General features: G+C 46.6%; 6 protein-coding genes, 1 long non-coding RNA gene and 1 pseudogene across 21 annotated transcripts in view; 6 read left to right on the forward strand and 2 right to left on the reverse strand.

The window, feature by feature from the left end:
• The first annotated feature begins 4913 nt into the window (after nt 1-4913).
• On the forward strand, nt 4914-9330 carry LOC120641114. Its single transcript, XR_005662144.1, has 5 exons — nt 4914-5534; nt 6121-6131; nt 7636-7684; nt 7777-7909; nt 9089-9330. It is a non-coding gene; the product is annotated as an uncharacterized LOC120641114 (long non-coding RNA).
• Nucleotides 9331-10782: 1452 nt separating this feature from the next.
• On the forward strand, nt 10783-14574 carry LOC120641115. 2 transcript variants are annotated; one of them, XM_039917090.1, is made up of 2 exons: nt 10783-12843; nt 13195-14574. In XM_039917090.1, the coding sequence occupies exon 2, from the start codon at nt 13204-13206 to the stop codon at nt 14353-14355; it is 1152 nt and encodes a 383-aa protein (XP_039773024.1). In that variant the 5' UTR covers nt 10783-12843; nt 13195-13203; the 3' UTR covers nt 14356-14574. The 2 variants fall into 2 exon arrangements, with proteins under 2 accessions (XP_039773024.1, XP_039773025.1); XM_039917091.1 differs by having other exon boundaries at nt 13199-14574.
• Nucleotides 14575-21208: 6634 nt separating this feature from the next.
• LOC120641116 lies at nt 21209-24483 on the forward strand. The gene is made up of 7 exons (XM_039917092.1): nt 21209-21362; nt 21487-22884; nt 22950-23162; nt 23223-23321; nt 23383-23461; nt 23528-23637; nt 23701-24483. Exons 3-7 carry the CDS (start codon nt 22974-22976, stop codon nt 23902-23904), a joined length of 681 nt encoding a protein of 226 aa, XP_039773026.1. The 5' UTR covers nt 21209-21362; nt 21487-22884; nt 22950-22973; the 3' UTR covers nt 23905-24483.
• Nucleotides 24484-34770: 10287 nt separating this feature from the next.
• On the forward strand, nt 34771-37574 carry LOC120641117. 3 transcript variants are annotated; one of them, XM_039917093.1, is made up of 3 exons: nt 35129-35776; nt 36129-37192; nt 37327-37574. In XM_039917093.1, exons 2-3 carry the CDS (start codon nt 36138-36140, stop codon nt 37349-37351), a joined length of 1080 nt encoding a protein of 359 aa, XP_039773027.1. In that variant the 5' UTR covers nt 35129-35776; nt 36129-36137; the 3' UTR covers nt 37352-37574. The 3 variants fall into 3 exon arrangements, 2 of the variants coding, with proteins under 2 accessions (XP_039773028.1, XP_039773027.1); XR_005662145.1 differs by having other exon boundaries at nt 35133-35776; nt 36129-37269; nt 37404-37574; XM_039917094.1 differs by having other exon boundaries at nt 34771-35776; nt 36129-37574.
• A 316-nt stretch (nt 37575-37890) lies between these two features.
• On the reverse strand, nt 37891-45088 carry LOC120641118. 11 transcript variants are annotated; one of them, XM_039917100.1, is made up of 5 exons: nt 43731-45088; nt 41021-41883; nt 40498-40930; nt 40123-40409; nt 37891-39665 (listed from the first exon to the last, which is right to left on the reverse strand). In XM_039917100.1, the coding sequence occupies exon 1, from the start codon at nt 44898-44900 to the stop codon at nt 44400-44402; it is 501 nt and encodes a 166-aa protein (XP_039773034.1). In that variant the 5' UTR covers nt 44901-45088; the 3' UTR covers nt 37891-39665; nt 40123-40409; nt 40498-40930; nt 41021-41883; nt 43731-44399. The 11 variants fall into 11 exon arrangements, 10 of the variants coding, with proteins under 10 accessions (XP_039773034.1, XP_039773039.1, XP_039773031.1 ...); XM_039917105.1 differs by having other exon boundaries at nt 40498-40758; nt 40885-40930; nt 41721-45088; XM_039917097.1 differs by having other exon boundaries at nt 41021-41218; nt 41721-45088.
• A 7416-nt stretch (nt 45089-52504) lies between these two features.
• LOC120643245 lies at nt 52505-52616 on the forward strand (annotated as a pseudogene).
• A 1098-nt stretch (nt 52617-53714) lies between these two features.
• On the reverse strand, nt 53715-57789 carry LOC120641120. Of its 2 annotated transcripts, XR_005662147.1 has the most exons (3): nt 55851-57789; nt 54238-54320; nt 53715-54149 (listed from the first exon to the last, which is right to left on the reverse strand). XR_005662147.1 is itself a non-coding variant. In XM_039917106.1 (2 exons), exon 1 carries the CDS (start codon nt 57736-57738, stop codon nt 55861-55863), a length of 1878 nt encoding a protein of 625 aa, XP_039773040.1. In that variant the 5' UTR covers nt 57739-57789; the 3' UTR covers nt 53715-54320; nt 55851-55860. The 2 variants fall into 2 exon arrangements, 1 of the variants encoding a protein (XP_039773040.1); XM_039917106.1 differs by having other exon boundaries at nt 53715-54320.
• A 9036-nt stretch (nt 57790-66825) lies between these two features.
• Nucleotides 66826-69587, forward strand: part of LOC120641121 (ferric reduction oxidase 6-like) — a 19163-nt gene continuing 16401 nt past the window's right edge. Inside the window, exons 1-3 of the mRNA XM_039917108.1 lie at nt 66826-67097; nt 67397-67724; nt 67813-68083. Coding sequence (XP_039773042.1) covers nt 67026-67097; nt 67397-67724; nt 67813-68083 — 671 coding nt within the window. The 5' untranslated portion in view covers nt 66826-67025. The remainder of the gene's footprint in view (nt 67098-67396; nt 67725-67812; nt 68084-69587) is intronic.

Below are 69587 nucleotides of genomic sequence, written 5' to 3' on the forward strand. Positions count from 1 at the left end.
GCGACGTCCTCGTCGTCTAAGGTCACACCGAACACCCCATTCTCACACCTATAGCTATTTTCATATGCAGTAGAGCTATGCTCACCCGCGATCTACTTATTTGCAAGACATTTATGAAACCCGCCTTGATGTCATAAAACTTGACCTTGTTTGCTCGGGTTAGTCCTATATTCGACACCCGGGATCAACCCTGCTGTGATATATATACTACAAATACCTCATATATATATGCACGTGTGTGCTGTGTGTGAGATGAGTGTGCATGCGTGGGTGGGATTTCTGAGTATGGATTGTGATGTGATGGATATGGATGAGGATGGATATGCATGAGGATGGATGTGCATGAGAATGGATATGTGTGAGGATGGAGATGAGGGGTGAGGATTCGGCAGGAGTGAGCATATGTGGTATTTGGAGTGGGACTAGAACCACTCCCGGCCTGTGATGGGTCAACTGAGTGATGTGATGTGATATGTATGGATGAGTGAGGTGATGTGTGTGAGGAAACACGAATCCCCCTTCTTCTGATGAGAGCAGATCGGGGAGACGTGCTGTTTGGAAGGCTTGCTCTTGCCACACAAGGACCGAGTAGGGGTAACAACAGCTTGAGTCTTACCGTGCGCACCACATGCCCAGTATGGGTACGGGCCCACAAGGGGTCCCTTCAACCAGCGGCATTGGACTGTGAGGAGTTGAGGAGATAGTGTTAGGAGACAGGAGATGGATGTGCCTCCTGCGTGCCCCGATAGATCCATCCCGTGGGACGTCCCGGATTGTTGGATTCACAGCTTCGAGGGCACGCTTGCGTGCTGTTTCTAGCTCGAGGATGCAGGAAGATGCCGTTGGCGGGGATTACCGAACCGGTGTTGTCAGGACTTGGAGGATAGGCCGCCGCCAAGTTCTGCTTCGTGTGGGACCAGGTGTACAACCTCAGCAGAGTGTAAAACTATATGTATAGCCGCGTCCTCGGTTATGGACGAACTCAAGGGCTTTTAAGTTATCCTTCCATAGCGAGAGTTCTTCTTCTCTCCCCGAGTGTGTGAGATTCCGGCTGTGAGGCCGTTGAGACAAGGATGGGTGGGAGCTGTCCTCGTCGCAGTTTGAGTGCGAGTGAATATGATGAGATGGTGTTGTGGATGAGATTGGTATGGATGTATGGAGATGTGGGTTGGTGTGAGATATGCGAATTAATCATTATTACTTCGCATGCATAGGAAACCCCAGCTTTATCCTTGAAAAGGCATTTTCGCCCCTATCCTTGGCTTGCTTGCGGGGTGTTCGAATTAGTGACATGTGCGCCTTCTTGGCACAGACCTAGATGAGATGGAGATCCTGACAGCGAGCTTCGCCAACAACAGACACGAAGATGGAGGATTGCGGTGCTACGCTCAGTTTTTGCCTGTGGAGATCGCCGTGAATGCTTCCGCTACGATAGATGTTCTCTGATTGCTTAGCCAAGCTGTGGCTTTAGATTCCGGTCTGCGACCGATGTTTTGGCCTAAGTAAGGCTTGTATATCTTCTTTTCGCTGTTTTGTAATCGAAGTCTGGTAATGGTATCAACGAAACGATGTTCTGTGATAGCTTTTTGTATCCTCGGACTATCACAGGTGATTTTTGCCGGATTTCAGCACTTTGAAATTTCCGGTTCGTTTCATGTGCCTTACAGTAAAACCATATTCAAGTGAGTTGAAACTTTCATAGAAGTTGTATTACAGGGAAATAAGCTTACTGTTAAATTTTCAACCCATTTGGAGCTAATGTGAATTTTATAATATTCATGCAATGTGGTTTCAACATTTATTTGTGTGTTTTGCTATATGTTACTCTTAAGGACTATGGATCCCAAATTTTAACTAAAGCATTAACAGGGTAAAACAAGGTTACAATTTTTCCCAACATTTATTGAGCATTATAAACCCCTTTTTATATTATCCAAATATAAATTTAGAGTTTTGGTGAATTATTAAAATTTCTAGAGACATATTATCGGGCTCAAATTTTAACAGTAAACCAAACATGCCAAGATATTCCTACAGCAAAAATACCAATTTATTTAGAGCACGATGAAAGACGCCCTGGACGCCCTAAGAGGGGGGTGAATTAGGCGTTAACCTAGATTGTTGTCTCTAAACTCCTCTAGTCCATCTTATCAAAACCTACACAACTATTCTTTCTAAATGTGCTCTAGGTTTTGCTAAGTGTCCTAGCTCTACCGTAAAAGAGACTTGCAACCTAGTTTCCAATCCTAGAATATTTCTACTCTAGTAATGTAAAACACACTTGTAAGAATGTAAATGCGAAAGTTTAAGTGCGTAAAGTATAGCTAGGGAGAGAGATGCTAACTCCCGGGTGTAGATGATGACTCAGTGATTTATCCCGTGGTATCGGTTAGGCAAAGCCTTTCCACTAGTCCACGTTGTTGAAGTCCCGCGTAGGGGCCTTGTAACATAATCCACTCAGAGATCAAGTCATCCTAGTCCGTGCAGGGATCTAGGAACCTCATGGGCCAATGTGATCTTGCAATGGCAAGATCAACTTCTCGGTCGTGATAGCCCGAAGGGTGTCTCCCGAGCCGCTTCCCGTTAAGGGTAGAGCTTTGGTCGAACCGCCGAGGACCTCTCCTCCCTCTCACAAGTATGGAGGCGGCACACTCCACAAACCGGAGGGTCTCGCAAGACTACAAGCCGCTCATACAAGTCTTCGTGCGCGCAAGCACAGATAGGATTGAGACGCTCAGGTCTCACTAGCCGAAACAAGGGATAACTACCCTATTAAGCCCAATGATTGCTTGCATGAAGCTAACCTATGCTTTGGATGTGGGCAATGAAGCACTATGGTGACTTGGAACTCACAAATGTGTGCACTGGCTCTAAGAATGAAGTGGAATGAGTAGCTATGCACTAGAATGAACTCCTGAATATCCAAACACACTTGTGTGGCCGGCCAAGGGGGTATAAATAGCCCAAGCCACAAAAACTAGCCGTTGGAGAGAAGGTTGCTGCGGCTGACAGAACAGAGCCGGACCGCCCGGTGTACCAGTGCCAGACCGTCCGGCGTTAGCGCCGAACTGTCCGGTGTAGGCACCGGACCGTCCGGCGTGTGCTGACAGCCGGGCCCCACCTCCAACAAGCCGTTAGCAGACCGTTGGATCGATCGGTGAAGAATCGTTGGACCGTCCGGTGAGGACGTCGGATCGTCCGGCGTGTAGAAGCCCACCCGATCTTCAAATGTTGAAGCATCGGCTAACACTGTCTGTGATACCCACGACATCTCAAAGGCACCAACGTGGACATATGAACTTAACTCACATGAGTTCAGGTGTGAGTGAACTTGTGAGGCAAAGATAAGAATAGCTAACGAGGCTAAGTAAAAAAAAATGAAAACAACGTAACTCGATTTGTTGGCATAGATCAAAATATAAGAACTTTCATGAGGCTCTCCATGTAAAACTTGTGAAAAATAATACATTTAGAATAAATTTTTATAAATTTTCTGGTTTTGCTTGATTTTAAACTACAAATCAATAAATTTAGCTAAACCTAATCGAGAAGTGTAGCCATGTATTGGTTCTTGAAATACAGAGTCTGTGACCAGTTGGGACCCATCTTGACATCTAAATCCAAGCACCAAGTATGCAGGACATCATTTTCCCTCAATTCAATGGTCTGGATTTTCAAACAGCAGAGACCTTACAAATGTATATGATTTCTCTTCCAAAGTTTAAAAGGAAACTTGGCAAGCTCCCCAAATGAAATTTGAGGATCTATCCATGCACCTCACTTGTGCTAGGATCTGGATCTCCGTGGATAAGGTTTCACCTTTCAAACATCGAATTTGAGTCAGCCAAAGCAGTCATTTCAGCCATAATCAGGAATCATGCTAAAGTCTGGGGTTTTAGAATGAGCATCACAACCTCACCGCTATGTTTTTAACAATCATTTCAAACACTTAAATGAAAAGTATAATTTGTATACTCCTCTTCCACTCTGTTTATTAGGCCTGGTTTTAAAAAAAATTCAAATATGGTTTAATTTGGTGAATATGGGTCAAGCACTCACGTTTTAGTTCAGCCTGTATTCCTTCTCAAGTCTGAAAGCACAGACCAAAACATCAGCTTAGCCTTTAAATTCCTCAAAGGTTGGCATTGTAATTTTTATCAAAATAATTTATAAAAGTATAGGCATATAGTTATACTTCACATGAACTATATTCTTGATATCTAGAAGCAGAACTTCTAAACTTCTAGATGCCAATGTGAAAGCTGCAGGTTACTGGATTACGCCAACTGAATGTCCTGAAATTCTCTCTAAATACGTTGAATTTACCAAACTTCGGCGCAGCGTATCTCCCAAATCTTAGATTTTCAAACCTAGGTATGTATAACAAAGTTATAGCCTATTATACTATGAATAACTTTTGTATTAGGAGCTTGAGTCATAACTGCAAGGAATCTTGAGAAAAACTCAGAACATTGTCTGCCTGTCCGGTTCACATACCACAACACTCAAATTCAAACTCGAATGAGCCCTTCAACCGTCATCAAACTGGAACAGATCATTAAACACAATTTGTAGATAATTACCTGATGAATGATTTGGTATTTAAAGTTTTTGCAACGGATGAAAAAATTATGGACAAACAGAGAGGATAAGAGGAGGAACGCTGAAGAACTTGGAAGAGTTGCCATGCTCAGATTGTGTTCGCCACATTACTGCCCGCCACCGGCCGCCCGGCGCGCCGTACGCCGGTGTTGCCTTGTCCCCAGGCCATGCTCACTCAATTTTCCCTCTGCCCAAGGCGCCGAGACGACGCGCCTCCTCTTTTACTCCCTCCACCGGTCTCCCTCCTTCTCAGTCTCTCATCGGATGTGTTTAGATCCAAACTTCCCCCCAAATTCCACAATGTAAAAAGAAGATTCCCCATCACATCAAAAATGCCGGCACATGCATGGAGTAATAAATGTAGATGAAATCAAAAAATAATTGTACAATTTTCCCTCCTCTTGCGCCAAAGAAAGAACAGAGCAGCAGCAAAACAACTCGCCATCCTAAAGACCACCACTGCAGCCATCGCCTCACACGTCACACCTATACAACTGCACGGCCTCACCTTGCGTCAATCCTCCTCTGCTTGCTACCGAAGCGGCCGCCATGGTCCTCGGCGTGAGCTCCCAGTTCCCACCCCGGCTCCGCCCCTACACGTCTCATTCCAACGACCTCACGCTTCCTCACGGCAAGAATCAGCACCGCGTCACCCTACTCCATCGTTTCCCAAATATACCGGCCGTCGAAGCCAAGCCAAGAACCCCCTCCGTCGAACGCCGCCGCCGCAGGCTGCACGTGCCGTGTTGAGCCCTCGCCTGGGCCTTCTCTTAGCGCGTGAGCTTGGGGAACGGACCCTAAGCGTCCTGGGGTACGCGCCACGCACGTCCCCCTCCTCTCCCCACGGCTCCGCTCGCTGGCGCGCCTGCCGTCGAGGCGTCGAGCCCGGCCGGCCGGTGTCGTCTCTGTTTTTCCCCTGCATCCGTTCAGAGGTATAGGGTTGAAAATGGGACGGGAAAATCCCGTCCCCCCGGCTCCGTTTACCGTTTAAACCGACCGTAAACTGTTTTCATGAAAAAAATGGGAAAACAAAACGGGAAAACGGGCGGGAACGGGAACGGGAACGGTTGGAGTGTTTTCCCGACCGTTTTCACGGTTCTCGTTTTCAGCCGGGAAAATTCCCGCGGGAATTCCCGTATTTGTCGTAGTCGGCTGTATTACCTGTGTTGGAAACGTGAATTGTTGTTTGCATGTGTTCCAACGTGAATTGTGAATTCGTGATTCACTTTACCTGTGTTTCTTAGTTATACGAGTCTTGTTTCCATGTTATTTATGCATAGTTGTAATTATTTTATCGAGTTAAATGTTTGAAGTGGTTGTATGTATTTTCCCGTTTTGAGTTATCGATTCCCGATCGTAATCGGCATGCTCCCGACCGATTGATTCCGTTCCCGATATCCCGTAATACCGATTTCGTTTTTCCGTCCGATTTTCCCGTTCCCGTTTCCGTTCCCGACCAAAAAATACAGTTGCGGGAACGGTTGAGGGGTTTTCCCGACCGTTTTCATCCCTACAGAGGTAGAAGAAGGGTATATTTGCACAAACCCCCCTGTAGTTTATTTGCTTTTATGTTTCTCTTGAAGGTACTGTGTATTGAGTCTAAGTGAAATATCTAATAACTCCCTGCAGTTACTTGCTTTTACGTGTAGCCGCTAGATCTGGAACGATTTAGAAATGGGAATAATCATTTCATGCAAACTTAACCATGCTATTAAAAATCATATGGAAATGGTAAAAATATGAAACAAATTTTGTTGGACTCCATGTGTTATGATATCTACACAGTTAATAGAACTTGACATGTGCAAAGACCATTTTGCCCCTACTATATTGTATGCATGTTTAATTTTGAAATAAATGAAAGAAATAGCTACAGAATTCCAAAAATGATGAAACTTGGACATTGAACAGCAAGTATCATTTAACTGTAGGGGGAAATGGACACCCCCGGCACTCGTTGTTTTAATCATGCTTTACCATATTTTTTATGTCACGTGCATTTAATGAAGAAATATGAAAAAGAAACTAAACATGCATGATAAACCGTTAAAGTGAAATGTGGGCTTTATCACCTCCGAAAATCATGAATATGCTACAGTAGCATATTGATGCTATGTATGATGCTCTATAAAGTTTAAACCCTAGAACTTAATGTTTAATAGACGCTTAAACATGTTTCACCTATATGTGTATTCAAATATGTAAAAACAATTTTATTGAAACTTGCTTAATAGGCTACTCAAAGATCATCATAGCACCCTAATGATCATTATAGCGCACCTAAATATTTTCATACATGTTGCTCACTTTCTTGATGGTCAAATAGATGTATTTGTGCCATAGGCGATGTATAACAAATAATCAGAAAAGTGGTATTAGGTCAGGCGTGCCCTAAATGATCCACCAATGTAGCCCTGGCCACGTTACTGTTAAAAACATGCTTAAATCATTTTTGCAAGTCATTTTTGCACCGTTTTGACATACACTTAATGTCTTAAGTAAATAATAAATAAACCTAGAAATAAAGATATTAGGAACATGAGTGTTCATGTGATTCAAATAAGTTGTATTCTATCTGTAGTGTTGACGTGCCATGCATAGTTTGATGAGAAAGTTTGAACTAAAACATTTAAATACTATACTTAAATACTACTAAACACTATGTTTGCATAAATAGAGGGAATAGAAGATGCATGTTCTCCTTAGTTAAATTTTTAGCTCCAGAAGTTAATGTATGAACCTGAAGTTAAAAGACTAAGCTCAATACATGCATTGTTCGATTTTTAGTAATTCACGAGATGCACAAGTAAATCTACAAACTAATTTGATAGCTATGTTACATGATTGTTACTATCTTTGCGAATTTTCATATCATTTGAGTCACAGAAACTTCCAGAACCGAAATAACAAGCCTAACTCACCTTGAAAATGAATAAACGATTAAATGCATGTTTTAAATTAAAGTCCAAAAACTTTTCCCCTACAATTATGATACAGTTTTGACGTGTATTTGGTTTGAAATGGATCTGGTAGTTCAAGGTTGGTGAAAGAGCGCAAGTAACCTCTAACTGTGATGATAAAGGTGAGAAGGAGAGCAATAATAAGTTGTTTTGTCATTTTAATTGCGAATGCATATTAACTATCATCTCATGCACATATGCATGTCACATATAGGATCGCTAATCTTACGATATTGGAGCTGATCTGGAGGATTTTGGTGGCCATGGTTATCATATAGCGGTGAAGCCCGAAGAATAAGAATCTATTATCAACTAACTTCATTTGGTTTTCACAGTCTTCACTTGAGGTAGGTACCTTTATGGTGCCTATAATGACCATGCTCATTTTCCTACTTAGCATATCACATTATTTTTATTGTTCATCTATTCTGATGCTATCTAAGTTTAGGAGTTGGTTGAAAACCCCTATACATGAACTACCCCTTTTTACCATGTCCTTGATCCCTTTGATAGCAAAGATTAAAATGAACATGGTGTAGTGCTTAGTTGCCTAGTTACGGTAGATACAAGTGAATAGAGTCACTTGTTGTAGGAAAACTTGTCAAATGCTTTTACGAATCGAAAATCTTTTTATTATGAAATGGAATTGTTCACACGTTAAAGACCGGGCGGAGGTTTATTTGAGTGTGCAGGTGATGACAAGGTAAGTTATGGACTCCGCCCGAGTCGCCCTAAGGACTATGTCGTTGTCGGCCATGCCTTCAGCATCACCACTTTTTGCTAGTATGCATAGGAGGGGCCGTGGGACCCTCTAAACACTTTCCTTTCGCTTGCCCGAAGAACAGGGGCACAGGTCCTACCCGCTTAAGGTGGTGTAGTAGGGTCCTGAGGATTAGGTTCCACAGGAGCTGGATCCGGTCAAAGACCGAGATAACGCCTGTGGGGAGACCGTCCCCAGGGGCGAGGCGGGAGTGTCTCGAACTTGGGGCAAGACAGGAGAGTGTAGATATATGTGGTGGGACGTAGCGGCAAGTAGGCATATGACATTTGTTGGCATATGTGAAAGCCGTACGGGTCCAAAGCATATGTCGTGCAAATTAGGACATTCACAAGAATAGTAAGTCGATTCGAATCGCGAGACGGTGCTTGATCGCGACTGGCATCGTAGACAAGTCATTTAAGGTTTCCTGCTGTTTTGAAAACCCCTTTACTATGCTTATTTATGTTCTTGCTCATACCATGCTTTACATATGTTTATGATTATGCAGTAACTATGTTGTTATATCTCTTTTCAAATGCCATGAAATCTGATTTCATTATGCTACAACACACTTATAATAAAACTTGGGCTAAGGACTCACTTAGTAATTGCTTAAGGTTGCTGAGCCAAGTCCACAAATAGCCTTTCATATCCTTGAGCGTCTAGAGTCGGGCGTTTCTATGCCCTAGGTTGCATATGTCCCCTGAGTACATTTCCAGTACTTAGGGTTTTGTTTCTTTTGTCTTTGTCTATCCACCTTTGCCAGGTTGCTGCGTGATCGAGGATGGTCCGGTGGGCTCGTGACCATGCCTCGGTGTTTACTCGTTGAGTGTTCTGCATCGACGTATGTCATTCTTCCGCCGCGAGAAAACAACAAACTTGATATATTGAGTACTCTGATGAATTCAAACTTATTCAAATTCAAGTGTTGTATCATTGAATCTAAATTTATGTAACCATGTCTGTGATGATGTAATTGTTGTGGCTCCTTCGCGAGCTTAATGTGTATGAATATCGGTCTCTCGGATTGGTTGAATCGAGCACCATTTCAGGGTGACTCGACGGACTACCGGAGTTAGCCTATTTTATGCGCTTTGTGGGCCAAAGGTGGCAGAAGCGCATAAACGGGGTTTTAGCTCGGCCGGTTCCGCCACACTGTCCGGCGCTATCACGGACCGTCCGGCGCTTGACTCAGCACCGGGTCTTCGCAGCTCCTGTCGCCAGACCGTCCAGCGTCCGTACGCCGGACCGTCCAGCGTTGGCGCCGGCCGTCCGGCGTATGCGTTTTCCTTCTGCTGCCGTCTTATTTTCCTCGAAAAATTCCGGACCGCTGTGTAGTAGCATCTGAGGACTTTCTTGGGGTCTTGATGTGTTCCTTTGAAGTGTTTGTGCCCCCAAGTTCGTCTCTTGCATCCTGGAACTAAGATGTAACGCCCCGAAAATCACACCCTGAAAATTTCTTGAACTCGTCCCAAAATTCAAAACGATTTTTGAAAGCAAATTTGAACTTGGTTGCTTACAAGTTTGAGCATAACAATAGTCCGTGGTCAACCTCTTCCGAACCACCCCTACCTCTAAAGCTCCATCTCTCTCTCCCCCCTTTTCTCTCCGTCCGAACCGATCCCAAAACCCTAAACTCAAAAAGGACAGAGGACCCCTCTCTTGTCTCCCACCTTCCCTCTCCTCTTCTTTTTCACCCAATCCAAACACACAATGACCTCACACAACACCCTTGGATTCTTTGCCATGGAAATATCCAAGAAAAATACCCCAAAGTCCCTTGATCAAAGCCCTAAGAAAGTACCTAGAGAAATACCTTGAAAATCGAATTGGAAAAAGAGAAAAGCCTCAACGGGCCGCCTCCCTCCCTCGGTCTGCTCCCTCTCTCTCCCTTTGGCCCAGCCTGCCCCCTTCCCCTCTCGCGCCCGCGCCCGCGCCCACCTGGGCTAGCCCACTCACCCCGGCCCAACTCTCTTTCCCCGGCCCCGCCAGGCCATGCGCTCGCGCCCCCTTCCTCTCTCTCTGACGCACCGGCCCCACCGGCCAGTGTCGTCTTCCTCCTCCTGCCCCGCGCGGCCGCCGTCGTCGTCCCCGTGCCGCGCTGGTCCCCCTCTCACCGACAACTCGCCGGTCCCTCCCGGCCCCGCCTCAGCCCCGTTCTGACCGGACCCCGCCCCATCCTCCACCGGACCCCGTCCCCGCACACGACCCTCCTCCCCCATCGCTGCCGTGTGGCCGCATTCCGCGCCCGTCCCCCACCCCCTGTCTCCTCCTCCCTCGCCGTCGTGCTCACCATCCCCACCGGTCCCCACTGCCCCACAGCCGCAACGCCTCCCTGTGTGCCACGCGCACCGCGCTTCGCCCCCACCGCCGCTCCACGCCAAGGCCAGCACAGCCACGGCCATGGCTGCCGCCGCCCAGCCCCTCCTCAGCGACTATAAAAAGGCCCCCTGAGCTCCCTTACAACTCGCACCAGCTCGCAGATCATCGAGCTCTCCTTCCCCCTTCCAATTGCACCATCCACTGCCCCGACAGGCTCGCCGGCGGAGCCTAGCTCCACCGCGCCGCCGTGCCTCGGTGAACCCCCCTCCCGGCCAAAATCCCACGTGCCGAACCCCCTAGCCAAGTTCGCCTTCGTCCCCTCTCCCTCCCCGGGCTGTTCTTGGGGCTAGAACCGGCTCGCCGGCGGCAAACCGCCGGCGAACCGCCGTCGGACCCCCCCTTCCCCTCGCCGGCCGGTTCAATCGAACCGAGCCCGACGCCGTCCCCGCCGTCGCCTCCCCTCCACCGCTGACCCGTGGGCCCAGCCCCAACGGCGTCCGCCGCGCCGTCGCCTGCCGCGCACGCCCGCGTGGGCCGCCACTGCGCCATTGGGCCGAGCCAGGCCGAAATCCTGACACACGCAGAAAGTGGCAAAAGTCCAAATAGCCTCCCTGAACTTCTACAAAAGGCCCAATCTACCCCCTGTGACCAATTTCCTCCCCGAAAACCCTACCCGGACTCCGTTTTCGATAGTTTTCGAACCATTGAACTCATAGTGAAGGACCCTATGTCGCTCCACCCACATGGCCCCTCTGACAAAATTACAAAAACCCCTTGCCTTTATCTATATTTACAACTATTCCGTCCGAACCCTGTTTCGGCCCACCATCCGTCAAAACACGTCCCGCTGAAACCCTAAACCCGCTCCCGCCAACTCGCCCATTTATAAATAGGCCGGGAAGGTTGCCACTCCATTTGCGCCTTCCAATATCAGTCACTCTCTCGCTCGGCTTGGTGAAAAACTTACCACGCCCGAGTCAAGCTGCTAATGGTTTGGGCTGAGCCTAGTTTGAATGGTTTGGTTTTGCTACTTAGTCTCGTTTGGTTTGGTGGCAAATGGGCTAAGATATTTACCAGTCTGGTTTGGTTTGGTTTATTTAGTATAAGGGATCGGTTCAGTTGGGATTGGGGTTTAAATGGGTTGTCTACGTGCATACTCACCACTCGAATTTTCAACCATTGGATGAAGATCCTACGGGTGTTTTTCATCTTCAACCTCCAGACAGGTGTAGCCAACAAGCCTCTTCACCATAGAGTCCATCGGAGACAGAACCAGAGCTAACAGGTAGGCAGTGTAGAACGTGGCCGGATCCTCCTAACCGGAGTCCGGGGCCGTGGTGCACAGGCGGCGGCTGTGGCGCGGGATCACGTCTCCAGTCGATTCCATGGACAGCCAGCAACCCATCGCATGCCTTCTCGCGCTGCGCGGCGCGCCTTGGCCCACCCAATCGCCGAGCAAGGGAGGGGCGACTGCGCACGCGCAGCATGCGTCGGCCACGCACTGCCGCATCGGCGGCGTGACGCCGGTGGGGACGGGAGCTGCGGCACCGCCGCTTCACGGAAGCAAATGAGGTCGGGACTCAGCACCTCGAGGTGGGCCGCAGGGCCTGTGGCTGTCGCTCGCTCGCGCTCGTGAAGCAAGTAATCAACCCATAGTCGTAAGCGGTTCAATTGATTTCAAAAGCAATGCAATTTGGTTCTGGTTCGGTTTTGGAAGCATTTGGATTAGTGTGGTGTGGTTTAATCGGTGAGAATACTACTAGTTGGTTCGGTGCGGTTTTAGTTTGGATTCTGCACCATTAGCAGCTTTACGCCCGAGTACCCCACCCATCCTCCCGTGCTTCGCGCCGGTAGTTGGTCGACCGTCGGTCCACCTTCTCACACGTGGCCATCGATCTCCTTTGCACGGCATATGCCCCGGCCATACGAAAGAATTGGATTTTGGGCCTGCAATTAGGCTCCCACCTCAGCCCATTTCTGAATAGGCCGTTTCTAAAGAACCCGCCGCAGTCTCGTCCTCATCTTTCCTCAGTCCTCACTCCCATCACCTACACCTAGGGTTTGCCTCCCCTTCTGGCCGCCGCCTCCTGCCCCTCCCTCTTCATCGCCCTTCTTCGTCTTCCCTGAACGCCGACCTCGCGTCTTCTCCGCCGCCCCGATCGACGCCGCTGTCGAGGACTCTGTGCTCTCTGCTTGAAGGTATCTGTCTCACTCTCGCGTCAAATCCGCTCCGACGGGATGAACTTTGTGTCGATTTGTGGTAGATTTATATGCCAGGCTAGTTTGCTCTAGATCCGTGCTGAAATAGACAACAATCTTATATGTTATTTTGATTTGAGGGATAAGTTTTTTCCCTTCTGATAATCCTTTATGACACTCTGTTCTTGCTGTTAGCGGTAGCTGTCTAATTCGTTCAAAATAACCACGCAACCGTAGGGAGGGACCCTCCTCCGTTGAATCTCTACTTCTTTTGAGTGTCAGTAGTGTTTCCACCAGCATTATTCACATTCATTTTCTTGACTCGTGGTATGGTTTGTCTTAACTTGTTAGGAAGCCTGTATGTTGAAGATGAGCTGCCAGAAGTTGAGCCGTCAGTATCTGCATTTGGTGATGAACGAGGGGCGTGGCTTGTACTCGTTGAGGCACATGGACGTGTCTAAGCTCTTCTACCCATCGACACCTGAAGCACTGGATGCAGAGGCTCAAGTGAAGAAGAAGAAGAAGAAGAATGGCATCAATAAAGTTGGGAGCATCGGCAGATTGCCTAGACCGAGCATGTACTTCGAATCACACACCCGCGGTGCATCTAGTCCAGACAGTTTGACTAATGTGTTTGCTCTCTTTGGGGAGAGCAAGAACAAGATCCTCTACTCAGATGCAAATGGTCACACCACAATCTACAACACTAGCTTGCACTCCTTCACACCAATGCCTGATATGCATTTTCCCAAGGGGCCCAATTGTATGGCTGCTCATATCACTCGCACTGCTGATCATGCAAGGTCTGATTTTGCAATCAACCCGACAGTGGATCATGAATTCTTCGATGAGAACCCCATTGGTGACCACACTGACAGCCTCTACATGATGCACATGGACCAGGAACAGGGCAGCTTTGAAGTGCTTGCATACTACCCTGTGGGGTACTGGAAATGGCGCGTACTCCCATTGCCACCATTCTTTGACGACCAGGATTACAAGGTCTGCAGTGACATTCCTTATGCAGTCATCGATGGTACCCGAATCTGTGTATCATCTGACACCACAACTTATTCTTTTGACACGGTGTCGCTTAAGTGGAGCAAGACTGGAGACTGGGTGCTGCCCTTTCACAGCAAAGCGGAGTATGTTCCTGAGCTGAACCTGTGGATTGGCCTTTCTGCTAGCAGCCATTCCAACCTGTGCGCTTTGGACCTTTCCACTTCTGCCATGGATTCTTGTGATGTGGTGCCGACAGTGCAGAATGTTAGGTTTGATGTTGACCTACCTGAGGACTGGTCACTGAAAAGTAGCAACTTGGTGAACCTGGGTGGCGGCCGATTTTGCATTGCTACGTTTTTCGATACTGCAGATGGCGGTCCAAAGACGACTGTCTTCACTGGTGTGGATGTGTTGCCCTGTGGTGACAATCAACAAAGGGAACCGGCTGTCCTCAGGATCAAGCACAAGTCCAAATGCCTTGTCACAGACAGGATCCAGTATGTGCTATGAACTGCCACCAATGATGCTCTCGTCTTGGCTGATGCAACCAATTGCTACATACTGTCCGTATCATTGTTTATGGTGTTTGTGAGGCATTTACTGAGGGTTGGATGAGTACTACTAATATTACCCGTCTATCTTATCTTTCCTGTAATGTCTAACCAGCCTGCATACTCTGTTATTCTGCCGATCCAGTTAGTATGAACATTTATACTTTAGTTCTTATTATCTTTTATTCTGTTCTAAATTATAGTTCACTTTGTGTTTGTCTCAAGTCCAAATTCTCAAAACTTTGACCTGTTTTTTTTTGAAAATCCATGAGTATTTATAAATTCAAATAGTTATACTCAGTTATAAATTGAGTCTTTTATTTTTTATAAATGCATAGCTTTTATTATATACATAGCCTTTATTATATCCTGGGTATAGTATTTTGGATGCGCAGCAAGTCAAAATAGAGGGAGTACTAAGAGTTATCTAATAAAAATTTTGATGGAGTTAACTGTATGTTATTTATGTGATTTTCTACTACTTTAAGGACTAGAGTGCCCGTGCTGCAACGGCAGAACTCTTATATAGGGTTATATTCAATTTCGAGCATTCAATTATGTGATACAAAGGTAATTTGGAACTTTCAATTAATTAACAAAGTAAATATGTACAACGGGTTAGATTAATCATAGCACTATTTTATTTCGCTGGAAATCTAGGATGAAAAGTACCGTTCGTTGGTTCTTATGAAAGAAAAACACTGCACATAAGGGCCTTGTTCCCTTAGTTCAAGTCTCGGCTTGTTTCGGCACTCTCTCTCTCTCACACAAAATACTATAGAATCAGTCTATATACATAATCAAAGCACCTACCTGAACAGATGTGTCGTAACAATAAAATACAGCATTGCCCCTCTTTACCGCTATGCTAATTTCATGAACAAAGAAATATAAGGAAGCAGCGGGAGTGACGTGCGCATGGAGCGGAGCTAGGAGGCGAGGGAAAGGGGCGACGAAAGTGTCACATGGCCTTCGAGGAGCTCGGGGAGCCTTTGGGTCCATAGGCACATCCTTACAAAAACACTAACGGTGTGGATTGTGTTTGGGGAGGCAGTGGGAGCCCGGCCAGCAGCCCAACTGCCATCTTGAGATGTTGTTTGGTGGCGAGCCGGTCTGGGGTACCCAGAACATACAGATAGCTGGAGATGGAAGCACAAGTTCAAGTCATCAGTTGTTCTATACCAGATCAATGATCAGAAGTGAATCTCAACTTCATTTGCAATAAATTTACAACAAAAATACTTAAGAGCAGATCATTTGTTCTTCATGTTGCATCATGCAAGGAGAAATCCTCATAGTTAAAAACTATTGCACAACCAAGCTGACTTGCACACATCCGAACAAAATAGTTCCTCAGCTTCAACAAATAAAATGAAGACATCACTGGCAAAATTATTCAATCTTTGGCCTCAGCTATGTAATAAGGTGGAGTTATTCACTAAGTTGTAGTCATTGGTGGCTGCAAGCAACTAAAGAGAGAAACATGAACAAAGAACCAAGAAGAACCAAATCCAACTTCATGGTTGTCATGGAACCCTGGGGACACCATTCAATGTCATCATCACAAGCAAAGACTTGGTGTTGCAACTGAATGAATGTCACACAGGGGCTTCCTGGCAGTCATGAAAGAACTAGTAATGAAAGAACCAGTCAAGAAGCAAAATAGCAGCCACCTCATATATATGTTTGCACCACAGGCCATTTTCAATCCCACATGATTCACCAAGAAAATTACAAACAAACAACAACAGCAAATGAGAGAAAATGAAACATAGTAGTGCAATAAGGTCTCAGTTTAGCCAATAGAGGCTACAAATATTTTTTTAAAGAGAATTGTGGAGCAAAGCTACCCAGGAATATATTAAGAGAAACAAAGTAAAAGATTACAAGGAGTTAGCTAGGAGCTAACTTATAGAAAGATAAAAGACTCACACAAGGGAACTTACCTAGAAAAGAAATTAAAAAATTACAAGAAGCAGGCAGCATGAAAATAAACCCACAGTTACAAAGAGTTTATCCAATCCATTATTGAACTGTGGAAATGAGTTAGGACTCTAAAAAGATGAAGTTTAACTTCATTCTTGAACATCTGCTTCTAGCTTGCCATAGCAGAAGGTGGCTTGTGGTTGAAGATGTATTCATTTCTTTCCTTCCATATACACCATGTAGTGATCATGAATAAATCCATAAAGAATGGCCTAGTAAAATCCTCTTTTTGATTAATTAACATTAGGGTAACATCTCCTAGCGAGCTCCATTGTATTCCAACAGCAAACCATCTACTTTGACTTGATTGGCACTCTAAGAAAAGATGCAGCAATGTTTCATCAACGTTTTCCTGGCATAATACACAAAGATATCCTTCTTTGAGGTGTTATGTCTTCTCCTTAATAAATCTCTTCTGTTTAGCCTATCTGACAGTAGTAGCCAAGTGAAGAATTTAATTTTAGGCATGCATTTTGTTTTCTACATCCAGCAATATGGTGCATGTGGGGTTACAGATTGAAAGTGTCTACGACAGTATTTCCTTGAGCTATATAGCCCATGGTTCCATTGATACACCCAGATATCCTCCTGATTATTGTACTCTCTGAATTGCTCTAAGTCCACTTGGAACAAAAGGAATTCATTGTATGGTGCTCTAGACATGGGCAATCTGAAGATATCATACAGACTGGAATAAGCTAAGCACATTTTTAATTATAGGTTCTTATTCTAGGCATATGAATAAAGATTGGGATACTTGGTGGAGAAGGAGATCTGCATTAAGCTGTCACCCCAGACACTGACAGTATCCCCCATTCCTGGCAAACATTAAGCTACTTCTCTAAATTGTGTTGACAACTTGTGTATGTCTTTTCACCAAAAGGAGCCTTTAGGGTGGAGCTAAATGAGGTATCTTATGCTGATAATAGGAGCTCCAAATTAATTAAACCTAGGGTACATCAACCTTGCTGTAGAACGTGTGGAGATCTTTCAGCAGTAGAGCATCATTTTGAATTTCCAATCTTTAATACTCAGACCTCCCTTTTTCTTTGGTTTAAGCACCATTCCCTAGGTTGCTAGATTGTATCCTTTTGCATTTATGTCAGAACCTCTCCATAAACAATTCTTTCTGAATTTGTCAATGATTTCAACAACTTCTATCACAAAATGATTTCAACAACTGTTTTTGGTATTTTGGGTTTGCACATACAATATGTTGAGAGAGAGATGACTGAATTGATAATCTGTAGCCCTTCTAGAGTATGGTAAGTACACTAAACTAGCTGACAACTTTCTCTTTGTTCTACAAAACAGTGGTGCATAATCTTTTACTAAAGGTTTTGTTGTCCCAAGTGGTATTCCCAAGTATCTAAAAGGAAGACGGCCTTCCAAGCAGCCAAATACACCAGTGAGTAGTGGTATCCTGTTACTAGGAACATTAATGGGGACCATGCATGATTTATGAAAGTTCACTTTTAGTCCTATGGAAGTTGCAAATCTCTGCATTAGTGCCTTAGAGGCTACAAATGTTGTCTTACAATACCAAGTTCTACCTAAAATAGTAGGGCTCAAATTTTGTCCATCTAACAAACTATATCAAATAGTTAGCCAACCTCTCAGCAAAATAAAACCCAAAAGGACAGCAACAAGTTAGCCAAACTACCTGCACAAGAACCTATAGTCTAGTGTGTCAACATTGTCAAAAGAGAGAGTGGAGGAGGGAGGTGGAGGAACTATACCAGCCCCCTCAATAGCCATGCAGCCCAGCAGCAGAGCAGAACTGGATGTAGTAGTTCTTAGCTAGGAAGGTCCTAAGCCAAGGTGCCCTATGGCTATCAGTCATGCTAACAAATCCCCTATGTAAGTACAATCAAGCGCTAATGTGGGTTTTGGTGTTGATGAACACCGAATTAGAGGACTAATGAGATTTATCAAGATGGCACACAGGAATTGAAAATGAGGTTGATGTAAAGGTTGCAGGGGTCCCAATTACAAAAGATGGCTAGACTTAACTCAAGGAGGTTTAAAATTTTTTATGTTTAGAATTGAGTTTAGGAAAAGTCATACTATTAAGGGAAACTCGAGAACAGTTGGTCAACTATGCACCAGATGCTCAAAATCTAGATTACATCCTCACACCAGCCAAAACAACCAACCAAAAATCTCCTAAATCAACCTATTTTGGCTAGGGCGATAGTGCCACGCATAGATAACCATTGGGCCCTGGGGGGATTTATACCACCAGGCCTGACCCGCAATGGTCATCTTCTTCCCCCCAACGGTTCATTTCATCCAAAACTTGATGAGTGCTCAACTCTCTCTCTCTCTCTCCTCTATTGTTGCTCCTTCAAACTCTCAAGCCAATCCTTGATTTCCACCATTAAAACTTGAAAGTCACCAAACTTTGATTAGAGAGCAGATTCATTGATTCCCAACATCAAAAGGGCATTTGGTTCACATTTGGCCAGTGGTTCTAGGGTTTGTTACTCTTGAGGCTTGCTCCTAACCGGCTAGGCGTTGCCCTTGAGCTTGCCAACTCAATCGTGTGGCAACCTTAAGAGATTTGTAACCACATTTGAAACTAAGAAATCACCCCTCACTTCAAGAGTCCACTCTCTTGATTTGAGAATGACGGTAAGGCAAGTGGCAAGCCCAAGCTTTTTGTGGCTTTAGGTAATCCTTTGTGGTGAGCTGAACCATGAGATAAATCCTTATGTCTTTCATGCTTCAATTTATATTCTTGTTGTTCTTATTGTTGCTTAGTTGCTTCCATTCTTTGAAGTGTGATTTATACTTCTGTTGTAAGGTTGAGCAGCTGCTTGATTCAGTTTACTCTCTTTGAAATCTCAAATCTATCCGAGCATTATTTGAAGAGCAGCAGTGCCACCTTGTGTATTGACAGAATTTGGAGTTAATTTTTTACAGGCCTATTCACCCCCTCTAGGGCTCCATTACCTTCCAGGAGATCCTACACCCTGCCTTGGGCCTTGTTGTCTAGCAGGTAGGTGTAGGCTACTATTAGTGCCTTCTTAGTGAACTCAGGGCTCTCCATCACAAATAGGAATAGGTTAGCATCAACATGGGCTAGTCTTGTCTCCCTAAGGATATTGGCTACATTGTTCACTACATCAGACATGTTAGTGAGCAGCAGCTTCTTGTTGGTGCAAAAACATGAATCTTCACGCCAACGTGTACTCTTCGCAGGCCAGGTAGATCAGAGCGTGAACAGTTCTCCAATCCCTGCGACCTTCTTCAGCAACTGATCCGGTCGATCGAGTCCAAGGCGTGCCAGTCAATTTGACCCTGAAATTGACAAGGAGGAAAAGAGTAATCAAATTATGGAACTTGCCGGCTGTGATTCTAAACAGTTCCTCGTGTATGGCTAAACAGCTAATTTGATGAGGGCATTGACCAAAAAGTCAACAACCAGCATGCAATTGTAAATAAGCAGTAAATAAACATGCATGGATAAGCAATCGATCATGGCATGAGGTAATTAATTAAGACAAACACAAGTACAGATCATTCATGATACGTGCTGAAAACAGTAAAGAACTAACTAGATCGGCTCTTCTAATATGCGTGGAGGAACAAAACCATTAGCCAATTCAGCTCATTCAATACGATACTCAAAGATCCAACATGCGTTACAATAATCTAGACTAAAACTAATTGATCTACTAAACATAAGTAATCGTCAGACCAAGTCATGCCCAAGCAAGCCTAGCAAACCCACTAGCTCTAAATAGACACATGCACGCGATGATATGGGTGAAGCTCTGGTTGAATTGGCTAATTTGCCGATACCGACAAGGGAACGAACTAGGTGTACAAATAGTCCACAAATAAAACCCATTAACCGACAAGTCTGAATTTGGAACCATCCTAGTGAGATTGGTAGCTTAATCCACTACAGCCACTAACCCCCCCCAGAAGAGATTAACAAGCTTTATCGTAAAACCATCTATACCCTAGAACGCGCCACATGTCACGAACAAGATTGATATGATCTAGCTAATGCAAGCACGAGATCGATCATCAAGACAAAAGAGTAAACGTAATGAGCATTGATGACAATCGAATCTAAGAAGATATAAGCCAAACCTACCAATCTTGATCGGGCAATGATGTTGTTGCAATAAGATAAACAGTGTAAAACAAACAACATCGGTAACTTAATGAATCTACTAGGGTGCCAAACCTAATAGAGCCGATAACTAGCCGTGTCAATGCATAACAAGAGGTCGGACGGACCGATGCAGCCTTATCAAACATAAACACAAGCCATGACGGTACTTATAGCAAACCAGAGGTCGGACGACCCGATGCAGCCTAGCTTGATGAAGAAACTCATCGGGATCCTAAGAAACTAAGGGTTTGGTGGCCGGAGCCGAAAGATTGTATTGATTGATTGATAGATGTCCCTTACAGGTGCCAAGGCTTACATATTTATACACTGGGCTTTGACCAAGTCCTAACTTGACATGACTTGCAAAATAAGGAAAAGACTCTAAGACTCAAAAAACTACCTGATACCAGATAACTTGGGCCCTACTATTCCATCCTGTAGAGTCCCGTGTCGCTGATGCACTGTCATCTGCTAAACCGAACCAGAGTCGACGTGGCTTCGTGAATCCTCCAGATAGCCGATTCTGATTTAGCCGATCTATGTCAATTTAGCCGATTCCCCAACATTCGGCTGATATCAGCATTTAGCCGATTCTGGTAGTGTCTTTTCTAAGAAGCTTTGCCTTCGCGCTCATCGGTCCAAATTTTGGTGCAAACACATGCCCCCAATTTTGGGATAAATTTATTTATTCCAAAATTTCTGACCTTATTCTTTAGCTATCCTCCAGTTCCTCACTTCAATCACTCCTTCACAGAGCTGAGCTTCGACCCTAGCCGGCAAAAGAATCATTCACTTCGATGGCGGCCTCAACCCCTGAGATTCGGATGGCGGCCCCAAGTCTCGTCCCATCGGTAAATACTTGAATCTTCGTCTTTAAGTTTCTGGAATTTACTTCAGCTGCTCCAATTTTGGATCCTTCACAGGAATCCCGCAATGAACTGCTCATCCCTAGCTCACCTCATATTTACTACTTAGGTCCTATGGGCAACGGGGACCCAATCAATTTTATCATCGAAGAAACCCAACAGATTCCATTCAGAGCATCTGTTGTTGACATTAGCTCTTGGAGTAATGCTTTTAGGAACTGACCTCATATCCTAGTTGGGTGGCGGGATTGGCTTTTAAGAGTCAGAGAGAAAAAAGGCAAATCCTGGGTAGATGCAGAAATTCATCAATGCATTACTCTCTCTCTCTCTCTCTCAGTAATGGAGAAGAATGAATCAATACTGACGGCTGTGTTATATTTCTGGTCTAATTCTGCCAATGCTTTTATATTTGGTCATGGGCCAATGATAATTACCCTGGCTGATATTTTTGTGTTAACTGGGTTAAATGTTACTGGCTCAGTTAACCCTCATGATTTCCTGGGGAAAGGATGTAAGTCCTTGGGTAAGATTTCTGATTTGAACACCTGGCCTGTCTATATCAAAGAATTTTCCAAGACCACCACTTCTGTGGATGAAAAGAGCATATTGCTTTTCTGAATATGTGGCTTGAAAAATTCTTCTTTTGTGGAACTGCTCTTGGACCAACCAATAGCTGCAGGAGACAAGATTCAGATGGGAAAATTACTCCTTGGTGCCTTCTACAGTTTGATGAATAGAGTGACAGCAAAACTCCTGACAAATGAGAAGGTTGGTCTTGTTCCAGGTCCTTAGTGGTTGCTCCAACTTTGGCTGAATTTGTATATGTACAAATTTGTGAGGCCCGATCTTAGAGAACAATCTTTTCCTGGCTTTGATTACTCGGAGTGCTCTAAGAAGCCCAATAGAAGGAAAAGAGGTTGTACCACCTATGGTGAAGCAGCTTCTTCTTATTCTGTAGATTTTTCAAGAGGAAAATTCTTCAAACTATTCTACAGAGGTTTCACTGAAGAATTTTTGACTTGGCTGCCATATATTGAGGACCAGGACAACAATCTACATCTGCCAGTAGATTTCAGATTTGAAGCTGATGATCTGGACGATGTGGCTACAGGCATTTTCAATTGCTTCCTTAAACCCTGCGCTCTTCCTGTGTGAATTTCAGACATGGCCAAAGCAAGATTCCAAATGACCCTGAATCATCTCCTTCCTACGAGTTCTACAACCCAAGCTTCTCAGCTCGGCAATTCGGCCTTGGTCAGCTTCCTCCTTCTCTCTTCTTTGTGAATAAGCTCAAACCAAGAGAAATACTCAACAATTCTTTGGAAGCATGGAAGGTTTTCGATCTTGGCTCGAGCTTTTCAACGTACCATCTCCACCAGTGGGTAAAGGTCAAAGATACACATCTTTCTTTGATGGATGATGGAATGAATGGAAGGCACATTTGTTCTGCAAAGCTGCTCATCCATTATGCAAGAAACTAGATGCATCCTATGAGTCTGAAGGAGAGGTGAGATCTTTCTCTTGTTTGCCCTTCAGTTGTTTTTCTTCATTGCTAATCTTTTATTTTATCAGGATGAAGAACTTGAAGCACCATCTATGGACAAGAGGAACAGACCTGTGCATTATTTGATTCCTTGTCCAAGAACAAGGCTAGGTTCTACTGCTCCTTCTTTGAAGACTTTCATGAACACATATGCTGCTCAACTTCAGCCTCAAAAACGGCAAATATCGAGTACTGAAAGTCCTCCAGAAGAACCCAAGAGAAGGAAAACTAGATCATCCAAGGTTAGCCAATTTCTCCTTTTTAATTTATCTACAAATTGGCTATTAACAATCTTCTTGCAGAAAATCCAGGATGACAGCACTACTTCTAAAGCAGCTTCTCCAATTCCTCAAACTCAAGTAGAAATTTTGGAGACAGAGGATGCGGTGCAAAAAGCCAAGGTAGAATGTTTTAACCTCTGGATTCCCTGTGTTTACCCATTTTGACTGAAACTTTTGACAGGGAAATAGTGTTGAATCTCCTGGGATAGACCTCCTTGCTAATCAGGCTATCAATCTCTCAAGTCAAAGTCAATCTGAAGGTAGGTATTATTATCCTATTAATTCATTCTATCCTTAACCCCTTCTTACAATCTTAGGATTTATAGATATGGCTCCTGAGAACATTGATCCTCCACCATTTTCTGATCATGTGGCTTATCATGAGCCAAGCCCACAAGAAGGATGTGAAGCATCATCGGCTAATCCTTATGAAAAGGTAAATTGTCAGCCACTAGATAATTGGATCCATTTCTTGTACTGACATCCAATTTTGCATCAGGCTCCTTCTCCCTCATTACCAGACTATGGCATAGATATTTCCAAATATTTTGATGAGAAAGAAGTTTCTTCCCTCCTTATGGCTAAGGACAATCTTGTTGCATCATCGTTGAACCAATTAAGGGACATTTTTGCCTCTTCTCCAAAGCACGGTAGATTTGGTCCAAAATTCTCAGGCTATCAGCCGAATTATTGGAGAAGTTAAGGATTTCCTTCCTTTAGCTCTTCTAGGACCAATCACCAAGATCTCTGCCATTAATGTTGAAGTCCCAAGAATAAAGAAGGCTCAAGGTACTAATCATGAGCATATTACTCTGTCAGAGGAGAAGACCTCAAATATAGAGAATGTCAAAGCCCTGAGTTCTTCTTTGGAAAGCCCTCAAAAATCTACTGAGGAAATAAAGCCAGATCTTGCCACTCTTCAAGCAAAAAAGGCTGCATTGGAAAAAGAACTTTAGGAGGTAAATGTTGCCATAAATCAGAAAGAATCAGCCTTGGCACCAATCACAAATGACTTGAAGTTGAAGAAAAAGGAGTTGGCCGACTCTGTCCAAGCAGGCAGACAGATTATGAAGAATCTGAAGACTCTGTCTGCATCTCTAGCTGATGATAAAGCTTTATTAGCCCAAATTGATTCTTCCAGGAAGAATGCCTTTGATGCATTAACAAACTTCTTTGGGCTATAATTTAATACTTTCTGTAATAGTTCTTGTTCCCCTAAATGCTCTGAACCTTGTACTATTGTTTCAGTATTATTCAGTGATGTTATCTTGTTTTCTCTGCATTTAGCCGATCTGCCGATTCTGATTTGAGTGCTGACAGATGGCCCTTCTCTTCAGTTTTAGCCGATCGACCATCCCGATTCGCTTTCCCGATTGACCGAATAAATACAAAAATGCACAGTCTTTCGAGAAAACTCGTCTGGGCTCGATTTGACCGGCCACTTGATTACCTGCATTGCACAGTGCCGTAATCAATGGTAGGCGGCCGATTCATTTTCCAAGACATGCCCCCCGGGCTATAAACTGATATTTCTTCTTTATTGCAAATCAAACACAACCTCTGCCTTCTCCGCCTTCGTCCAGAAGACCTTTCTTCTTCCAAGAAAACCCCAATCCTTTAAGTAATCCATGGCGGATCGTGATCTTGGCAAGCGCCCTCTGGAGGGAGAGGAGGTGAACTCCTACCGTGCCATCCGCCCCCGTGTCAGGTATGCCAATCTTGATTGATTCATTCATCCGCTCTTGGAGTTACCCTCTGTTTCATCTGCTATTTAGGAGGGATGGCAAAGGCCCATCCAATGTTACCACTGCTCTTCCAGGAGTTCTAGTGGTACCCGCTGCGCCTGCGTCGGCACGAGCACCGAGGTTTGGTCCCGTCCTAATCGGGATTGCTCCGGTCGAGTTCGAGGGCTCCGCCATTGGGTCGGGGTCATCTACTGACTCTGACAAGGTGTCGACAGCTCTGTTCGACCGCATCCGGCGGGATTAGAATGAGATGGAGGCCCGCTACGACCAGACCGTCAAGGAGCTAGCTCGGATGGAGACCATCCTTACTGACTTCTAGGCTTCCCTTCTGACAGCCGAGCGGGAGGCCGATACGGCCGCTAATTGGCAAGTTGCTGCCGATGCTCACGTCGCTGGTGAGCACAATGCTTTGATCTCTGTTTCTTGATGTGTTCTGGTGACTCACTTCTCTGATCATTATTTCAGACCTTACAGCACGCTTTGAGGAGCTTCAGATGGTTGGGAACGCTGCTGCCGCCATCGTGCGCACCCCCGGCGAGACCGTGGCTGAGAGGCTTGGGGCGGTCCACAACCGGGTGCATGAGGTGGCACGTCAGGGTATCATCATGGGCGCCTCCTTCATCTTGGCTGCTGTTCAAGTTAGTACAGGTTTAGATCTGCGCGACTTGGACATCACTCCTCAGATCGCCGACACCATAATCGATAATTCTGAGCGCTTTGATGAGGCAGCAGAAGCTCTTGCCAATGTGTCTTCCATGCATTATGTCATTGATAGGCTCCCCGAGTAGTTTGCATTAGGATGTAGTTTTCTCTGCACGGAATAAGTCTTTTGAAGCAAACTTTATGTGCTGTAAATATTTGGATGGATGAACGCTTTTGTTTGCAATGCACTTTCTGGAGTGATCCATCGAGATCACATATGCCTCAATAAAACATTTGTGTTTTGTTTTATTTTTGCTCTAAAGGCGATGCATGTCACATGTCACATCGGCTGTTACCAACACTCTGTTGGTTTTACACTGAAGGCGATATATTAAAATATCGGCTATCAAATCTAGAATCATATCTAACAAGTTGATTTTTGCTTACAAAATAAGCTGATTGCCCTTAGATATTTCAAACTACCTTAAATTGATAGTCTAATATCATCTGGCTGTGATTGATCCAATTGAATCAGCTATTTTTCCCGACATCTCCTACTAAAAGATACTTTCAGAGCCGACAGCTCGAGCCGGCTGTTGATCCTCATCGTTGATAGAGATGAAGTCTCCATGAAACTCCTTTCTAGAGAAACACTCAAAGCTTTCCAAATCCCAGTAGACATGATCAACAGAGGAGACATTGATCGAATCATCAGAAGGCACAATCTTAATGTCATTGTCGATCCACTAGATTATGTGTTGATGCATGGTTGAAGGCACACAACAATTGACATGAATCCAATCCCTTCCGAGGAGTAAACTGTAGAATCCTTTTCCATCGATGATGAAGAAGGTGGTGATCAAAGTCTTGCTGCCAATTGTTAATTCAACACTTATTGCCCCCCGAGTATCAGACACGTTCCCTCCAAAATCCCTCAGCTGCATATCTGTCTTGATGAGGTCTTTAGGGGTTTTGCCCAATTTTCTAAATGTTGAATAGGGCATAAGGTTAACAGCTGCACCTCCATCTACAAGCATCTTGTTCATAGGTTTACCATTGACTAGCCCTTTGATGTATAAAGCCTTCAAATGTCGATACCGTATCGGCTTGTCAAACACAGCTTGAGAAGTAAGTGCCAAGTATGCAGCTATTTCTTCATACTCTGATTCATCAAAGTCAGAGTAGACCTCTTGACTTTTCGATGCTCTAAACTCAGCAGGCAATATACACTGCATACCAATATGAGCCGATTTGCCTGAATCGGCTGTTTGTTTGGCTTTCCAAACCTGTGACTTCTTAGCTTTCTTGGTCTTTTCTATCTTGATTTCAGTCTCTCTTAGATGTTGAACTCTTCTCTTCTGACTCCTAGAAAGACCACCAGGGCACCATTGGTTTTCCTGCCAAACATGCTGCACTTCTTCTATTTCTTCATCATAGGCATCACAATGATCATGAATTCTGCATTTATTAATGCGCCGATCCTCAATAGGCTGTCCAAGTCTCTCATGAATAGACCGGCGGTTGGTTTGAGATTGCCGATATCCCCTGTATTGGTTACTGCATTCAGGGCAGTCTCTTCTAGTTGGCAACCTCAAGTCTTCGTTCCAGCAATGCCTGAAGAAAGGGCAATTCCAATGTGACTCATCTTGCTCTCTTTCATACCTCTCTTCTTCAAGCATCCTCAAGCGTTCTCGCTCTTCAAACCATCTCCTACGGTCCTTCTCTTGCTGCCTCTGCCATTTGTTAAGAAGTATACGGGATGTCACACATGGCCTTCTCTCAGCCGATGCAGATGACTCAGGTTGGTCAAATCGGCTATTTTGCTTCTCACGCCTTCTCTTAATCTCCTGGTATCCCTCAGCAATCAATTGCAATCTTGAATCTACTATCCCTGACTCCTTCACTCTAGCAGAGGTTAGCACCTTAGCCTTACCCTTGGGAAGCACAACATCAGCCATTGCAACAGCAAAAGGGTTCTGGTCAACCTTCATCTTGCCCGTGTCAAAGACCAGTTTGCCGGCTTCAATAGCTTTCTGAATTTGCTTTCTAAACACATTTCACTCATTTGTGGAATGAGTGATAGAGTTGTGGACCTTGCAGTACTTCTTCCCTTTAATCTCTTCAGGGCTGAGCATCTTCTCATGTAGTACCTTGATCTGACCTTGCTTCAATAAATAGTCAAATATCTTATCAGCCTTTGAAGTGTCAAAATCAAATGTTTCATGTGTCCCACCCCAAGGATACTCAATGATGAATTTCTTGTTGATATTCCACTCAATGGCATCAACCTCTTCATCTTCTTCTTCAAGGCTGAGCTTCATATAATAATCAGCCACATTGGCTGCTTTTGGGAAGCGATTCTGCTGACGAGGTGGTTGTACACACTTAGATATTGCAGCCACCCTTTGCACCAATGTTCCAAGATTGTCAAAGTGCATACCAACAAGCTTCTCCTTTAAATAAGGTTGCATTCCTTGAATAGCCAATTTGACCAACTGGCTGTCAGACAGGTTTAATGAAAATCATAAGCTCTTCATTTGCCTGAATCTCTGAATAAATTCTAAACCAGACTCATTATTCCTCATCTTCATACTGGTCAAATCATCAATGTCCTTCTCGATAGTCCCATTGAAGAAGTATGCATGGAACTTGCTCTCCAAATCATCCCATGAGTTGATAGAATTACTCGATAAAGATGAGTACCAAGTAAAAGCTGGTCCTGACAGTGACAAAGCAAAGAACCTGACTTTGTGGATTTCTTCAACTGTAGCATCACCTAATTGGGCCAAGTACCTGCTTATGTGCTTCATGGTACTGGTACGATCCTCTCCAGTGAATTTAGATAACTCTAGAATTCTGTAATTGTGTGGAAGCTCTAGACGATTGTACCACTCAGGATATGGCATGCTATATGATCTGGAGCGATTTCTCTTCATGCCAAACTGCTTCTCCATCACCTCAGCAAGCTTACTGACTAGCTGATCATTGGGATTTTTAATGCTTGGACAGGAAGGCATTCCCTAATGCTTATAACTTGACACATTTGCAAAGCCAGCTGGTGGTTCTTCATCATCCTCTGGGGCCTGACCGGCTTCTCCTTCCAAAGCTTGATTCACATGATGGTTTATGGTTCTTGTAATTCTTGAAACTGATGGAGCTATTTTTTGAGCCGAAGATGGTATATCTTTAGATGTACCAAAATTAGGTGGAGGACCACCCTTCGGCTGTTGTGCACTAGAAGCAGCACTGCCATTTGCACCTCTATTGGAACTTGCTGGAATTGCTGCGCCAGAAGAATTCTTCATGCTAGATCCTGATGCTGTGTACTGGTTGAAATATGCAGGTCCCATTTGATTCACAGGGAAACCAGCAAAGATCTCCTTCATGATGTTGCCAAAAGTCTTCAAGAAATATGCTTGATGATTTGTAATAGCTTCATTAATCATCTTGTTAAATAGATCCATCATAAACTGCTGTTCTTCTTCATCTGTAGTATCAGTTTCTCCTGGCATCAAGACTCTTGGCATTGGTTGCTTCAGTACCACCTTGCCACGTATCTTTCCAAAGCTCACCAAACATTTGTGCTTCAATTGTTGAGCAGCTCGCTCAATTACTTGCTTCTGTTCTTCATCAAGCTCCTCTTCTGTGACGTCGAGGATGTTGTTGATGTTGAGGTCAGTTGCGTTTTGTGGAGGCATGATTGATGATTAGATGATTGTTGTCCCACCGGGCATGCCAAAAAGAGTGTTGGTGCAAAAATGTGAATCTTCACGCCAACGTGTACTCTTCGCAGGCCAGGTAGATCAGAGCGTGAATAGTTCTCCAATCCCTGTGACCTTCTTCAGCAACTGATCCGGTCGATCGAGTCCAAGGCGTGCCAGTCAATTTAACCCTGAAATTGACAAGAAGGAAAAGAGTAATCAAATTATGGAACATGTCGGCTGTGATTCCAGACAGTTCCTCGTGTATGGCTAAACAGCCGATTTGATGAGGGCATTGACTAAAAAGTCAACAACCAGCATGCAATTGTAAATAAGCAGTAAATAAACATGCATGGATAAGCAATCGATCATGGCATAATGTAATTAATTAAGACAAACACAAGTACAGATCATTCATGATACGTGCTGAAAACAGTAAAGAACTAACTAGATCGGCTCTTCTGATATGCGTGGAGGAACAAAACCATTAGCCGATTCAGCTCATTCAATACGATACTCAAAGATCCAACATGCGTTACAATAATCTAGACTAAAACTAATAGATCTACTAAACCCGTGGATTTGAAATCCTCTGACTAAGTAATCGTCGGACCAAGTCGCGCCCAAGCAAGCCTAGCAAACCCACTGGCTCTAAATAGACACATGCACGCGATGATATGGGTGAAGCTCTGGTTGAATCGGCTAATTTGCCGATATCGACAAGGGAACAAACTAGGTGTACAAACAGTCCACAAATAAAACCCATTAACCGACAAGTCTGAATCTGGAACCATCCTAGTGAGATTGGTAACTTAATCCACTACAGCCACTAAAACCCCCCAGAAGAGATTAACAAGCTTTATCGTAAAACCATCTATACCCTAGAATGCGCCACATGTCACGAACAAGATTGATATGATCTAGCTAATGCAAGCACGAGATCGATCATCAAGACAAAAGAGTAAACGTAATGAGCATTGATGACAATCGAATCTAAGAAGATATAAGCCAAACCTACGAATCTTGATCGGGCAATGATGTTGTTGCAATAAGATAAACAGTGTAAAACAAACAACATCGGTAACTTAATGAATCTACTAGGGTGCCAAACCTAATAGAGCCGATAACTAGCCGTGTCAATGCATAACAAGAGGTCGGACGGACTGATGCAGCCTTATCAAACATAAACACAAGCCATGATGGTACTTAGAACAAACCAGAGGTCAGTTAACCCGATGCAGCCTAGCTTGATGAAGAAACTCGCCGGGATCCTAAGAAACTAAGGGTTTGGTGGCCGAAGCCAAAAGATTGTATTGATTGATTGATAGATGTCCCTTAGAGGTGCCAAGGCTTACATATTTATACCCTAGGCTTTGACCAAGTCCTAACTTGACATGACTTGCAAAATAAAGAAAAGACTCTAAGACTTGAAAAACTACCTAATACCAGATAACTTGGGCCCTACTATTCCATCCTGTAGAGTCCCGTGTCGTTGATGCACTGTCATCTGCTAAACCGAACCAGAGTCGACGTGGCTTCGTGAATCCTCCAGATAGCCGATTCTGATTTAGCCGATCTATGTCAATTTAGCCAATTCCCCAACATTCGGCTGATATCAGCATTTAGCCGATTCCGGTAGTGTCTTTTCTAAGAAGCTTTGCCTTCGCGCTCATCAGTCCAAATTTTGGTGCAAACACTTCTCATCCTCAGTGAAAGTCCCCCTCTCCCTCTTTCCACCCACACTAGAAGTGGTCAAGATCTCAGTGGCCTAGCTTGCAGCTGCTAGGTATCTCATGGATAGTTTTCTCTATAGATGCATACTTGAAGGATGTCCCCTCAATCTTGGCAACTATGTACCTAGTCAATCTAATTGGGGCCAAGTGACTCACTAGATCCTAGTGCATACTTCCCAGTGGCCATGGCATGGCCAAAGATGGTATGTGTCTCTGTGTAGAACCTAATGGGATGTTAAGGAACTTTGCATCCTTAGCATGGTCCTACAAAAGGGTTACCAAGTTAGGTCACTACCATGGACAACACTCTAAGTTACCAGAATAGATGGAGTGATTCTAGCTAGATGTGGTTACTATATATAGTGTTCCCTATCTGGCATGATTGCATTGCAGTCATCATCCCATGTGGCCCCACTTAAATATTGGAGCTTAGAGACCTTATCCTACTTTTGCCTCCATTCCTCAGGTGGTTGTACACCTGAGTGGGGCAAACAACCTCACCATTAAACTCCTTCAAGCGCTTGGCCACCAGGTTGACATCCTTGTCCTTGAACACCTTGCCTGGCCTACTACCATCACTTACTAGTTGTGTCATCCTCCTAAGCACAAACCTAGATGAGGTGTCGCTCCACCTTATGGGTCCTAGAGCTGCTGCTGGGGAGCAACAAGTGTTTTTGGTCCATGGAGACCAACAACAATGGCAACTGCCTATGCTAAAACCAGAGCCTCATCAAATTCTACATTGATGCATCCCTCCATACCAATAGTCTCCTCAACAAGACTAGGTGCCATCCTAATTGTACCCAAAATGAAATAGAATAGCAATTATAGTACAATAGAATAATACAACATTTGAATACAATAGATTAATACAAATGCATCATGAACTTCAATAACCCAAAGATGTAGCAGATACATAGGTCTTATCTTGTCCAATAATTATTACAACAACATTATAGATCCAAGTGTTCCATACCAGGGCTACCAAACTAGACATTAAGTTGAATTACAAAGCATACATCAGGTCCTATGGATACCCCTACCATCCCACATTGCATTGCAGATTGCATCCCTCCTGCTAGACATGGCTTGGGAGTCCTAGGACATGAGGTCATCTATAGGCTGAGCGTCATGTTGAATTACTGGCACCTAGTCTTCATTAGGCACTATTTCATCTACCCATAGCCTAGGATCCATTTGTGTAGAATTCAATAGGCTAACACAAGCTTCACCTATGTGTTTTGTAGAGGTGGAAGGGCTTGTTGTCTAGGATTTTGAACTTGTTCTTGAGTGCCCCAAATACCCTCTCAACTGTGACCCTAAGTGAGGAGTGCCTGAGGTTGAACAACTCCCTTGCATTGGTGGGTGAGTTTCTTTGGCCATGTTGTGACAAATGGTACCTCACCCCCTTATATGGAGGAAGGAAGCCATTGTGGCAAGCATATCCTGCATCTACTAGGTAGATTTACCTACAATGATACAAATGAGGACCTAAGGTCACTATACTGGAATAGGACAAGGTATAACTGCACAGGGCATGTAGGCTAGTTACCTTGAGGCACAACAAAACTATCATCTCTCTCTATGGCATCTGCAAGGACCAAGGCATCATGACCCGAACCCTCCCAACCAACTAGAACATAGGTGAACTTCATGCCAAAGTCCACTAAAGCCATGACATTCTGTGTGGGGTTGGTCTACCAACACATGAGTGCCATCAATGGCACAAACACAGTCCTAGAAATTAGTGGGCAAGTGGAATATGAACAATGGGAGACATCTAATTGTGCATAAGTATACACATAAATAGGTCAATGCGTGGTTACCTACAAGTATGGGTACCATATGTAGCTCCCAAGGATTTTTGGATTGGTGGTGGTAGATGGAGGCTTGATCATCTCATTGCTAAGCTCACCAAAAGCATAAAGAACTTGGTGGAAGTGCCTATGAACTATCTCAATAGACCTCCTAAAGGAGTGGTGTACTACCCTACTACATGAAGGAACATCACAACATGTTCCTCAATTGAGACACCTACAGTAGGCCCCTAGTTCTAAATAGGTTGCACAAAGAAAAAAAGGAAGCCCTCCTCATCCTTAACATAGATATATGGCCTACAGGGTTCTCTGTCTTCTCTGTCGATGCTTCTCACCATCACTTCTAAGGCTCTACAGGAGAGGGTTAGGCTTAGGCTTAGTCTTAGGGTCAGGCCTCTTTCCTTTCAGGATTGAAACAACAACAGACACCATGGACAGTGTCATGCCGGTAGCTTGCCTGACCATCATGGTACGGTTCTCAGTAGGAACTTCCATCTACATGCATGTAAATTCAATTAACAACTAAATTTGTATAGCCCTGGCTGGCCTCAACATGGATATGCTAGCTTAAATATGTAAATGTGCACGGCTGCTTGACTGAACAAGCCTCCCACTGCACTAGACTACATCATTGACCCAAAACAGAAATCAAAGAACTTGTACAAACAAATGCAGTCTAGCATTACATAGCAAAAAGCAGACAATGCCACAAGGGTGAGGACAACAAGTATAAGAAACAATCGTAACAGATGAAGGAACTCATAAACAAGCAAAAACAAGATCCTAAACATGTAATAATAAACCCTAGCATCATGGCAGAAAGGAAAGAAGGAAGATTTTGGGGTGGATTTCACCTTGGGGTACTCAGAGGAGGCACACACAACCAGCATAACGAAGAAGGAAGAGGCAGACGAGCTAACGAAGAAGCACCAGGAAGAAGAGGAAGCATATCTGCTCCACTCCAAATCCTAGGTCACCAGCGGCACCGAGAAGATGAAGCGCGCCGCCCGAAGTCCCAGCGAGCAAGGAGGTGTGTCGCCATGTCCAAGCAGATCTGCGGTGGGGGAACAGAGAAGAAGCCCACCGGGAACAAGCCGATTATGCCGCACACCACCGCACAACCCTAGCCGGTTTCTCACAGGAGTAGAGCAAGGGAGAGGGAACAGAGGAGGTCACGACGATGAAGGCAAGCTTTATAGGCCATATTTCGTGGTGGAGGGATGGCGCACGGAGGTTTCACCGTTTGCGGGCGAGCCCGCCAGAGTCACCCGCCACTGGCCGAAATCGCCCGCCTCGCACGCGCGTGGAGCCGTGCTCCAGAAAAATGAAGGAATCCTATGTACAAGTGGAACCTGGCAGGGAGGACGATTTTGGCCTGGAAGGCTGGGCCGAGGGAGGAAAAAATGAAGCCAAACATGAAAATGGGCTCTCGGGGCACAACCAAGCTCACGAGCCACCCTTTCAAACACACCCGAAGCCAGGACAGTGGGGCAGGGGCGCAGCGCTTAGGGTTAGTGAGACGCATGGACACAGGGTTTAGTTCTCTCATATACATTATTTTTCTACGGGAAGGTTTTTAAAAAAATTCACACGATCAACAAACCTGTGAAGTCCATGCGCAGAGGTATAGTAGTCCTAAAAAGCTTTACATTATATTTACTTTTTGATAATGAAGCTTTACGTTGTGTAGATCAAGTAAATTAGTCGTGAAATTAATTTCAGGATCGTCCATCAAATCAATGGGTCGTGTAATTAATTAGTCGTCCATACGAAAGAACTAGAGTTTGGGTCCTGCAATTTGGCTCTCGCCTCAGCCCATTTCTCAATGGTATATATGCAAGCGGGGCGGGCTTTGCAGCCAATCTGTTGGGCAAACCCGCGCCGCATACCCGCGATACGCCGCATTTCAACCCGCAATAGCGAAGCGGGCTTGCGCGGCCAGCCCGCAAGAGCCGCCGGCGCCGCAAATCCCGCAAAAAGCAGAGCATGCTCAGCATCGGCGCATCACCCACCGCTCACTGCGCCGTCTCCGTGAGACCCACTTGCGCCGCCGCTTCCTCCTTCTTGACCGGAGCGCCCTCCGTGCCCCGCACTGCTCTCCCGCGTCCCTCACCGGCGCGGCCCCCGCCCTCCCCCTTCCTCGCCGACGCGGGCCCCTCCTCTCCTTCCTCGCCGGCGGACCCTCCGCGTCCGTGCTGCTCTGCTCCGCCCCTCGCCGGCTGTGGCATCCCTCTTGCTTGCCCCGCCGCGGAGGCCACGCCGGCGGCGCACGCCAGGAGCGCCAGTGCCACCACCAGGCTGCAGCCACTAGCAGCAGCAAGGGACCTGTCGCGCCTCGCCATTATTATCATCGATCAGAGTCTCAGAGACCTGCAGCCGCGCTTCGCTGGCTCATGCGGTCGATCGATCCATCTGCCTCTGCTGGCTGCCTCTGCTGCCTAGCTAGCTCGCTCTTTGCGCCTTCTCAAATCTGAGTAGCATGAGCTTAACAAGCAAGAAAGCAAGGAAACACTAGTATCGTAAAGCTCGGAGACAGCCACTGACGCGGCAGCATGCGGGCTGCCGCAAAACCCGCAAAACAATTGCGGCCATTTGCGGGCTGCCGCATAAGCCCGTATATGCTCTTGCGGCTGGTGCGGACGCGGGGCGGGCAGCCGCAAACTGCCCCGCTTGCAAGCGTACTCAATGGGCCGTTTTCTAAAGAACCCGCACTCTCGTCGTCATCTTTCCTCAATCCTCACTCCCATCACCTACACCTAGGGTTTGCCTCCCCTTCTGGCCGCCGCCTCCGCCGCCTCCCTCCTTCATCGCCCTTCTTCGTCTTCACCGAACACCGACTTCGCGTCTTCTCCGCCGCCCCGATCGACACCCTCTTCGTCTTCTCCGCCGCCCCGATCGACGCCGCTGTCGAGGACTCTAGGTGCTCTCTGCTTGAAGGTATCTCTCTCACTCTCCCATCAAATCCGCTCCGACGAGATGAACTTTTTGTCGATTTGTGGTAGATTTATGTGCCAGGATAGATTGCTTTAGATCCGTGCTGAAATAGACAACAATCTTATATGTTATTTTGATTTCAGAGAGAAGTTCTTTTTTCCCAGATGATAAATCCTTTATGGCACTCTGTTCTTGCTGTCAGCGGTAGCTGGCTAATTCGTTTAAAATAACTGCGCAACCGTAGGGAGGGATCCTCCACCGTTGAATCTCTACTTCTTTTGAGTGTCAGTGTTGCCACGAGCATTATTCACATGCATATTCTTGACTCGTGGAATGGTTTGTCTTAACTTGTTAGGAAGCCTGTATGTTGAAGATGAGCTGCCAGAAGTTGAGCCGTCAATATCTGCATTTGGTGATGAGCGAGGGGCGTGGCTTGTACTCGTTGAGGCACTTGGACGTGTCTAAGCTCTTCTACCCGTCGACACCTGAAGCACTGGATGCAGAGGCTCAAGCAAAGACGAAGAAGAAGAATGGCATCAATAAAATTGGGAGCATCACCGGATTGCCTAGACCCAGCATGTACTTCCAACCATCTCAGCGAGTTGAGTCTTGTCCCCTCAGCTCAATTGGTGCAATCGCTCTGTTTGGGGAGAACAAGAACAAGATTTTGTTGTCCGACAATACTGGCCACACTTGCATCTACAATACTGATCCGCAGTCCTTGATTGTAACGCCCAACCTGAAGTCACCCAAGGCAACTGATTGTGTGGCTGTCTCCAACTTAGGTGCTGCTACCCGTGCCATGTCTGATGATCACACGAACCTGTTCTTGATGGACATGCACCCTGGCTCTTGCTGTTTTGAGGTGCTTACCTATGACTCTACTGGTAAGTTGTGTTGGGGTGCACTCCCACCACCGCCATTCTTCAAGGACTGGGAGTATAAGGTCCCCCTCATGCCTGACTTCACAGTGGTCGACAACTCCAGAATATGTGTGTCAACCACCACAGCAACCTACTCATTTGACACGGTGACCCATGAGTGGAACAAGGTAGGTGATTGGGTGCTGCCCTTCAGAGCTGAGTACATCCCTGAGCTACGCTTGTGGCTTGGCTTATTACCAGATTCAGGCCCCTATGACTTGTGCACGCTGGATAACCTCTCCACCACCCCAGGCTCTCCGCCGCCGACGATGCAGCACATCGGAGAGGAGGAATCTGAGCTGCCGGAAAACTGGTCACAGTTAGTGCACGACCTGGTGAACCTTGGCTCTGGGAAGTTTTGCATTGCCAACAACTTCATCCTTAACTTTGGTGAGGTTAGACGTTCCTGGATTCCGGTGACTGTCTTCACTGGCGTGGAGGTGCTGCCCGTTGAAGGGGGGATCCGCATGCTCAAGCACAAGTCCAAGAGTTTCAGGACTGAATTCGAGGTTGTGCTCTGAGCTGAGCCCATCATCGATTCCAATTTATCCATGCTTTTTTCAGAAGTACTAGGTTCAGAGGTGCTTAGGGGGGGATACGCATGCTCAAGCACAAGTCCAAGAGTTTCAGGACTGAATTCGAGGTTGTGCTCTGAGCTGAGCCCATCATCGATTCCAATTTATCCATGCTTTTTTCAGAAGTACTAGGTTCAGAGGTGCTTAGGGGGTTAAATTGGACGACAAATGCTGTAGTGACTTTGCTTTTTATGTACCTACCTTGTGTTTAACTGTTGTCGTTGGTTATCCAAATACTGTTGTAGCTTTTGTCGTGATGACTATATGTCTACTGTCATAGTTTTTGTCAGTGCGGACTACATATGTCTTGGTGCTTTTCCCTGCCGATTCCAACATATTACATATACACAGCAAGTGCAAACTGTACACAAGTCATTTTAAAACCTAGGGTATTTTAGCATTTGTCATGCATCAATCGATGCCATTGGGCAAAGTTTGGGCAAACACATTGACCATTCAATTGAAATTATTCGTATCCAACCTGATCAAATTTTAATTATCCGTACGTGCACACCTCTTCAAAGAAAAAGAAACGTGAACAGGAAATTCATAGCTTTTCAACAACTTAAGGCCACATTGGTTTGTATGAGAAACTGTAACTACATCTAAACAACACAGATTGAAGATGATAGCTAGATAAGTATTGAGTGTTGAATGGCCAAAACAACAACAAAGCTACCAGCTGAAACCAGAAGATTTGTTATGTTCTCTGAAACTATATTCCCAGATCAGTGGTGTGCCTCAGAGATATAGCTATTACTAAAGCATCAGCTACTAGCTTCATTTCATATAATAGATACTTCATTTCATATAATAGATAAGTAAACAGATTGACTTTTACAACCGCGTATTTGCTTGAATATAGCCAATCTATTCTAGTATTCAACTTGCTCTTCTTCATAGGCATGCTTGTATCACCAGTGCCTTTGCATCCAACTTGTTCAATGGCTGAAATACAAAAACAAGTTATCAAAACATAGAGAGATGACCACATGTGGTTTTTGAAAACAGTACATTATTATAGTGGTTCAGTGTGCATCTTATAACATATAGCAATCCATGCATTTCGGACGAATTGCATTTCAGTTCAGGAGCTAGTTGTAGTTAAAATGGAAGCAATAATAGCATGAGAAAAGTATTGACATTTAAACCAACTAAATAAACTTACATGTTGCAATTTAAAGGGCATATCGACAGGCTTGATCAGATTGCTTTCACAGTGTATTTCAGAGGTTACATAGTATGGCTATAACCAGTGTAATCACTTGTTTGCTAAAATTAATTGATTAAAAATGTTTACAGGAGAACATCGAACGTCATACATTGGCTAATCCACCCATTACTCCTCTCTCTTTCTCATCTTATTTCGCAACACATGACTGAATACTTACTATGGTAAAACAAGTACTGAATAGATTTCAGAAGTGCTAACCAAACAGAGTGATCAAGTAAACAAAATGTGTTGCAAGAAACAACTGGATCAGTTTAAGATGTCTATGGCTACCAAATGAGCGTCATCTTCCAGCAATATAACCATGAAAAAAAATATGTAACTGTCAAAATGCAAGCAACAAGCACTTATCTGTACATATGGATTATGAGCATCAGACATAGAAAGCATCAGACATAGAAAGCAGGATTCTGGATCCTTTAAGCAGAAACAGAGTTTGGTATGCAAGTTCTCATGAGCGAAACTAAGAGTCTCCCATGATTATATCCATTTTTCTGTATTTCAAGAGCAAGAACTTACCTGGTCACAGATAAATGATGTGGATGGACAGAAACCACCTGCCATTTTCTGCCCTTGACTTCACTCATACCCAAACTTCTACATTCAACATTGAGATGGCGTAGGGGGGAAGGGGGCAACAGCTGGAAGGCGCATCACAATTTATTCCTACCTCCTTATGTATGTAGCAACAATTTTATAGTCAATTGATTGATGCTAACTGTGAAACTCTCTTTAGCATACACAGAATCCTTAACCTGTTAAGAAAGAGGTAGTTGCAAGTAATAATTATAGCTCCAAGTATTAAGTTATTTTCAAATCTAGCTTGAGAAGAAGAGGACGGCTTGCTACAGGCTACAACTGCTACTGATTGATGAGGAAGCGTCAGTGTGCCTCCTATAAAAATGATAAGATTAGATTTATCTTTAAAAGCAGATGCATAAAAGTATAATCTTGATATGTTCTACAAACACATTATAGTGACAGTTCTAATCAGTCATGTGCTCATGTTTCAGGGACCCTGTCACTTTGTGACCGGTGACAGTATTTTTCTATAGGAGGCCCATCACGATTTATTCCTATCCCCTTGTATGTAGCAACAATTTTGTAGCCAATTGATTGATGCTAACTGTGAAATTCTCTTTAGCATACACAGAATCCTTAACCTGTTAAGAAAGAGATAATTAGTTGCAAGCAATAATTAGAGATCCAACTATTAAGTTATTTTCAATTGGAATAATCTGATTTAAATGTCTGAGTGTACCCACTCAACCAACCATTGCTACATGACTTCAACAGAACTAACAGTTCCTGGAAAATGACATGTCTGACAAGCTTATATAGGTTACTCCAGTAGTCAGCCATTTTGAGCTTTGGTTACATTTTTTTATAGGTGTTGGCTTTTGAAATTAAAACATGATAAGATTAGATTTATCTTGAAAAGCAAATTCATAAAAGTAGAATTTTGATATGTTCTACAAACACATTGTAATGAGTTATGACAGTTCTAGTCAGACATTATAATGAGCAAGACACCAACCTCTATCAGAAAACAACAAAGAACATCACGCATAAGACAAGGAAAATAGCTTCTGAATCTAAAGAGGCGTAAATATAATATACCTTATCTCGCGCTGTCACCTCTGTTTTCAGGAGTTGAAATATGGAGACTCAGTTGGGTCTGCTTTGAATCTGGCATCATCTCTGAAACATATTGTTGAGCAGAGCAATTCTCTCCCAAAGAAGAATCTCTGACCACTGAAAAGTGACAGGACTCAGAGAGAGCAGTAAACTGTACATGAAATATTGTCTGTGAATTGTGAGAAGACAAGAATAAAGTACAGTCCACTGACTGAACCCTCCTTGGTCAGTCCCCACAGTTCCATGGACTCCAGTGCAGACCTTCTAATCTGTGAAGAAGCATATTTTAAGGAATGATGCTACAAGTTCCCAGAAACGTAAATAAGCATGGCAACTAGAACCTGTGACAGATGATACCTCTTTACTAAAACACAAGGACAGACGGAGGATACTCTCTACCATCTTGCCAGTTCTCTCAACATAGACCCCTGAACTAATAAGCTGTAAATTCCAGGAGTTTTCTGCTCCTTGGGGATTATCAAGAAGGTTGAAGTGACACAATATAACCAAAGCAGATTCCACAAGGCTTAATGTTAACTTGTCTGAGTACTAACCACTAGCTTAAGCTTCTCCAAGGCATCTTTACTGAATCATTTATGCCATCTGTCATTTCTTCCACTAGTAAAACAGGTGAATAAAAAATACTTATATCAAAGTTTCAGTACTGGACAATGACAAGCTGCACCATTAGACACTGGCATTTCTGGAGAGACCCAACATTAATGATCTTTCTGCATCACTGACCTTTCATGTAAACAAACCAGTGCCACTTGCAGCAAGTCCTCATTACCTGACAAAGTAATAGATCATATTACATGACTGCAAAGGCATTTTTTTCTTGAACACATAGCAAAGGAAATATTATACCGTAGTTATCTACCTAGAACTACAATGAAGCCTGCCTTGCACTGGCACTTTCCTCAGGCTGGTGGATGATGGACAAGAGATGGTTGCATCAAGCCAACTTAAAATGATTTTCCCCACCAAATCAGCATATAAAGAATCTTCATTCAATTTCTCTGTCAGGGGTTTTATGATGGCACCCATGATAAATGGTAGCTCACTCATTTTCAATCTACTGTTGAGCCCATAAAAGAATGAGAATTAACCCTATATTTGTGCAACTTCATAGTGAAGTAGTAATGTTTATGTCATTGTATTGATCAGTCTTCAATGGTCACCATTATTATTGTGTTGGCCCCTCCAAATGTTGTTGTATCCAAGCTAAATAAAGTAGTAATGTGCATGTATCATAACAGGTACAGTGGCTGAAAACTCTAAGCAAACTGCAATTTCACAATTTGAAGACACCAACTCAGATAGCTGAATAGCTGATACAACAATACAAGTTAAATAACATATTTTGAGGATGAATACTCAAAATATGCTATTTGTTGTGGCAGACTAAGACACAAGCCCACAAGTTTAGAGATTTGATAAAGAGACAACTCATCATTTGAAATAAAGTGCTAGTCGAGTCGAATCTTTGTTGTGCTAATTAAAAGCATGGAGTGCAGGAAAGAAAGAAAGAAAGAAAGAAAGAAAGAAAGAAAGAAAGAAAGAAAGAAAAGAACACTCACAATTTCATCAGTAATAGCTGGCTCCATCTGGACCTTCACAGATGCATGCCCATTTTGTGAGATGGCTTCCACCAGAGCTGCCAATACTCTCCCTAAGAAAAGATCACCTCATCTGAAAGAAAGCGCTACTCGAATTGTGGTAGCAGTAACAGATGTATCCTTTCTGCAAGGTTAGTTAGCATTCAAATCAATAACATATCTTGAACTGTATATATATATGACCCTCCGATTCAATTTCATGTCCAAAGAGCTAAAGACAAGCTACATTCATTACAGATGCCATCACAGTCAAATTTGTGGAGTAACTGAAACAACTTGGTGTGATACTAATTTACACCTACTCCAGCAAAGTAGTAAACAAATCAGCGCAGGCCAAGGAGAGAGGCCGGAAAACACCAAACTGAGATGCCCGCCCCCAAAATCATGTCACAATTTTGGCTTGTGCAGGCGGCTGCGTCTTCCGGAGAAGGACAGGACAGGACAGGACTGGAGACTGGAGGTGAGGAAATCTCAAATCTAGCTTGAGAAGAAGAGGACGGCTTGCTACAGACTACAACTGCTACTGATTGATGAGGAAGCGTCATCGTCATCGTCGCAGCAGCCAAGTAGGAGTGCGGCAAAGCTGGCGGCGGCGCAGAGCGTGGCAACGGCGTTGCCCTCGCGGAGCAAAACGCTGAGCGCAAGCCCCACGATGTCCCTGGTGGCGCGTCAGCCCTCCGCAACGAGCGATTGGGGCGGGTGCCCCGCGAAGGCGAGGAGCACAACGACGGTGGTCCAGGTGACAGTTGGGAGGCCCATCACGATTTATTCCCATCCCCTTGTATGTAGCACCAATTTTGTAGCCGATTGATTGATGCTAACTGTGAAATTCTCTTTAGCATATATCCTTAACCAGTTAAGAAAGAGAGAATTAGTTGCAAGTAATAATTATAGCTCCAAGTATTAAGTTATTTTCAATTGGAATAATCCGATTTACATGTATGAGTGTACACACTCAACCAACCACTGCTACATGACTTCAACAGAACTAACAGTTATCATTATCTAAAAAAACAGAACTAACAGTTCTCAGAAAATGACATGTCTAGCTAGCTTATATAGGTTACTCCAGTTGTGTGTGTGTGTGTGTGTGTTGGCTTTTGATATTAAAAAATGATAAGATTAGATTTATCTTGAAAAGCAGATGCACAAAGTTATAATCTTGATATGTTCTACGAACACATTACAATGACAGTTCTAATCAGTCATGTGCTCATGTTTTAGGGACCCTGTCACTTATTTGTGACCGGAGACAGTATTTGTTTATAGGAGGCCAAAAGCTGGTCAATAAAACCCTAGAAAAACAAGAGCTGGTAAATAAATTATTATAACACGCAAGTTTCCTTCATAATGAGAAGGCTAAAGTGTATTGGCTGTGACTTGTGAGGAGATAAAATCAAATACAGTCCACTGACTGAACACTTGGTCAGTCCCCACAGTTCCATGGACTCCAGTGCAGACAACTCTATAAAAAAATGGTTCAACGCAGATTGAGAATAACACTATATCTGAGCCCATAAAAAGATTGAGAATAACCCTGTATTTGTGCAACTTCATAGTAAAGTAGTAATGTCTATGTCATTGTATTGATTAATCCTCAAACTGGTCACCATTATCATTGTGTTGGCCCCTCCTAATTTTGTCTCCAAGATAAATAAAGTAATAATGGGCATGCATCATAACTGGTACAGTGACTGAAAACTCTAAGGGAACTGACAGTTCACAATTTCGAGGCACAACTCAGATAATTGATACAAGGATACAACAATACAAGTTAAATAACATATTTTGAGGATGAATACTGTGCTTGGTAGATAGTAAGATACACATTTAGCTAAGAACTACAAAGAGATTTGATGAAGATACAACTCATCATTTGAAAGAAAGTGCTAGTCGAGTCGAATATTTGTTGTACTAATTAAAAGCATGAAGTCTGGCCATCTGGGCAAGAAAGAAGAAAAGAACACTTACAATCTCATCTGTAATAGCTGGGTCCAACTGGACCTTCACGGATGCATGCCCATTTTGTAGCGATAGTTTCTACCAGAGATGCCAATACTCTCCCTAACAGAAGATCACATCATCTGAAAGAAAGGGCTACTCAAATATTTGTTGCGCTAACAGATGTGGTATGGTTTCTGCAAGGTTAGTTAGTCCTGAAATTTGTCATCCAAATAATCTTCTGAACTTGAGCACACAAGTAGAAGAAACCAATTTCGGTATCATGTACTGTATATATCCATCGCCCCTCAATTCAATTCCATGGCCAAGAGGTAAAGACAAGCTAAATTCATTACAGTTACAGATGGCATCAGTGTCCAATTTGTGGAGTAATAACTGAAACAAATTGGTGTGATCCTAGATTACACCTACTACTCCAGCAGCAAGCAGTAAACAAATCAGCGCAGAGCAGGCCAAGTAGAGAGAGAGGCCGGAAGGAAAACACCACACCGAGACGCCCGCCCGCCCCCAAACCATATCACAATCTTGGGTTGCGCAGGCTGCTGCGTCCGGACCGGAGAAGGACAGGACAGCACTGTCGACTGGAGGAGGTGGGGAAAATCTCAAATCTAGCCTGAGAAGAAGACGAAGAAGAAAGGGGACGGCGGCTCTCCTACAGGCTACAGCTGCTACTGATTACTAGGAAGCGTCGCCATCATCTCGGCGGCCGAGTAGGAGCGCGGCGAAGCTGGCGGCGGCGCAGAGCGCGGCGATGGCGTTCCCCTCCCTCAGCAGCACCCGTAACGCGAGCCCAGCGATGTCCCTGGTGGCGCGGCGCCCCTCGGCGACGAGGGACCGGTAGGGCCGCCCCGCGAAAGCCAACAGCACGAGGACGGTGGTCCAGGTGACGAGCATGGCGGGCGCGGCTACGGCCAGGGCGGCGCCCATGGAGAGCAGCCCGAACACCGCGCCGTACATGACCGGGGCGTACAGCGCCGCGGGCCACGCGGCGGCGGAGGTTGGGGAGGTGGTGGCGGTGTAGTACCAGGCGCGGACGGAGGCGAGGAGCGACCAGGAGGAGGAGAGGAGGGCTGCGTAGACGGCGAGGAAGAGCGCGACCCACGTCCGGCGACGGCTTAGCGCACGGAGGAGGAGGGAGGTCCATGGTGGCCATGCCGCTGGGTCGGTTGTCGGATCCATGGATGGGCGGGACGGTGGACGGGCGGGCGGCGGAGCGATCTGGGGATGGGGGTGGGTGATGCTTGGCTTCCGGCGGTGGCGATTCCTGAGTGGCGCTTGCTATTTCGCTTTGCTTGGCTGGGGAACTCAGCTCACAGCTGAGAGCTGAGGTAGCAGGGGAAAGAAAGGGGAAGAAGGCAAAGGGGGGATGGAATTGGATTCTAGTCGTCGTCGCGAAGCGTGATGTGGATAATGTCGGCTGTCACGTTGCCCACCTGACAGGAGTGGAGTATTTCCTTACTGAATTTAGATTGGACCATTTCTCACGTCGGGTTTTTTTCTCTTAATTTCCTTTTTTTTAGTGAACTTTTTAAACGAGCTGCAGATTATGTTATAGACCCTGTTTAGTTCCCAAATTTTCTCTCAAATTCTACTATGCAAAAAGAAGATTTCTCATCACATCAAAATGTCGACGCATGTGTGGAGCATTAAGATGTAGATAAACAAAATAACTAATTGCACAGTTTAGATGTAATTTGCGAGATGAATTTTTTGAGCCTAGTTAGGCCATGGTAAGACAATATTTATCACAAACAAACGAAAAGTGTTACAGTGCATTTTTTTATCGCTACAGTGTATTTTTCAGTCCAACTTCAACCCAACTTCAACAACTAAACGCAGCCATATATTGAATTGATGGTGATAAAGGAAAAGACTCTCACCTAACCAAACGCCACGCGATTGCAACGGTAGGGGGATCTTCCTCTTCCTGTTTCCCTCAAAACTAGAGATCTGCAAAAGAAGATCACATCTACGAGGTCCCGTTCGGCGCGCGGCTCCGATTCACCGGTGAAGTCGTTTTTTAAGGTTTTGGATCTATGAACAGCTCTCCTTCGATAGAGCTAGAGCCATTTTAGTAAATCGTTTGCCAAAACAGCCCCACATATAAAAATTTTTATAATATGTTCTGATATAACACCAAGTAGGATGAGGTGAAGCCAGAATGAGCTTTTTTTTCTCCTTCTCACTCTTAACTATATGAGAACACATTTTTTACGGTTTTATCGATAGAGCCATTTTATTTTACCTCGTTTGGCAAAAAAGGCTCTAAACAACTCTGAAGAGAAGCTAGGCTAACTAAGACAACCCTATCATCCACCTAGCGAACCACAACAGCAAAAGCGAACCGACAAACACAACACATCACATGCGGGCGGCTATGCCCTTCTATTAGACGTTTCTTTTTATTTTTGTTTTTGGCACGGCACAGCCCAAACACGCACAATTGGTTGTTCGCGTATTACGTGCCATGAATCTTTATTTAGTACTCCCTCCATCCCAAATTGTAAGTTGTTTTGACTTTTTTAGTTCACTCACTTTGCTATGTATCTAGATATAATTTTATGTCTAAATATATAGCAAAATGAGTAAACCAAAAAAGTTAAAACAACTTACAATTTAGGACGAAGGAAGTAGTAATAATGAGGTATGTCGCGGGATTTCTAGGGTACCCACAGCCGGGTGGCGGAACGCACCCGCCTATTCCCAGAGAGGGAGTGCTCGGGAAGGTACTAGGCGATTGGGCTGGTCTAGCTCTGAGATAAGCACACAAGAACACACCATCTAGAGTGGTTCGGGCCGCCGGAGCGTAATACCCTACATCCACTGGGAGAAGTTTTGATCTCTGTTGTGTATGAATCTATCCTCTGCGGGGCCTTGGCTCTCACCCAGCCTGAGTTTTCCTTCTAGCGGGCGCCCCCTTTTATAGACCAAGGGGGCGGATACATAGGACGTTGGGGCCCGACAAGTGGGCCCAACGTGACTGCGCAGCATACTGCGCAGAGTATTTAAATGGTTACAGTGGTTACGAATCTTTCCTCCGATACGCTCCCACGCCCTGCTAGCGCTATGACGAAAGGTGGTCTTCTCTTGTTCCGTCACCAAGGTGTCCGTTGGGGGAGCGTAGCTTGCGGCGTGACCTGTGGAGGCTATTATGTAGGCGTCATAATGGGTGAAGCCGAGCCGTCTATCCATCTGTTATGGCAGACTGGCAGGCGCGGCGTGGGCGGCGCCAGCAGCTCCACTATCTTGGTAATACGCGATCAATAGTATCCCCTGGTCAAAGTATCGCCTCGGCTTCTGCTACATCAATGCGGACGTCCTCCTGTCGTAATGAATGCCGCGGTAGGTGAGCCTTAATAAGGAGACCAAGCGGCCTTATATACGTGTCTGGGCCTGCTGACACGTGGTGGCCCCGGACCACCCCGAGGCGGGGTGACGATTCCTTTCCTTGGAGAGGGGTCCGGTTACTATACAGGGGGTCCCGGACCCCATGGGGGTTCCCGGACCCCATGGGAGGTCCGGGATTCCCTGGGGATCCGGTCCTCTTCGGGAGTTCCGAAGCTTCCGGCCGTTCGGGCTGACCGCCAGCTTTTCCCGGGACACGTGGTGCTCCCAGACCTTTCCCAACCAGGGGACGGGTCCAGGACCGCTGTTGGGTGAGCAGGGCTCCGGACCGCAGGGGTCCGGCTGCTGGACGTAGTTAAGGATAACTACAAGGCTCTTGCCTAGACGCAGCAAGAGGGGGTACCCCAGTCCTGGGGTACCGACAGTGGCCCCCGGGCCCACCTCGGGAGAGGCACGAACCCGCGGGTGGGGCCACTAACGAGATGTGTTTCCACGCAAACTTGATTGCGTCGGTGTGCTCATACAAAGAGCGGGTGCTCCGGACCCCTGAGGCCGGTACACCGGTTGCCAGGTTCAGGCTCTAGAGTGCTCTCCACAGGGCGACGAAGGTGTAGGCTTAGGGTGCGGAACCAAGCTAAGCGGCTACACAGACCTCGGATCGCTCAGGGAGCAAGCACCACCTCCCGGACCTGGCTCTAGGCGACCGTGGCGAGCGGTCTCCGCCGGAGCGGGCCACCGGGGTGGACTTGAGTCGACCGTGGCGAGCGGTCTCCGCCGGAGCGGGCCACCGGGGTGGACTTGAGTCGACCGTGGCGAGCGGTCTCCGCCGGAGCGGGCCACCGGGGTGGACTTGAGTCGACCGTGGCGAGCGGTCTCCGCCGGAGCGGGCCACCGGAGTGGACTTGAGTCGTTGCTGATGATCCGATGAAATATATCACCGGATCTGAGAGTAAGGTGCGAGAAACCAAGCCTTATACTAGAAGGGAGCGGGACCTCTAAAGACAGCAGTTCTCGGATACTAGAGTACTTATAACAGGGTAGTGAAGTACGTAAACTTAGGGTACATTACCAGGCTAAGCTACGCGGAGCTTCTCTACCCCAGGATACGAGTACTACTTCTCCGGACCAGGTCCTTAGGGGTCCGAACTGCCTTCCAGCTTGAAGGGGTGTCCCCACCTGGCCACAAGCCAGCAACTTATCTTGGATTGTTAGCAATAATAGGAAGATTCCGTTTTAGAGGAAAGAAAAGCTAAACCAAGGCGAATAAATGTAATCAAGGTGGAGCCTAGATAAAACTGAGAAAAATCTCCTTTATTATTGTGGTTGTCACGGTATACATCAGAGGTCGGGATTACGAGGTCGGACCTCTACCGCTCCGGATCGTAGCTTGCCTGTTTGTGCGATAGGGCCAGAGGTCGGGTTTACAAGGTCGGACCTTGACCGCTCTGGACTCACACGTAGGCGCCACATTATTACAAAGGAGGAATTTTCCCAGCCCTATTTTAGGAGTAACCTTCTGCTGCATTCTATACAGCATGTTCTTCTCTTGATTGGGAGTGGTATCACTACTCCGGGGTTCTTCATGGTCGTCGGAGGTGAAGGCGCCCTAGATGTGCCTGAACTGCATCATCCAGCATCACCTCGGGAGCTCGGGGGGCCACTCCTTGCCTAAGAGCTGTCATATGCTTAGGTAGCATGAGACAAATTCTTTGGCTTTGAATGGGAGAGGCCCCCTGCCGCCGCCGTTGTCTGCCGATGGAAGCCAGACGCCCTTGCGCAGCAGAAGGACCGGTGCGAAGCGCGGAGAGGTGCGGTCGTTCGCCGGCTTGTCCTTGGTGCTAGCGCCAGGGGCCCCCGCGCCTGGCGGCGGGGCCCTGTCTACAGCAGCACCAAGCTCCTCGGGCGGTGCTGGCGACGGCAGGATGACACGGCCAACTTCCTCCGGGACGGCCGTCGGCTCCAGACTCCATGTTGAGAGAAAGCCTTGAACCGACGTCATGCCGCCGGAGAGGAAGCATGGCCGTTGCTTGAGAGAAAACCTTGAGCCGACGTAGGGGCGGCAGCGCCCAGCAACGCCTCCGCTGTGCATTGCCGCGCCGGCTCTGAGGTGTCGCAGTGGCGACGCACAACAAATGCCGCTGCCGCTCGCCGCCGCATCGTGGGAGTTGTCGCCCCAGTGCCACAGCATGCGGCGTGGGTGACGCTCTGCCTTCCTTCATCTTCTCGTTCGTTGTTGCAGAGGATGAACACAGCCCCAGAAGCCTGAAGATCCAGCCAGCGCCTGATCCTCCCCACGGACGGCGCCAAATGTCGCGGGATTTCTAGGGTACCCACAGCCGGGTGGCGGAACGCACCCGCCTATTCCCAGAGAGGGAGTGCTCGGGAAGGTACTAGGCGATTGGGCTGATCTAGCTCTGAGATAAGCACAAAAGAACACACCATCTAGAGTGGTTCGGGCCGCCGGAGCGTAATACCCTACATCCACTGGGAGAAGTTTTGATCTCTGTTGTGTATGAATCTATCCTCTGCCGGGCCTTGGCTCTCACCCAGCCTGAGTTTTCCTTCTAGCGGGCGCCCCCTTTTATAGACCAAGGGGGCGGATACATAGCACGTTAGGGCCCCGACAAGTGGGCCCAACGTGACTGCGCAGCATACTGCGCAGAGTATTTAAATGGCTACAGTGGTTACGAATCTTTACTCCGATACGCTCCCACGCCCTGCTAGCGCTGTGACGAAAGGTGGTCTTCTCTTGTCCCGTCACCAAGGTGTTCGTTGGGGGAGCGTTGCTTGCGGCGTGGCCTGTGGAGGCTATTATGTAGGCGTCATAATGGGTGAAGCCGAGCCGTCGTATCCATCTGTTATGGCAGACTGGTAGGCGCGGCGTGGGCGGCGCCAGCAGCTCCACTATCTTGGTAATACGCGATCAATAGTGTCCCCTGGTCAAAGTATCGCCTCGGTTTTTGCTACATCAATGCGGACGTCCTCCTGTCGTAATGAATGCCGCGGTAGGTGAGCCTTAATAAGGAGACCAAGCGGCCTAATATACGTGTCTGGGCCTGCTGACACGTGGTGGCCCCGGACCACCCCGAGGCGGGGCGACGATTCCTTTCCTTGGAGAGGGGTCCGGTTACTATACAGGGGGTCCCGGACCCCATGGGAGGTCCGGGATTCCCTGGGGATCCGGTCCTCTTCGGGAGGTCCGGAGCTTCCGGCCGTTCGGGCTGACCGCCAGCTTTTCCCGGGACACGTGGTGCTCCCGGACCTTTCCCAACCAGGGGACGGGTCCGGGACCGCTGTTGGGTGAGCAGGGCTCCGGACCGCAGGTGTCCGGCTGCTGGACGTAGTTAAGGATAACTACAAGGCTCTTGGCTAGACGCAGCAAGAGGGGGTACCCCAGTCCTGGGGTACCGACAGTGGCCCCCGGGCCCACCTCGGGAGAGGCACGAACCTGCGGGTAGGGCCACTAACGAGATGTGTTTCCACGCAAACTTGATTGCAAACTGAATCATGACTGAATTTTGTTGAAGATGATTCAGTATGACTGGCAGCTATCTTGTGCAAATCAGTGTGGCTAGAACTACCTGTGGGCCCCACATGAAGAGCCGAACCCTGGAATTAAAACCTCGCGTTCACACTATAAATTTTTATCGAAATTGACTGAAATTTGTTGGAGATGACTCAGTACGACTGGTAGCTACTCTGTGCAAAGCAGCGTGGCTAGAACTACACGTGGGCTCCACATCAAGAGCCGGACCCTAGAATTAAAATCTCGCGTTCACACTATAAGATTTTATCGAAATTGACTGAAATTTTTATAGATGAGTCAATATGACTGACAGATACTCTATGCAAAGTAATGTGGCTAGACATATATGTGGTCCCCACATTAAGTGTAGAACCACTAAATTCCTATGTATAGTAGAACCCATGAGTTTTTATGGGTTACCCATTTATAATGGGGCGGGTTGGTTAGAGTTGAGAAATTAACTAATTGGGTTGGGTGGGGTTGGGTATCTAAATATGTTAATTTTGGGTGGGGTTGGATATGGTGCGGGTTCCAACCCATTAGCAGGGCTAGGCAGAGAGCATGTGCGAACCACGCTGCCATGGTGAATGGTGTACGATATATCTTCAAAAACAATGGAATGACAAGGGTATATAGCTAGCTTTAGCTTTTCCTTCGATGCATGAAACGTGTACCAAATCTAAGTGGAACGATGTCATTGAACGAGTTCCGGAATGTGTTCCCGAAATAAGCTGTGTTTTGGGTTTGACACTTGATGAGACGCTACAGCTAAGCGGGTACCTATATCTATCTATATTTTCTATAAAAATAAATCTCAATAGCCTAATTCTCTAGCATCTCCTTACGCCACATCATTCAAGAGTCCCACCACAAGTAGCCGAAGAATCAAGGAACGAAGCATTCATTCAAGGCAAATTGATGACACGAAGAGACAACGGTAACATGAAGAGGCAACATCTCTATTAAAATTGATGTCTCCACCAATTAAATTTATTCTCTATGCAATTAACTACTACATATACCCACGGCACACGTGAGGAATCCTTATAGTATTAATTAACTAGATAAACCATGGCCCAAGATGTCGTTTCGAATATTATTTTCCCTTTTTTTATCTTCAACAATAATATGGCTGACGGTTTAGTTTGTACCATAACGTGAACTGACACGTTTAACACCAACAATGCACGATACCCGAAGCGGTACGGTAATGCTACTCTGCGAGTTAAATGATGAAGATATTTCGGTCTAGGTTGTCATGTCTAGTTCATTGGTCGATTGTTGTCTAATATAGATAGAGGTATAGATAGACATGGTTTGATGTAAACCTAACCCTTGTACAAGCCACGGTGCTCACCATATATTAACATGCAACCCATTTAAGCTTTTTTCACATGGTATCAAGAGCCTTCTTCCACACAGAGTGTTTTCATGGCGTTCGCTTCTTCATCCTCAGTGCTGTCGTCTCCCTCACCACCTTCCTTCCGGTGACAAAGGAGCTCAACCGCGCCAACCATCAGTCATATGGAAGGCGCAAGTTTTGTCGGCGCTGAGAGGAGCTCCACTGATTGGAGGACAATGTTGCACCTGGCAAAGTTCCTCCTCATGGAGGCGGGGAAAGAAGTTGATCAACCCAAGGCGAACCCCGAGTACGCGCCCCTGGGTGGCAAAGGACCAAACGGTCCTAAGCTATGTGCTCACAAATCTATCTAAACAGACCCTCGCCCATGTTAACACCAAGGTCACGGCAAAAGGCGCGTGGGCAATTGAGGCGTTGTTCGTGTCACAATCCAGCGCAAAGGCCATCAGCACCTACATGGCGATAGCCACTGCCTCCAAAGGTACATCTACTATCAGCGAATACTTTACAAAAATCAAGAGCTTGTCAGATGAGATGGTGGCGGCGGGGCGCAAGCTAGAAGATGAGGAGATCATCTCCAATCCGCTCACTTGATTAGATCTGGATTATGATCCAGTTGTGTTGGCAATTGCGGCTCGTGTGGAGCCCATCTACGTCATCAAGTTGCGTACACAACTCATCAACCACGAGTAGCGTCTTCATCTGCGCAACGGGAGCAACCAGTCCTAGACGGACATGGCGGCCAAGGAGACAGCACTGGTGGCAACTCCTCCCGTGGAGGTGGAGGACGCGTCGACGGAGGGTGCAACGGTGGAGGACATGGCGGTCGTGGTGGTTTCGGCCATGGTGGTGGTGGTGGCTGCAGCACCTTCCAACAAGGTGTTTTCTGCCAAGTGTGCGGGAAGGAAGGGCATCCTGCTCTTCACTGCTACAAGCGGTTTGACACCTACTGGACCACCTCAAAAGACGGCTTCCTCGGCAACTACGTCATCAGTACAAATTGGTGTATGGATACCAAAGCCATGGACCATATTATCAGTGAGCTAGAGAAGCTCACAACGCGCGACAAATACCACGGCGGTAATCAGGCTCACACGGCCAGTGTGGCTCAAGTATGAAGAATCATCACGTTGGTCACAATGTTTTGCATTCCCCCATTAGCAATATTCATCTTAACAACGTGCTTCATGTTCCTAAGGCAAATAAAAGTCTACTTTCAGTTAATCGCATTGCCCGTGATAATCATGTCTTTTTTTAAATTTCACTTGATCGACAAGGTGAACTCTCCTCACAGGCCGATGTAGGGGTGGCCTCTACTCAGTCCAGTCGTCAAATAAAGAAGTGCTTGGTGTGACCAAGCCGTCCAAGTCTCTGTGGCATCACCGGCTGGCCATGCTGCACCCATCGTCCAGCAAGTCCTCAGTCGTCATCAACTTCCTTAGGTGAATGCTTCCCAACATATACATATGGGACAAGTAGTGCCGCAGTGCTTTAGTTGAATGCTTCCCAACATACACATATGGGACAAAGATGAAGATATTACTTCCTTACAGTGACCATTCTGAATTTTTCAGTCACAAGTTTAACTGCCACGAACTGCCGGTTGACATTATGATTTTTTGCTGAAATTTTTGGTTATACGAAAAACTAATGTTGCCGTTAACTGCCGATTGCTGCAATCGCTAGTACTATAACTACTAACGTGTGCGACTGAGCAGTGCAGTGGACGCCGGGACGAGTTGAGGTTGACTGTCGATACATGTTTCCCATTGGAATTGGAATATGATATTGCATTCAGGAGTTTGGGCTTCATACATATGAAGTCACACATGTCATCAACTCATGCTACAAGCCAAAACAAGCAATTTGTTTACAGTGAACATGTTAACATAGCAGCAGAATGACCCCACTATAACACTGAATCTGCACTAGGGCAGTATGCATCAGTCAGAATTAGAAATACTGCAGGCGCCACATCACCCAGAGAAATAATAACAGTTTGCGAACAGCTTCTAAATTTTTGTAGCTCCAGGACAACAATACCAAACATAAATTCCATGCATCAACTCCACAAATTCCATGCATTAACTCCAACTTCAGTCTGCAAGGCACGAACATCTTTCTACTTCACTGAGAGCCATCAGGTCAATTAGCATCAGAAGAATCACAGCAACAGCAAGTACCTGCCAGTACATTTCTAAACATAAAACATTACAGGGCATCAGACTGCTTCCACAGCACATTACACATTCTTCTCTTCCAGTTCAAGGCTTATGAACACGTACAGATTGCTTCCAGAGCATGCGTCAGCTAGTTAAACATTCCTCTCCTTAACTTTTATCCTCTGTTGTCTTCAAGTTAGTTTGACCTGAAATAAGGAAGTGTCTATTAGCTTCTATGTCTTCATTGTCTTTACACATCAAGTATCAAACTATCAACAGGTAGTTGAAAACAGTAATATATTCATGCATGGTGTCTTCATTGTCTTTACACATCAAGTATCAAACTATCATCACTTCATCAGGTAGTTTAAAAACAGTAATATATTCATGCATGGTCACATTAAGGAAGAAATGAAGCTCCATTCCTTTTACGTGGCATCAATTTAACTATAATTCTCCAGTACCGGTATGTAGGGTGTGAAAAGGTTTGGTGACTACTAATATAGCTAGTACTAGTAATCTGTTACTCAACTCGTAAACAGCAGCAGGACTGTGTCAGCTCTCAGCTGGTAGACAACTGCTGCTGATTCCAACATGTGGCAGCTACTGCAAGATTCAATTAATATCTAGTAATATGGATCAGATAAAGCTCGATGCAATTTAATGTATTGGTCTGTATGGTCTCCCCAAGTCCCCAGCACAATTGGACACCATATAAGGTATTGGCTTACAACAGAATTCAAATGCAAAAATAACCAGATACATACCATTAAGTATTCTAATGAAGTAACCAGAATTATCATGCAGAGGAACTACAAGGCGAAAATCCTACTGTTGACCCATATGAGAATAACCAAAAAAAAGGGCTACAAGGCGAAAATCACAAGGGCACAAAACAGCCACCATGAAATCACATTTTCAAGGTACGAAACTAGGAAAACAGAAGGCTATAAATAAACCATAGGGTAACTTTCAAGTTGCAGGATATAATCAAATCGTTCAACAAAGTTTAAACAAATGAATAATACATCTGAGAACCTAGCATAATAAATTTGTTATTTTTTTTCCATTTCACAAATGACCAGCTAATAACTTATGGATAACAACTAAGTGAGCCAAATGTTGGTAACCATTGGGGGGCTCATCCCACAGGCACTGTTGTTACCATCAGGGCAGCATATTAATCCAAAACACATGATACTTCAAACAAGCTGTGTTCAAGCAGGTAAGTACAACATATATAACATAGCATGGAGAGTTGACATTTGCCATTCTTTATGATCACCTAAACATGACGTGTTCATCCCACAGGCACAGCATAAAAGCCATAGGGGCAACTTAAAAATCCCAAAAATATGACATGCAAGGTTAAACTTAAAGTCTAATGGACAAATTATTAGCAGAGAATATAATATCAGCTCACAGTGAATAATATGACAGTACATCTCAGGGACCTGTTCATCCCACAGGTACTATGCAATTGCCATTGGGGCAGACGTAATGTTCCAAACATAAGTTAGGCATCACACACATTTTGATGTCCTAAATATGACGCAGCCATGATTTTTGCTTGAGGATCTAACACTAGGTTCACAATTTCCACAAGGACAGGGAGACATTGCGCTGTCACAATTTATAATAAGGTACTCTCTTGGCTTTAAATGACTGCATATTTAGTCACAATTTCTAACACACTATCGCTAACAGGAAGTCACACACAAAAATGCAGATTTTACCTTGGGTTGGTTAATCATATTTTCTTGCCTGCAGCCTCCTCCTTCCATAGCTCACTTGATCTATAGCCTTCATTTCTTCTTCGGAAGGAGCTGGAACCCCCCCTATCCAACTGAGATCTCGGGACCAGAAACCATCGATGTTCAGAGTGTCCCACAGACCAAACCTCACAAAACTTTCTTGTGACTTGAGCAAATGTAGTGGCATGACTGATTTTAAGAAATTTACCACATGACGAATAGTATAGGGCCACAACCTCTTGCGGGAGGCTTGTTTACTTGGTGTGTTCCTTACATCATGATCAAAGGCATGCTCAACAGTGTGTCTATGAAGGGCCACAACCTTCCTACCCAGATCCCTTTTTTTATGATTGTCTACTTTGCCTTCAGGTCCCTCTGACACATCAGGTCTCTCTGCCTCATCAGATGCTCTTCTTTCTATATGATATAGCAAAGGATGTGAACTGATAATATCGAAGATCAAAACATTTCCATCAGTATAAGCCATGCCAGCAACAGCTAAGTTTGATCTCTTCTTGAATCTTGCATTTTCTGGAAAGATTTTGAAGACCAATCTATAGAGCTTCTCATAATACCACAACCTGCCATCCATGGATAAGAAAGATGGATGGTATATGATCAACCGCTCATCAGAAGGACGTTCAAGCTTGCTGAGAAGGTCCCTCGGTTCTTCCAAAAGCCGCTGGATGACATCTGGACCAACATTGTCCTTGAGCAACTCTCTGATCAGGAGTCCAACAGCCTCATAAGTAGCTGCGCGGTTGCAGTCATTTACCCCAGGCTTCAACTCATCATAAATCACTGACTTGAGTTTGATCTGCTTCAACCTCGGACATACAAGCAGATTCTCCTTTGTGAAGGATCTCTTTATGCAATACCCTCGGTTGTTGTTTGCCAATGCAAGCAACACCAAATTTTCAAACAGAGGTATTCCGGTGTCTTCAGAGAAATTGTACTTGCCTCTGACACCGAAGCTTTCCACTTCCATGTTGAGGTGGTTTTTTGTGGCATCTTCAACCAGGGAACGGTTCTTCAAATATTCTGTAAGTTCCACCCATTCCCATTCCTCCTCTTGTGATACCAGATGATCATCCTTGAAAGCCAGTTGACTGACAGGAGGAAGCTTCTTCTGATCTGACGAAAATCTTCTGTGAGGGAGGGATTGGGCCTGAGCTCGACTTGAGAGGGCAGGCATGCCGTGAAGTCCGGAGCTGAGGTGAGGCGCGAGTAATTGGGGCTGAGCTCGACTTGAGAGGGCAAGCATGCCGTGAAGTCCGGAGCCGAGGTGAGGCGCGAGTACCGCCGAAGGAGGTGCGCTGCGGTCACCCAACTCGAGTACCGCCAGAGATGGCATGGCCGAGGTGCGCGAGCCAATGGAAGGAGGGGAGCGTGTCGGCGGAGAAGGCACGGCTGAGGAGCGCGAGCCTAGGGAATCAGCGCAGCGCGTCGCCGGGGAAGGCAAAAGAGAGATGCTCCCGCTCATCGCAGCTGCGGCGACTCGAGTAAGGAGATGAGTAGGTGGTGCGCGAAGCGAGGCGGCGGCGACTCCTGAGAGAGAATGAGTGGGGTCCGTCGGAGAAGAGAAAGAAGAGCCTCTCGCGCTCATCGAAGCAGCGAAGGGCGGCGATGTGGGGCAATGCGTGTGAAGAGTGGTAGGCGAGGCGGCGGCGAATCGGGCAAGGAGGTGAGTGGGTGGCGTGGAAGACGAGGCTGCGGCCACTCGGGGGAGGAGACGGGTGCGGTCCGCGACGAGGAGGCGGCGGGAGAGATGCGCGGCCATGGCGAGACCGGGAGTCGCTGGCGCCGGCGACGGCGCCGCTGCTTGGTATTGGTTGGGGTTTTCTGAAAGGGTTATTTTGATCTGTGCCATTACAATTCTTAAAGTTTAGAGATCTGTCATTGCAATTCACGTATTTGGATTCACGCTATTACAATTCTTCTTCTATTAAAGATATGCCACTGTGTACATATCCGATACACTCGGGGCCACGTGCAGCGTATGTATAGAAGCGTTGTCTCCGTATTTACAAAATTGCCACCCCGTCTCTCTCGCTTACAGCATGGGCCCATACGTCAGATTCTTCTTCTTCCTCCTCCCTTGTCTGTGCACCGCGGCGTGGAGAAGCTCGTACGCCGCCGCTCCTCCTCCGCATCTCCCTCCTCCTCCTCTGGTCCTCGGTCGCCGCCGCTCCTCCTCCGCATCTCCATCCTCATCCGGTCCTCGGCCCCCGCCGCTCCTCCTCCGCATCTCCCTACTCCGGTCGCCGCCAGCACCTCCTCCGGTCGCCGTCAGCTTCAGCACCTCCTCCGGTCGCCATCAGCTCCGGCCGCTGGCCGACGCCATTCCTCTCCTCCCTCGATAAGATCCGCGGCGCGGTGCGATGGATCTGCTCGCGACGGCGCCCCACGTCTCATCCTTCTTCTCCTCCTCCTTCCCCAACCTTGTCACCTCCCTCTGCGACGGCCGACGGCCGCACCGCCTCCACTCCCCGCAGCTCAACGGCGACGGCGGGACGCGGGCCAGCGCTCGAGCTCATGTCAACTGCAGGACGCGCACCTGCGCAGCGGCCGGGACACGCGCACGAGCTCGCGGCGGCGGCGGCGCCCGTGCCCACGCCTGAGCACGGCGGTGGCTCCCGCGCCCGCACTCGAGCTCGCGGCGGCGGCGGGGATCTGTGCACGAGCTTGGTGCCTTTGCGGTGGCGGGGACGAGGAGAGACGGCGCACGGGGAGGCAAAGATGGCGGCGCCGTCCCGCGCCGCTCCTCCGGACGGAGCTCGCCGGCGCACGAGCTTCTCCACGCTGCCGGCGCACGAGCTCCTCCACACCGCTGGTGCACAGACAAGGAAGGGAGGAGGAAGAAGAAGAATATGACGTGTGGGCTCAGGCTGTAAGCGAGAGAGATGGTGGTGGCATTTTTGTAAATACGGAGACAATGCTTCTATACATACGCTGCACGTGGGCCCGAGTGTATCGGATGTGTACACAGTGGCATATCTTCAGTAGAAGAAGAATTGTAATGGCATGAGTCCAAATACATGAATAGTAATAGCAGATCTCTAAACTTGAAGAATTATAATGGCATGATCAAAATAACCGTTTCTGAAACTCGTTTGTTAGGGTTTTCGACTGTGGGAGAGAAAGTTCGGCATTATGCGGGCCTCTACAGCTTCCGCAAGCACATGGGCCGGCCCAGTTCGACATTATGCAGCACCCTCTCCGCAGCGTGCGCACGTGTCGGCCCAACGAAGCCCGACGGCCCACGAGCGCACCTGAAGTGAAGCCGGCGCACGTTTCAGTTTCACTTCCAGGCTCTCGCGTTGTCCCGTCTCGTCTTCCTTGTGCCGCCAGCACTCGCCGCGCCCGCAGCACTCTCTTCTTGCCTTTTCTGCTCCCGTCTCCATCGATAACAGTTCCCCTCCCGGCACCCGCACGCAGTCCCCAATCTCGCCTCGTGATGGATTCGTAGCCGCCTCGCGTCGCGAGGTAACTGTTGTTCTTGGAGCGATAGGTAGGTAGATAGATTCCAACTGCTCGCCATTGCCGTCCGTCGCGTCGGCGAGCTGCGGGCGGGGCGGCGCGCCTCGTCCCCCTCACGATGGGGGGATGGAACCGGAAGCGGTACGTGACCGGACACCGTGACCGTTCCGCCGGCGCTTCGCGTCGCCCTCCGCCTCCGCCTCCGCCTGATTACGGTACGACGGATTCCTCTCTCTCCCTGAATGTTCCGATTGGGTGGTGTCGTCGGTGGTCTCTTAGGTTGCGATCGGATTAAACTCTTTCGATTTCTGGATCTACTCGACCGATTCTTTGTCGGTCAGAGTTTAGTGTGTTTTCAGAGTTTCCGCTTGTGGTGCGAAAACTCATGCGAAACCCGCCCCCTACGGCCGTTCTAGCTAGTCTAGTGCGAACTGGAGCCAAATAAAAGTTGCAGTTGAATTTTTTAAAACGAACGCACCCAATCGACTCCATTTGACCAACAACTCATGTTTGGTGCGTTTTCGGAGTTTCCACATCTGGTGCGAAAACTCGTGCGAAACCCACCCCATAGGGCCGTTCTGGCCACACTGGTGCGAACTAGAGCGAAATAAAAGGTTCAGATGAATTTTTTGAAATGAACGCACCCAATCGACTCCATTTGACCCAAAACTCATGTTTGGTGCCTTTTTGGAGTTTCCACTTCTGGTGCGAAAACTCGTGCGAAACCTGCCCCCTAGGGCCGTTCTGGCTAGTCTAGTGCGAACTGGAGCCAAATAAAAGTTGCAGTTGAATTTTTTGAAACGAACGCACCCAATCGACTCCATTTGACCCAAAACTCATGTTTGGTGCGTTTTCAGAGTTTCTGCTTCTGGTGTGAAAACTCGTGCGAAACCCACCCCCTAGGGCCATTCTGGCCACTCTGGTGCGAACTGGAGCGTAATAAAAATTGCAGTTGAATTTTCGAAACGAACGCACCCAATCGACTCTATTTGACCCAAAACTCATGTTTGGTGTGTTTTCGGAGTTTCAGCTGCGGGTGCGAAAACTCGTTCGAAACACGCCCCGTAGGGCCGTTCCGGCCATTCTGGTGCGAACTGGAGCCAAATAGAAGTTGCAGTTGAATTTTTCGAAACGAACGCACTCAATCGACTCCATTTGACCCAAAACTCATGTTTGGTGTGTTTTCGGAGTTTCAGCTTCGGGTGCGAAAACTCGTTCGAAACCCGTCCCGTTGGGCCGTTCCGGCCATTCTGGTGTGAACTGGTGCCAAATAAAAGTTGCAGCTGAATTTTTCGAAACGAACACACCCAATCGACTCCATTTGACCCAAAACTCAAGTTTGGTGCGTTTTCGGAGTTTCCGCTTCGATTGCGAAAACTCGTGCGAAACCTGCCCCCTAGGGCCGTTCTCGCCACTCTAGTGCGAACTGGAGCCAAATAAAAGTTGCAGTTAAATTTTACAAAACGAATGCACCCAAGCGGCTCCATTTGACCCAAAACTCATGTTTGGTGCGTTTTCGGAGTTTCCGCTTCTGGTGCGAAAACTTGCCCCCATGGGCCGTTCTAGCCACTCTGGTGTGAACTGGAGCGAAATAAAAGTTGCAGTTGAATTTTTCGAAACGAAAGCACCCAATCGACTCCATTTGACCAACAACTCATGTTTGGTGCGTTTTCGGAGTTTCCACTTCTGGTGCGAAACCCACCCCCTAGGGCCGTTCTGGCCACTCTGGTGCGAACTAGAGCGAAATAAAAGGTTCAGATGAATTTTTTGAAACGAACGTACCCAATCGACTCCATTTGACCCGAAACTCAAGTTTGGTGTCTTTTTGGAGTTTCCACTTCTGGTGAGAAAACGGGTGCGAAACCCGCCCCCTAGGACCATTCTAGCCAGTCTAGTTCGAACTGGGGCGAAATAAAAGGTTCAGATGAATTTTTCGAAACGAACGCACCCAATCGACTCCATTTGACCCAAAACTCATGTTTGGTGCGTTTTCGGAGTTTCCGCTTCTGGTGCGAAAACTCGTGCGAAACCTGCCCCCTAGGGCCGTTCTCGCCACTCTAGTGCGAACTGGAGCCAAATAAAAGTTGCAGTTGAATTTTACGAAACGAATGCACACAAGTGACACCATTTGACCCAAAACTCATGTTTGGTGCGTTTTCGGAGTTTCCGCTGCGGGTGCGAAAACTTGCCCCCAAGGGCCGTTCTGGCCACTCTAGTGTGAACTGGAGCGAAATAAAAGTTGCAGTTGAATTTTTCGAAACGAAAGCACCCAATCGACTCCATTTGAACCAAAACTCATGTTTGGTGCGTTTTCTGAGTTTCCACTTCTGGTGCGAAAACTCGTGCGAAACCCGCCCCCTAGGGCCATTCTGGCCAGTCTAGTTCGAACTGGAGCGAAATAAAAGTCCCAGTTGAATTTTTCGAAACGAACGCACCCAATCGACTCCATTTGACCCAAAACTCATGTTTGGTGCGTTTTCGGAGTTTCCGCTTCTGGTGTGAAAACTCGTTCGAAACCCGCCCCCTAGGGCCGTTCTGGCCATTCTGGTGCCTGGAGCGAAATAAAAGTTGCAGTTGAATTTCTGAAACGAACGCACCCAATCGACTCCATTTGACCCAAAAATCATGTTTGGTGTGTTTTGGAAGTTTTCGCTTCTGGTGTGAAAACTCGTGCGAAACCCGCCCCCTAGGGCTGGTCTGGCCACTCTGGTGCGAACTAGAGCGAAATAAAAGTTGCAGTTGAATTTTTTGAAACGAATGCACCCAATCGACTCCATTTGACCCAAAACTCATGTTTGGTGCGTTTTCGGAGTTTCCGCTTGTGGTGCGAAAACTCGTGCAAAACCCGCCCCCTAGGGCCGTTCTGGCTAGTCAAGTGCGAACTGGAGCCAAATAAAAGTTGCAGTTGAAGTTTTCGAAACGAACTTACCCAATTGACTCCATTTGACCCAAAACTCATGTTTGGTGCGTTTTCAGAGTTTTCGCTTCTGGTGTGAAAACTCGTGCGAAACCCACCCCCTAGGGCCATTCTGGCCACTCTGGTGCGAACTGGAGCGTAATAAAAGTTGCAGTTGAATTTTTCGAAACGAACGCACCCAATCGAATCCATTTGACCCAAAATTCATGTTTGGTGCGTTTTCGGAGTTTCCGCTTCTGGTGCGAAAACTCGTGCGAAACCCGCCCCCTAAGGCTGTTCTGGCTAGTCTAGTGCGAACTGGAGCCAAATAAAAGTTGCAGCTGATTTTTTCGAAACGAACGCACCCAATCGACTCCATTTGACCCAAAACTCATGTTTGGTGCATTTTCAGAGTTTCCGCTTCTGGTGTGAAAAATCGTGCGAAACCCGCCCCCTAGGGCCGTTCTGGCCCCTCTGGTGCGAATTGGAGCGAAATAAAAGGTTCAGATGAATTTTTCGAAACGAACGCACCCATTCGACTCCATTTGACCCAAAACTCATGTTTGGTGCGTTTTCCTAGTTTCCGCTTCGGGTGCGAAAACTCGTGCGAAACCTACCCCCTAGGGCCGTTCTCGCCACTCTAGTGCGAACTGGAGCCAAATAAAAGTTGCAGTTGAATTTTTCGAAATGAATGCACCCAAGCGATTCCATTTGACCCAAAACTCAAGTTTGGTGCGTTTTTGGAGTTTCCGCTTCAGGTGCGAAAACTTGCCCCCAAGGGCCGTTCTGGCCACTCTAGTGGGAACTGGAGCGAAATAAAAGTTGCAGTTGAATTTTTCGAAACGAAAGCACCCAATCGACTCCATTTGACCCAAAACTCATGTTTGGTGCGTTTTCGGAGTTTCCACTTCTGGTGCGAAAACTCATGCGAAACCCGCCCCCTAGGGCCACTCTAGCCAGTCTAGTTCGAACTGGAGCGAAATAAAAGTCAAAGTTGATTTTTTCGAAACGAACGCACCCAATCCACTCCATTTGACCTAAAACTCATGTTTGGTGTGGTTTCGGAGTTTCCGATTCTGGTGCGAAAACTCGTTCGAAACCCGCCCCCTAGGGCCGTTCTAGCCACTCTGGTGTGAACTGGAGCGAAATAAAAGGTTCATATGAATTTTTCAAAACGAACGCACACAATCGACTCCATTTGACCCAAAACTCATGTTTGGTGCGTTTTCGGAGTTTCCACTTCTGGTGCGAAAACTCGTGCGAAACCCGCCCCCTAGGGCCATTCTGGCCATTCTAGTTCGAACTGGAGCGAAATAAAAGTCGCAGTTCAATTTTTTGAAACGAACGCACCCAATAGACTCCATTTGACCCAAAACTCGTGTTTGGTGCGTTTTCTGAGTTTCCGCTTCTGGTGCGAAAACTCGTTCGAAACCTGCCCCCTAGCGCCGTTCTGGCCATTCTGGTGCATGGAGCGAAACAAAAGTTGCAGTTGAATTTTCGAAACAAACGCACCCAATCAACTCCATTTGACCCAAGCCTCATGTTTGGTGTGTTTTCGGAGTTTTCGCTTCTGGTGCGAAAACTCGTGCGAAACCCGCCCCTAGGGCTGGCCACTCTAGTGCGAACTGGAGCGAAATAAAAGTTGCAGTTGAATTTTTCGAAACGAACGCACCCAATCGACTCCATTTGACCCAAAACTCATGTTTGGTGTGTTTTCGGAGTTTCCGCTTCTGGTGCGAAAACTCGTGCGAAACCCGCCCCCCTAGGGCCGTTCTGGCTAGTCTAGTGCGAACTGGAGCCAAATAAAAGTTGCAGTTGAATTTTTTGAAACGAATGCACCCAAGCGACTCCATTTGACCAAAAACTCATGTTTGGTGCGTTTTCGAAGTTTTCGCTTCGGGTGCGAAAAGTCATTCGAAACCCGCCCCTAGGGCCGTTCTGGCAACTCTGGTGCGAATTGGAGCGAAATAAAAGGTCAGATGAATTTTTCGAAACGAACGCACCCAATCAACTCCATTTGACCCAAAACTCATGTTTGGTGCGTTTTTGGAGTTTCCACTTCTGGTGCGAAAACTCGTGCGAAACCCGCCCACTAGGGCCATTCTGGCCAGTCTCGTTCGAACTGGAGCGAAATAAAAGTTGCAGTGGAATTTATCGAAACGAATGCACCCAATCGACTCCATTTGACCCAAAACTCATGCTTGGTGTGTTTTCAGAGTTTCAGCTTCTGGTGCGAAAACTCGTTCGAAACCCGCCCACTAGGGCCATTCTGGCATTTTGGTGCCTGGAGCGAAATAAAAGTTGCCGTTGAATTTTTCGAAACGAACGCACACAATCGACTCCATTTGACCCAAAACTCAAGTTTGGTGCGTTTTCAGAGTTTTCGCTTCTGGTGCGAAAACTCGTGCGAAACCCGCCCCCTAGGGCCGTTCTGGCCACTCTGATGCGTACTGGAGCGAAATAAAAGTTTCAGATGAATTTTTCGAAACGAACGCACCCAATCGACTCCATTTGAACCAAAACTCATGTTCGGTGCGTTTTTAGAGTTCCCGCTTCTGGTGTGAAAACTCGTGCGAAACCCGCCCCCTAGGGCCGTTCTGGACAGTCTAGTGCGAACTGGATCCAAATAAAAGTTGCATTTATATTTTTTCAAACGAACGCATCCATTCGACTCCATTTGAACCAACACTCATGTTTGGTGCGTTTTAGGAGTTTCAGCTTTGGGTGCGAAAACTCGTGCGAAACCCGCCCCTAGGGCCGTTCTGGCTACTCTAGTGTGAACTGGAGCGAAATCAAAGGTTCAGTTGAATTTTTCGAAACCAACACACCCAATCGACTCCATTTGACTCAAAACTCATTTTTAGTGCGTTTCGGAGTTTCCACTTCTGGTGCGAAAACTCGTGCGAAACTCGCCCCCTAGGGCCATTCTGGCCAGTCTAGTGCGAACTGGAGCGAAATAAAAGTTGGAGTTGAATTTTTTGAAGCGAATGCACCCAGTCGACTCCATTTGACCCAAAACTCATGTTTGGTGTGCTTTCAGAGTTTCCGCTTCTGGTGTGAAAACTCGTGCGAAACCCGCCCCTAGGGCCATTCTGGCCACTCTGGTGCGAACTGGAGTGAAATAAAAGTTGCAGTTGAATTTTTCGAAACGAACGCACCCAATCGACTCCATTTGACCCAAAACTCATGTTTCGTGCGTTTTCGTAGTTCCCGCTTCTGGTGCGAAAACTCGTGCGAAACACGCCCCGTAGGGCTGTTCTGGCCAGTCTAGTGCGAACTGGAGCCAAATAAAAGTTGCAGTTGAATTTTTCGAAACGAACGCACCCAATCGACTCCATTTGACCCAAAACTCATGTTTCGTGCGTTTTCGGAGTTTCAGCTTCGGGTGCGAAAACTTGTGCGGAACCCGCCCCCTAGGGCCGTTCTGGCCACTCTGGTGCGAACTGGAGCGAAATAAAAGGTTCAGATGAATTTTTCGAAACGAACGCCCACAATCGACTCCATTTGACCCAATACTCATGTTTGGTGCGTTTTCGGAGTTTCCACTTCTGGTGCGAAAACTCGTGCGAAACCCGCCCCCTAGGGCCATTCTGGCCAGTCTAGTTCGAACTGGAGCGAAATAAAAGTCAAAGTAATTTTTTTCGAAACGAACGCACCCGATCGACTCCATTTGACCGAAAACTCATGTTTGGTGCGTTTTCGGAGTTTCCACTTCTGGTGCGAAAACTCGTTCGAAACCCGCCACCTAGAGCCGTTCTGGCCACTCTGGTGTGAACTGGAGTAAAATAAAAGGTTCAGATGAATGTTTCGAAACAAACGCACCCAATCGACTCCATTTGACCCAAAAATCATGTTTGGTGCGTTTTCGGAGTTTCCACTTCTGGTGCGAAAACTCGAGCGAAACCCGCCCCCTAGGGCCATTCTGGCCAGTCTAGTTCGAACTGGAGCGAAATAAAAGTCGCAATTGAATTTTTTGAAACGAACGCACACAATAGACTCCATTTGACCCAAAACTCGTGTTTGGTGCGTTTTCTGAGTTTCCGCTTCTGGTGCGAAAACTCGTTCGAAACCCGCCCCCTAGGGCCGTTCTGGCCATTCTGGTGCATGGAGCGAAATAAAAGTTGCAGTTGAATTTTTCGGAACAAACGCACCCAATCGACTCCATTTGACCCAAAACTCATGTTTGGTGTGTTTTCGGAGTTTTCGCTTCTGGTGCGAAAACTCGTGCGAAACCCGCCCCCTAGGGCTGGCCACTCTAGTGCGAACTGGAGCGAAATAAAAGTTGCAGTTGAATTTTTCGAAACGGAAACTCAAGCGTTAAGGATATTCTAAAAATCGTGGAGATAGTAAGGATATTCTAAAAGTAGGAGGAGATACAAAGTTTTAATGGTGGAAGTAGATAGTAAGGATATTCTAAAAATAGCTGGAAGAGCTGGGAAAAATGTAGTTTGCTACAAAACTTCTGTTAGTAAGAACAAGTGTTGATGATTTGTCGAGTCTGAAGATAAGTACCATGCTCGTACAACTAAAAGTTGAATAGCCTAATGTAGTCGGTGACATAGGTTACTTGATGATCTGATCAACAAAGTTCTAAGGTATTATAAGTTTTTCCTTGCAGTGAGTTGATACTGCATGTCATCGGCCTCCGCTTAGGATCAGTTGGGCTGTTCTGCACGTTGTTCCTGTTCCTGCCAGTTGCGAGGGGCTCAGTTCTTCTTCGGCTTATCGACATTCCATTTGAGCATGCTATTAGATACCACGTCTGGCTCGGACATCTCACGATGGCTCTCTTTACATTGCATGGCTTGTGCTATGTGATCGAATGGTCCATGCAGGGGCTCCTACTTAAAAAAGTAAGTACAGAGTGATGTAGAATCATTCCGGATTATGATTTTCCATGGTCAATGCCTTACCTGTTTTTAGTTTGCTGTTTTGGTTTATAAGAAATTGCAGTCTATTGACTAGTGAATTCTTGTTGGAAATGTTTCTGAAACATAGAAAATACTGATGGTCGATAACTAGAATATGACTGAAAACACTCTCAGATCCGAAAATGTTTACGAGTTGTGGCTGATGGCAAAGTTTGTTGTTACTAGTGTTCTATATCTCAGTACTTGTGATTTATTAAGTGTACATGGTTCTGTCTTTCTAGATGGCAGGATGGGAGGAAGTTGGAATTGCAAACTTCCCTGGCGTGATCAGCTTGGCAGCTGGCCTACTTATGTGGGTGACCTCACTTCACCCAGTGAGGAAGAGGTTCTTTGAGCTCTTCTTCTACACCCACCAACTCTACGTCATCTTTGTCGTGTTCTTGGCATTACACGTCGGCGACTTCATCTTCAGCATTTCAGCTGGGGCCATCTTCCTCTTCATGCTCGATCGCTTCCTAAGGTTTTGGCAGTCAAGGGCCAAAGTTGACATCATTTCAGCTGCCTGCCGCCCATGCGGGACAGTGGAGCTAGTCTTCTCAAAACCAGCAAGTAAAGCGCTTATTTTCCTTGTACTGCATTAATCACTGTTTCATTTCTGCTGTTACTGTTTCTTTAAAAGTTGCCTCTTGTTCTACAGGTCTCCGCTACAATGCTCTCAGTTTCATCTTCATCCAAGTGCGCGAGTTGTCATTCTTGCAGTGGCATCCGTTCAGCGTATCTTCGAGTCCAATGGATGGGAGATACCACATGTCGGTTCTCATAAAAGTACTGAGCACATGGACTGAGAAGCTGAGGAGCATCATCACCGATGTCCAGGAGCAGAACAGGGGTGACTCCGAGTTGCAATGTGGCCGCATAACAGCCTGTGTGGAAGGGCCGTATGGACATGAATCTCCCTATCACTTGATGTGAGTTTTCAGTTAACCCAAATACTGCCTAGCCACTAGCTGAAAAAAATGCCATTGGTTAAAAGGTCAAGTTCATGACTTTTGCATGTGTCGGTGTCCCGACCCGGGGGCCTGGATCCCAACTAGTAAATGCCGCGTGTTTCCTCGTCCCAGATGATGATGCAAGAGGCAATCACAGTAACGCACGGTTTATCCTGGTTCCGGCCGCGGGGCCGTACGTCCAGCAAAGGCGGTGTGCGAGGGCACTGTATTATCTTGCACCCGAAGTGCTTGTAGTAGGGGATACAAGCGAGGCGAGAGAGGGAGAAAAGCTCCCAAGTCTCTGCTAGAAGTGGAGTCGGTTGAGGTGTGTGCTCAGTAGTGCTGAGAGTTCTCTGAGGGGAAAATCAGAGAGCCTGCTTCCAACCTTAGATTGGAGAGATCAGATCAGCCTGCGCAAAAGGAAGCCCACCCTCTCCTTTTATAGTTGTAAGGAGGGGCGGTGTACATGAGTGTAGGGGCGCGGAAGTCGTCGTTTCCCCCGAATCGCAGGTACAGTGGTCGAACACTGTAGGAAGTACACTGTGGGAAGGCGGCGCGCGTCGCTGTCATCCTGGGTTTCGTCCTTAGTCCCGCGAAGATTGCGCCGGTCGTCCTGCAGTGTCCCGGCGGTAGTAATGGCAAGGGACGGTCCCGGACCCCCTTGTCGGAGTGCGGGCATGCGCACTAGAAGGTCTGGGAGCGTGTGGAAGTCCCGGACCCCACGAGGGGGAGGTCCGGGGTCCCACCCGTACGTGCCGAGTGCCCTTCTCAGAAGGACACGTGACATCATTGGACCCCTTCCCCAGCGGGAGGCGAGTCCGGATGGTCGGCGTCGGCAGAGTAGTAACGGGGGCGGCGCCAACTTGTCTTGCCCTGCGTTGAATGCCCACAGTGCTGCTACAGCGACTGGGGTGGCGGAGCGTTGACCGGGGTCAGCGGACGGGATGCCGGTCACATCCACTGCGGGAGTGGCAGTCTGACGCCGCCCGTCCTTTGAGCCGTGGCGGAGTGGCTGGCCTTTAATGCCTTCGTACGGCGGTCGGTTGGGCGGCGGGGCTGTTTGTCCCTTGTGCCGAGAGATGGCCTCGAGCGAGGCGGAGATTGGTCACCCGCTTGAGGGAAGATCCGCTACCCTCGAGCGAGGCGGAGATTGGTCACCCGCTCGAGGGAAGATCTGCTACCCTCGAGCGAGGCGGAGATTGGTCACCCGCTCGAGGGAAGATCCGCTACCCTCGAGCGACGCGGAGATTGGTCACCCGCTCGAGGGAAGATCCGCTACCCTCGAGCGAGCCGGAGATTGCCCAGCGGGCCAGAGAGGGACCCTCGAGCGAGGCGGAGATTGGTCACCCGCTCGAGGGGGATGCGGATGGGCCGCATGCTGGGCTTCGTCGGGTCCTTCCCTTTCCTCTGAATGGGAAGCAGGCCGTGGGCCTTCGTGGGCTTAGCCGTCTTATCAGGTGTTTGTGTTTTTAAAAAAGCGGTC

This window comes from Panicum virgatum, chromosome 7K (assembly GCF_016808335.1).
Source record: "Panicum virgatum strain AP13 chromosome 7K, P.virgatum_v5, whole genome shotgun sequence".
Taxonomy (NCBI): Eukaryota; Viridiplantae; Streptophyta; class Magnoliopsida; order Poales; family Poaceae; genus Panicum; species Panicum virgatum.

Bases quoted from the DNA above. Each gene is read 5' to 3' on its own strand.
- LOC120641115 (XM_039917090.1), top strand. From the start codon at position 13,204: ATGTTGAAGATGAGCTGCCAGAAGTTGAGCCGTCAGTATCTGCATTTG.
- LOC120641116 (XM_039917092.1), top strand. From the start codon at position 22,974: ATGGACAAGAGGAACAGACCTGTGCATTATTTGATTCCTTGTCCAAGA. The intron at 23,462-23,527 runs GTAGGTATTATT...TAGGATTTATAG, and splicing joins AAGTCAAAGTCAATCTGAAG to ATATGGCTCCTGAGAACATT. The intron at 23,638-23,700 runs GTAAATTGTCAG...ATTTTGCATCAG, and splicing joins CGGCTAATCCTTATGAAAAG to GCTCCTTCTCCCTCATTACC.
- LOC120641117 (XM_039917094.1), top strand. From the start codon at position 36,138: ATGTTGAAGATGAGCTGCCAGAAGTTGAGCCGTCAATATCTGCATTTG.
- LOC120641118 (XM_039917100.1), bottom strand. From the start codon at position 44,900: ATGGATCCGACAACCGACCCAGCGGCATGGCCACCATGGACCTCCCTC.
- LOC120641120 (XM_039917106.1), bottom strand. From the start codon at position 57,738: ATGGCACAGATCAAAATAACCCTTTCAGAAAACCCCAACCAATACCAA.